Source organism: Coffea arabica, chromosome 11e (assembly GCF_036785885.1).
Source record: "Coffea arabica cultivar ET-39 chromosome 11e, Coffea Arabica ET-39 HiFi, whole genome shotgun sequence".
Classification (NCBI taxonomy): domain Eukaryota; kingdom Viridiplantae; phylum Streptophyta; class Magnoliopsida; order Gentianales; family Rubiaceae; genus Coffea; species Coffea arabica.
The window spans coordinates 41991986-42064074 of NC_092331.1; the positions used below are offsets into that span (position 1 = coordinate 41991986).

General features: G+C 33.3%; 4 protein-coding genes and 2 long non-coding RNA genes across 20 annotated transcripts; 4 read left to right on the top strand and 2 right to left on the bottom strand.

Moving 5' to 3' along the window:
- Positions 1–8498: 8498 nt before the first annotated feature.
- On the bottom strand, positions 8499–12409 carry LOC140020985 (uncharacterized). Its single transcript, XR_011824945.1, has 2 exons — positions 11887–12409; positions 8499–8736 (listed from the first exon to the last, which is right to left on the bottom strand). It is a non-coding gene; the product is annotated as an uncharacterized lncRNA (long non-coding RNA).
- Positions 12410–14465: 2056 nt separating this feature from the next.
- Positions 14466–17678, top strand: LOC113719112 (cytochrome P450 86B1-like). Its single transcript, XM_027244152.2, has 2 exons — positions 14466–15880; positions 17011–17678. The coding sequence occupies exons 1-2, from the start codon at positions 14555–14557 to the stop codon at positions 17410–17412; spliced, it is 1728 nt and encodes a 575-aa protein (XP_027099953.1). The 5' UTR covers positions 14466–14554; the 3' UTR covers positions 17413–17678.
- A 255-nt stretch (positions 17679–17933) lies between these two features.
- Positions 17934–26502, bottom strand: LOC113719113 (uncharacterized). 15 transcript variants are annotated; one of them, XM_027244153.2, is made up of 11 exons: positions 26229–26502; positions 25733–25791; positions 25533–25583; positions 24985–25214; positions 22252–22282; positions 21813–21831; positions 21515–21612; positions 19894–19992; positions 19279–19451; positions 18914–19005; positions 17934–18269 (listed from the first exon to the last, which is right to left on the bottom strand). In XM_027244153.2, the coding sequence occupies exons 2-10, from the start codon at positions 25764–25766 to the stop codon at positions 18919–18921; spliced, it is 822 nt and encodes a 273-aa protein (XP_027099954.1). In that variant the 5' UTR covers positions 25767–25791; positions 26229–26502; the 3' UTR covers positions 17934–18269; positions 18914–18918. The 15 variants fall into 15 exon arrangements, with proteins under 15 accessions (XP_027099954.1, XP_071928306.1, XP_027099956.1 ...); XM_072072205.1 differs by having other exon boundaries at positions 25769–25791; positions 26235–26494; XM_027244155.2 differs by having other exon boundaries at positions 26235–26494.
- Positions 26503–33839: 7337 nt separating this feature from the next.
- Positions 33840–34610, top strand: LOC113718240 (uncharacterized). The gene has a single exon (XM_027243155.1). It carries the CDS (start codon positions 33840–33842, stop codon positions 34608–34610), a length of 771 nt encoding a protein of 256 aa, XP_027098956.1.
- A 3902-nt stretch (positions 34611–38512) lies between these two features.
- On the top strand, positions 38513–39409 carry LOC140021284 (uncharacterized). The gene is made up of 2 exons (XM_072072049.1): positions 38513–38582; positions 38697–39409. The coding sequence occupies exons 1-2, from the start codon at positions 38513–38515 to the stop codon at positions 39407–39409; spliced, it is 783 nt and encodes a 260-aa protein (XP_071928150.1).
- Positions 39410–61512: 22103 nt separating this feature from the next.
- Positions 61513–68139, top strand: LOC140020995 (uncharacterized). Its single transcript, XR_011824952.1, has 2 exons — positions 61513–62390; positions 67833–68139. It is a non-coding gene; the product is annotated as an uncharacterized lncRNA (long non-coding RNA).
- Positions 68140–72089: the final 3950 nt, after the last annotated feature.

A 72089-nucleotide genomic window follows, 5' to 3' on the forward strand; every position in this document is an offset into this window, starting at 1 on the left:
CTATCCTGAGGTCATGAGTCAACTGCCTCCGCTCCTCGGCTACCCCTAACACCAAGTGGTTAGGATAGGAGAATCTTTCTCGGCATGGGCACGTCCTACCCCGCCTAACATGTAAGTAGCAAAAGAGGGGTCCGCCTCCAACCCTCCGATACGGAATCACGGGGAGAGGTCCCTCAACCCTATCATCATCACTGCTGCTATCCATATCCTACAAATAACCCACAAAACTAAAGGTCAAACCCTTATAGTCACTAATACCAACTAAAAATTTAACTTAAGGTCTATCATGGATTTCTATGACCAAAAGTTCACGACTAAGAACTCTCTAACACTGTTCCAGGTATTTCGAACCTAGCGCTCTGATACCAACTGTGATGTCCCCACCTCTCCCTAGGGTGAACCCTAAGGTATCAGCGGAACGCCTGCCCAACTCTCGTCATGACTCACTCACTCGTTCAAGTTTAATAAATGATCACAATTAACCATCGACTTAATTAAGGAGCACTTCAAATATACAAGCTCAAAACTCCTAAGTAAACCATTATGATTACAAACCATAAAACCCAAGTATAACAAAATTTACACTTTAATGGTCTCTAATAACTTACAGAAGCATACTTGCTTCCACCAAAAGTCACTAGTCTATAACCTTCAATCCACCTCCCAAGCCTGTTAAGGAAAACAAACTTAAAGGAATGAGCTAACGCTTAGTGAGTCCAGGAAAACAAGTAAGCACGTAGGACCAATTAATCGAATAACATGCTTTAAACAACTTTTAAACATAACATTTCACTTAAGTGCACAAGTTGGAAATAAACACACAAGGAATGATACGGGAGCTCTCAGGAGCTATTTCCACGTCTCGACCGATTCAAGCCATTTGGGATTGACTCTTCGTCAACTCAAGTAGAAACATGACCATAGTGCTCCACTTACTTCCTCCATCCAACATGACACTCTTTCGGATCCGGAACCAAACACGCATAAGGTGGCAATACTAATCGAATATGCCAAGCAAGATTTCAAAAGATCAAGCAATAAAATTTCCCATGGTTCACCAAACTTTTCGACCAAACCCTTTCCGGCCCGAGTTATGAGGTTGGCCAATGGGTTGGGGTGTCCCCACAAGAAATAATTGGTCAACGAAACATCGTTCCAATCGACTTAGAATTGTTTATGGCTCTGAGTTGGTATGAGAGGCACCTCCCACCCGAATAGGGTGTGGTACATGTTGCCGCTCAAAGGATCAATCATAGCACTGAGTCGGTATGAGAGGCACCTCCCACCCGAATAGAGTGTGGTACATGCTTCTGCTCAGTGCTCACGAGTTAAACATGTTCATGTACAAATGCAAGTCATATATATTTATTTAACAAGTATCATATAATCAGGAGAGAGAGAGGACGAGGGCGGTAAAGTACATCCTCGCTTCGACAAGTTCATGTATTATATAGCACTTGTACAAATAGCAATTCAATCATAGTAACACTGAACATGCACTTGACACTCATCAAAATTCAAAGCAAAACAAGAACAAAGCAAGAAGTCAGATGAGCTCTTCGGCGTCCTCGTGACCACCTGAGACATGCACAATCATGATTATCTAGGTACTCGACCAAGATTATAAACAAAAAATATTTTCTTGCTACCCATTCTCAAGGTCACAAGTCGAGTCAAGTTAAAGGAGCTTTTCTCGTTAAATCATTGAAATAATGCTCAAAGAGAACTTAAAGGTTGTTTTTCGATTCAAGTCGTGATAAGAAATCTCAATTTCCAAAAAGAAAGTAGTATATTTACTTTCGGCACAAAAATTGAGAAAAAGGGGTAGATGGTTTCCATCTCTCAAAACTTTTAATCTCATGTCCAAAAGTTAGAATATAAAGAACGTTCATATTTTCCAAACTAATGGAGTCAAAACTCATCCAAAACTCCACTCATTTTCATAATAAATGTCAAAGCTAAAGGTTCCATGTTTCGAGTATAAAACTAGTGAAATTCTCCGAGGATTACTCTAGTCAAAACACTCCTTTTTAAAAGTTCAAACTCATGGAAATCAAGGGCATAAGACTAGGGTTTGAAATCCATTTCTCAAGTATAAAATGAGGTGTAATTAACCAAGAAAGTTAAGCAACCAAGAAAACACATCAAGAGAGGTTTAATCTTTTGGAAACCAAGATTCAAAATGAAAGTTTAAAGTTCGAAGGGACCTTGTGTCCAACCATGAAATTAAATTTAAAACAGACTAACATTCTCAAAAGAAGGTTGAAAGTGTTTAAAAGAGTTCTTTGTTTGAAACCAGAAAATTTCCAGTTTGGTGCGACACTACTTGGAAAAATCATATCTTGAGTTTCGCAAGTTTGAAAATTGGAAAGTTTATACCCTTGAAAACTAGACTTGATGCACTAAAACTCTCTAGAAGACACATTTCTCAAACTCCAATTCGAAATCATTCAAATTTTAGCTCAAATTCACTATTCCAGACAGGACAGAGCAAAACAGGCTTGCAATTTCAGTAAACTTTGAAAATTCATAGAAATGGGATCAACCCTTGAAATTTATACCACATATAGAATTCCAAAACTAGTTTCAAATGCAACAAACTAAACTCAATTCGGACCTTTCTACACCAAGATACAATGATTTTAAGAAAACTGATTTTTGGAACCTGCTTACGAAATTTCTAGTTTTGAAGGCTTGATAGAGTTTCAAAATTTGATCATAACTAAAGCTACACAACTCAAAATTTAGTGTGATTTGCGGCGTTGAAAACTGGATTCAAAATTCTACAATTCACTAGAAGGAACTATCTTAAAATTCGTTTAGCAAGATAGGTGAAATTGATCTACAAACTGCAGCTAGGCTAGTTTCTCGTATGAAAGTAGTGAGGAAAATCAGTTATTTTTGCCGGTTCACTACAGATCATAGGAAACGAATTAGGAAGTGCATTTTATACCATTGAAAAGCCCTCGGAGTCTAGTTTCAGATGCCACAAACGGCACTTGATTTGAACTCCCAGACAAAAAGTTATGACCCAAAACTATACAGGTCTAAAGGTGCGGGGCAATAAATTAAATATACATATAAACCATAAAATCAATTAAAAGTAAAGTAAATTTTCATATGTTATAAAAGATCATAATAACATCAAATTAGGATAGGTTTATCAAATTATTTCAAAAGAAAAGGGGAACAACAAGATCATAGCAAAACGTGTCAAGTTACAAATATACAAAAACAACAAAAGGATTCATCCCTTACACAAAAGATTACAACCTCTAAAAGTGTCAGTCTAGACTAGGGTATAACCATAACCCCTATCTCCCAAGTGGAGTCAGATCCATCCCTTCTCGTAGAACTCCCATTACTTGGATCCCTCTTATAGCCATTAGCATTAACCACTCCCTCTGGCACTCGATTCCTTTGCAGCGGATCTAGCAAGCTGCTGAGTATTTCCTTCTTTCTTAGAAGCGCTAGAGCAATTTGAAACCTGATGTTCGCCATTACTGCAGATCAGACATTTTCCTTGCTTTCTCCAGCACTCGGCCTCAGTATGGTTAAACTTGCCACAGTATCCACAAGTTACGTGAGGAGTCACGGCCTGACCGGTTTGAGATTTCCCTTTTTGCTGATCTCGCCCACTCTGATTCTCCAGATTTTTCGGGCATCCTCACTCCTCCAGCCCCTCTTCCCACATTAAGGGGTTGGGTAGATTTCTCGGACTTTCTAGGGGTATCGATTGGATTACCCCTCTTTCTAGCGTGAAAAGGTTTAGATTGAGACTTAGTATTTTCTACCCTCTGTGTCTTATCCAAAGCATCGGAAAAAGTGGCGATCTGGGCGGCTGCTAGCGATTCTTGGATTTTTACTTTTAACTCTTGAATAAACCTCCTTATCCTTTTGCGCTCCATGATCACTAGCTCAAGGGCAAATTTGGAAAGTTTGGTAAACTGTTCCTCATACTCGACCACACTTAGTAACCCTTGCTTCAATTTAATAAAGTCGTCCTCCCTCTTTTCTTTTGTCATTGGCTGGAGGAACTTGACAATAAACTCCCTCTCAAAGTTGGCCCAACTCCAGAGAGTTTGTTCTCTTTCCCACTTTGCCCTAACAACATTCCATCACGAGCGGGCTGCTCCCTCAAACTGAAAAACGGCAAAATTCACTTACCTTTCCTCGGCATAATCTAAAGTAACAAAAATCTCTACCATCCTTTCAAACCAATTTTTAGCTACCTCGGGATCAGAACCTCCATGAAACTTAGGTGGGGCGAACTTCAGGAATCGGTCTAAAGCTCCATTCTCACCCTTCTCTTGGTTTCTAGGTTGGTTGATTGGCTCAAGGTCTTGGCTCTCAGCTAAACGCTCCAGGACATTCGTTATGCGGTTAAGCGTCATAGCCACTTGGTCATTCCTTTCATTCCTAGGGTTTCGATTTGGACCAGTTGCAGATCCCTCACCTCTCTCGGATCCATATAGCAAGATTCTAAGCGCATAATTAAAAGAGGAAGAAATAAACATAGAAATTTTAAAATATAAACAAGTTGCAAGAACACGTTAAAATCAAAGCATAGATTTTTACATGAGCTAGAAGTCATGTCACACGTCAAGAGTGCATACAACGAGTCAATAATATCAAATACAGGACATAGGCATCCAAGTGCCTCAAAATACAGGGGTACATGCACAAAATACAAAAGGTCTCAAGGCGAGAATCACCCCTACTAAGTCCTTAGCAAAAATCAAAAGTCGGGAGATCACTAATATCAGTGAACCGAACTAGTCGATCCTACAACCTCAGAACGGTCCTCCTCGGGGTCCTCCATTGGCTCCATCTCCACCTCAACAACAGGAGCAACATCCCCAGGTCCACCTTCCCCAATGACCTCCTCTATGTGCTCGGTCATGGTTACACACTTAGTCATAATGCCATCCACGCGATCTCTCGCCTCCTCGACCATCCGAATGAGGCGCCCCTCGGTCTCCTGAAATCGAGCATGGGAGGCGTTAGCCCTCTGACACTTCTCAAATACTCTAGCCTCTAGCTCCTGGATCCGGACAGCCTGGGCCTCCATAGTGGCCTCCATCTCCTCACTCTCAGCTAGTACTATCCTGAGGTCACGAGACAACTACCTCCGCTCCTCGGCTACCCCTAACGCCGAGCGGTTAGGGCAGGAGAATCTCCCTCGGCATGGGCACGTCCTACCCTGCCTAGCAGGTGAGCACTGAAGGAGGGGTCCGCCTCCAACCCTCCATTGTGGAATCACGGGGAGAGGTCTGTCAAAACTATCATCATCACTGCTGCTATCCATATCGTACAAATAACCCACAAAACTAAAGGTCAAACCCTTATAGTCACTAATACCAACTAAAAATTTAACTTAAAGTCTATCATGGATTTCTATGGCCAAAAGTTCACGACTAAGAACTCTCTAACATTATTCCAAGTATTTCGAACCTAGCGCTCTGATACCAACTGTGACGCTCCCACCTCTCCTCAGAGCGAATCCTAGGGTATCAGCGGAATGTCTGCCCAACTCTCGTCAGGACTCACTCACTCATTCAAGCTTAATAAAGGATCACAATTAACCTTCGATTTAATTAAGAAGTACTTCGAATATACAAGCTCAAAACTCCCAAGTAAACCATTTTACAAACCACAAAAGCCATCTCTGATTTTGGTATCTTGTTATCTTTAACAGAATCATTTTGCTGGATAACAAGCAGAGAACATTTTACGGCTTCTCCCAAAGAATATATCAGGCCTCCAACATGTCCCAACTCATCAAATTTAGGTCGGCTGTCTTCCAGCTCTGCAAGCACTGTTGGTGGAAATCTCCTTTTGCCCACAATTACTAGTTCAAATTCTCCTCCTTGTCCTATTGCTTTACCTCATTGATAAGATTCTGTGTCTCCTTCTCTACAAATTCTATCTCCCCAGTCCATTTCCTCCGGAAGTCTATGAATATTTAGTCATCCAACTCCTGTTAAAGGTCAGCACGAGATTCAGAAAACTATGAAACTCCAGTTGAACGCAGTAATAAGTACTAGCATTTTACCTGTTCCCTTGAATATTCATTCGGTGTGATAGATATTTGATGATCCTCACTGTTAATAGCTTTCCAATGGTATAAAGATCCCCTGCTGGTTCATTTTGAGTGAACCGCAGTGAGTCGGCAAAGTTGGCTGTTATGTTTGACTGTTTGTACGAATGAAACTAGAAGCTGCATTTTGTGGCTTGATTTTATCCCATTTGTGAAAAGATTTTCAAAACAATGTTTTCTGATGAATTGTGTCATTTTGAACTTAGTTTCCAACACCACCAACCATTCTCAATTTGAGTTTGTATAGAGTTAGATATGGCTTGATTTCGAAAACGCAACAAAGCTGGAAACCGGAAACTTTTCCTTCCTTGTTGACCGAATGGTCAAATCTGTTTTGGGATGTTATATTTCGAAACTTTGAGTGTCACTTAACCATCAATTGCTTATTAAATGTTTCTGGAACTTTGGTTTCAAAATTGGGACGAATTGGGGCTGATTGTGTTGGACAAAACGTTTGAGAAAGGAAGAGAACTACGGTTGGCAGATTAGCTTTGAAATTTTCCCAAATTTTGGTCATTTCGTTAACTGCCTTCCCATGTGATTTTTTACCTGAATTTTTATAGAGAAGTAGTCCCTATTTGGTCAATACCATTTCATTTCTCAAATAATGCCCCAAAGATTGCTCTTCAAATCTGGAAATTCACTAATCAGATTACAAAAATCAACCAACTTCAAACTGTTACATCTTGTTGCTCAAAACTCCGAATTTAGTTCCACTTTTTGTGTTTGAAACCTTGTTTGGAACTCTTATTTTGTTACGAATTTCAAGGGCTGATTCCCTTTCTGTGAATTTTTCCGAATTTCCAAATATCGCCGAAAACCAAGACTGGTTCTGTCTTACCTTCTTCAATCAGCAACTTTGAGCTGAAAAATGAATTTTTTCTGTTTGGAATCTTGGAAAAATGTCTTCTAGGAACCTTTAGTACTTTAAATCTAGTTTCCAACGGTATAAAGTTTTCCATTTTTGGACTTATCAAATTCAAGATCTGATTTTACCAAATTTATCGCGCAAAGCTGAAAATTCATGATTTCTTGGGAAATGAGTTTTTGAGAACTTTTCATAGTCTTTCGATATCGATCATCCGTTTTAAACTCATTTTCCTGGAAGATGCAAGTTTCTATTATGACTTTAAATCCTCACTTTTGAATCTCCATTTTCGAGATATTAAAGCTCTTTTAAGACATTGTCTTTGTATTACGCAAGTGTACATTCTTCCTTGTTTGGCAAGGGGTTTGTAAGTATTTGTGAGTGATAGATAATTGTTATTTCTTCAGACACTCAAGAGGATCTTAAAGAGAATCTCGGAGCTGACCACTAAAGATCTTATTTTGTACTTACTCATTAGTTTTGAATTAGTGAGTGTCAAGTGCATGAATAGTTGCCAATTATGTGAATTGCTTCTTATAGATTAAGTGATTTGCAATTGTCGAGTCGAGTGTATACTTTATCGCACTCGTTCTCTTTTAATTGATTATATAATTGAATTGCTCATAGTTGAAATTATAATTGTGGTTGTATTTGCCGATTGGAGTGAATCTCATCGGCTTATAATTGTATTTGTCGATTGGAGTGAATCTCATCGACTCATAATAGAAATCGGGGGACGCCCAAATCTCAATTGGCCGACTTTACGACTTGAGCCAGCATGGGCTTGGTCGAGAAGATCGGTGAACCATGAGATAATCAAAATCTTGATCTATTAAGAGATCTCGCTTGGCATACTCGTGGAATAGTGTCTTTTATAAAAGAAGTGTGGGCCCGGAGCAGGGAGTGTAACGGTGAACGGGAATGTAGAGTAAGTGGAGTTCTACGGACTTAATACCTACCCGGTTTTGACGGAGTGTCATCCCGTGAAGGTATTTGATCGAGCCTTGGCGAAGCAAGTGGAATCTAACTCCTGAGAGCTCATGTATCCTTATTAAGTGTGTTAATGTTATTTATGAGTTATTTGAACTTCCTTGTTTTATTTCTCGTACAAATGCCATTGTTACTTGAACTATGTGTTTGCATGTTTTCTTGGCCTCACTGAGCGTCAGCTCATCCCATTAGTTTTGTTTTCCTTAACAGGAGTTTGGAATGGAAAGAATTTTGGAGAATCCGGTCTGACTACTTTTGATTAGTATTTTGGGATGTAATTGATTAGTCGACTTCTAGTGGTTGTATTTTGGGGGAATGATGTAATTTTGATAACTATGATGTAAGATTTGAATGTTGACTTAAGGAAACAACTTTTCTTTACTTCGACTATTATTCTTTGGTTGTTTATCCTTAAGATTGAATTGGATTCGTATTGAGTCCCGGCGAGAGTTGGGCAGGCGTTTCGCGGATACCCTTGGGTTCGCCCTAGGGAGAAGTAGGGGCGTCACAGACTCACTCACATTAACTTCAGAGATAACATTTCTCAATAATCATCCAAACATCCATTCTTAATACTTCTTAGTAAGACAAAAGCTTTGTCCACTACAAATTACAAAAGTAAATCATCCAAATGCTCATTCTTAAGTACATCACCAACTAGTGTAAAATATAAATCTATCTATTAAGAGATACAAAATGCAGGTCTTAACATCAATATATAACATTAGACCTCCCAAAACACTTTAACTCTACTTGGTTGTCCTTCAAACTTCAACTCCTGTAAGGAAAACAAAGCTAAAAGGTTGAGCTAAAGTTCAGTGAGGTTTTCCGGACAAATAACATTCAATAAACACTTAAACCAGTAAATTAAACAAGTAGTGCACATTTCACTGTATAATCACTTTCAAAAGGATACGAACTCCTCCTGAGAGTCATTTCAATGTCATTGTACATTCATTTCAGTGTCATGAGACACTCATTTCAATATCATTGTGCATTCATTTCAATATCATTGCACACTCCGCCAATTCACCTCCTTATGTCCTCCAAAACAATAAACAATCTCTTACATTCAGTAATTAGTTCAATAATCTCCCAACTTCAGGGTAATACTTGAGTATACCGAAACAGTTACCCAAAGCTTCCGTCCTATCCGACCAAACCCTTTGTTGGCTCGAATAGTCCGTTGAACAGAGGGTTTTGGGGTCCAGTTCAGCCGATGTGGTAAAGTACACATACGGCTTACATTCATGCACACTTACAGTAACATTTGGTCAATAACCTTCAAACTCAACTAAGCCGAGTGTGATAAAGTACACCCTCAACTTAGAAGGCGAGGGACAATTGAGATACATTTTACAATGAATCACTTAGCAATATTTCATAATAAGCACATTTATCACATAATTTCACTTAAGTAAACATAAACGGTTAAACACATAAATTCAGAAACACTCACCAAAACCCCAATAAATTGCTCTCGAGCTTCGGGTTCGATTCCGGGCTCACAGACTCCCTGGGACAAGTTTATAACTCTAAAGTGAATATACAATTCATAGATGACCACTTATCATTTATTACCTTATCATTTAAACTATTAAAGTCAAGTTTTGGCTTTAAAATACAAAATATAACATATTTTATATTTATTTTACATTTTATTTCAAAATTTATTAATTTTATCATGTCAAACTAAGAATTATACATTTTTCCCAGGTTTGTATCTTCGTATAATATTTAAATCAAGAATATATCTTTCTCAATTCAATATTCATCAATTATGGCTTATAGACACTCCATTTATTCCCTTTTAACTCAACTAAACTCTAAGTTGTTTGTAAATTAAGTTTTGTTTCGCGATACCAACCCCCCTTAGGTTCTAGGGTCTTTAAAATGTTCTTGAAGACAAGATTAAGTGATTAGCAACCGTCTTATATATTTAATTATAATAAATTGCCTTAAAGTTTCCAAAACATTATAGAACTTTACTTTATTACTATATCAGCTGTCAACTCACGTTCTAGCAATATACTTCTTAGTTTTCATCAACATTTCATCTTTTACTTGGTTAAAATATTGATCACTTAGTATTTCTTTCGTCCCTGCTGAAGTTGAATCAAATAACATGTACTATTAACACATAAATTCAACAAGACAACAATAAGTTCTGTTTTAACCAAATGCAACTTCCTAGCAATGTACAGGTCCAGCATTCATTGTTTCCCTCAAATCCTTCCTTTCAATTTCATGCTCCAACTAGATAAACAAATCGTGTTTATTAAGCTATAGGATAGCGTTAGTCAGATCGTAGAAAATTTCTGCACTAAACTCAAAGGAGAAGCTGATCAAGACTCCTTTCCCCTCAGCCATTATGTACTTCAGCATTTTAATTCACAGCTCCCTCCTTAGTTGCACCAATTTAACTCTACTCACAGTGCCAAATGTAGTTACTGAACCACAGGGCAACCCTAGTTCCACCTGTGGAAGTTCATAGAACACAGAAATTGGAAGAAAAGCTGCTCCAAAAGCTAAGTTCCTTCTCTTTAGTATCATAACAGATTGTAGCAGCTTCCCTTTTGTCTAATTTAGTTGAGCTGCCTGAAGTTTCTGACTTCCAATGCACCTATCTGTTAAGGTTAAGAACTAACATGTCTTCCATGTATTCATTAGTATGTGTAAGCCCCGATGCAACCAAATACAACCAAAATACTAAACCAGACAAGTAGTCAAGTAAATACAATGACAAAGAATATAAGCAATTTTAAAGCACAAAAATAGAGTAACAATAAAGTAAAAGAAATTCAAACCAATCAAACTCCCAAACTTCTTCCAAACTTGGAGTTGAATCCACCAAATAGCTTCTTCAATTGATGGTAGTGCTAACCAACTTGTACAAGTGAAGGCTCACTCCTTCCTCACCCCAAACATACTTTGGTTGAGCAAAGGAATTTTACTACTCTCCAAGTAAACCCTCAACTAGCTACAATTGAAAGCTTACCCACTCAATTAAGAACTACTTTATACAAGTGAGGCAACCTTTATCAAGGTTTTACCACTCCAAGTGATAGGTTCACCTTCACCAAGGTTTTACTCCTCATAGAGAGTAACCTTCACTTGAGCAACCTCACAATCCAACTTTCCCAACCCCTTATACAACCAACAAAGAATATTTCTACTCAAAGATCTCACTTGTTAGCTTGTATTTAGTGTTGGCAAAAGTCTGTGTCTTCTTGTGTTTTGGGGTATTTATAGAAGGTGAGAAATGGCTCCAAAAGGCTCTCCAACGGTCAAATATTAAATGCTGTCGAAACTAGCCATTGGCCTGTCGGACGTCCGAACCATTTGCTCTGCGTCCGAACCATGCATCCGAACCACCTATCGGACGTCCGAACCATTTGTTCTGCGTCCGAACCCTGCGTCCGATAGAAGTCAGAATGTTCAACTTTCATTCTTTTTGTGTCGGACGGCCGAAGCAATGAATGAGCGTCCGATCCAAGCGTCCGAAGAGTATCGTCGTCTGTCGGACGTCCGATCCTCTATCGAGCGTCCGAACCTTCATATTTCTTAACTTCTCTTTGATTCAAATCTTTTCGATTCTCTTTTGGATCAATGACATGTTCTAACAAATTTCTCACATAAAAACATTAGTCCAAATCTACATTTTGGTTTGTTAATCATCAAAACCAAGGACTGATCAACCAAGGTCAACAGTATGAGTTTCAGAATTAGCAACAACAGGTTACATATCCTGCTTAATTCCCTCGACCAACCAACCTGCAATCAGCCGAATGCACTTGTCTTGTTATGTTCACCTTAGTTTATACTCATTTTGGTCTTGCTTGATGAAGTTAAGAGGCTTTATGACATGTTACAGCTTAACATATGCTCAGTTCTATTCAGTACATAAGCATTATTCACAAAAACTTACCTCTGGCCTTAAGTGTTAGGAATTGCAGACGTAATCAGTTTCTCTTCCCAACTTTTGTTCCCTCGAGTGTTAGCTCCAGCCTCCCTTACTTTCCTTGCGATATTTCTTCTTGTGCCTGGGTTAATTGGTGAAGAAACCAACCAAGCCCCTGCTCTCACTTCCTCAGTTTCGCTCTCTTTTCTCACTCTCTCTGTTTTCTCTCGATGCTAGCTTGGTAAGGAGAGGTGCTACAGATTTTGTCTTGCTCTCTGCCACCGCCCAAGTTCTGTAGTTGGTTTCTCTTTTTCCTCCACTCGGTCACCGCTTGGATTTGGCTAACCATTGGCAGCTACTTTCTCCTCTTATATTCACGTAGCTTTCTGCTTAGAAGACTTAAGGATCAAAAGGAAAACAATTCATTCGGTGGTCAATGTCCCAGTCGGTGCTACCAACTAAGCAGCTCACTCAGGCCACCGCTCAAATTTCTTGAAGATTGTTTTACTTCTATTCGGTTCCAAATTCTCCAATTGTTTTTTCTCCTCCCTCGGCTCCTATTGTAAAAATTGCTGATAGTTTATTTTGTTTGACTGCATGGTTACTTACTTAGGTTCCAAGATTGGTTTGGTCTTTTAATTTTAGTTCATTTGTTTGCCATGAGTCCGAAATTTTATTGTCTCACACATTGACTCAAAATTTCGTTTGTTCTAATTTGTATATACCTTAAAAAATTTTGCTTATATCGATCTAGTAGATTTTCACACATTTGACTTTAAGAAAAATTAATTAGTCATGTAACTTATTCAACTATATAATATATTCAAATGGCTCAAATTACAATATGCATATCATATGTTTATTTGATTCATATAATTTTTTTTTACACCATTCTAGGATATTTCTAAATTCTCAATTTTTATATAAATTCAATTAGGCATTTAATTTAACCATTTATTCGTTATATATAATATTTCTAATATCAAAGTAATTAAAATAAAAGAAATTCATAGCATACATATAATTTTTCTCGAGTTCTCACATAATGGATCATAGGAAAATTAACGAAAATATATAAAGTTGATTGATTGAGAGCAATTTTGGCGTTTAAGTAAAACACCCTTGCCAAAGTAAATAGTTTTAGGTTGGAGGTTCACTACCTCCCGCCTTTAGAGGGGGAAAGTGTAAATAACTGTTCCATTAAATTGTAAAGAAGACTCAAGAGCATGCAGTATTTCTAAAGAAGCCATGGCCCCTAAAATATTCAGGAAATCTTATGCCTAAAATTTATCCGCAGCAGCTACCAATATACTGTTAGTTTTTTTTAAAGGATTATATTGTGTGCATTAAGGTCACATGTTAAAAAGTGTGACGAGTCATTTTGATCGTTAATTATCAAAAGAAATCTATCAATTTTGAAAACTTTTTTTTTTTTTTGGATTTAGACTTTTATAACCTTGGATGAGAAGGTTGGATTTAGTCTTGGATGAGATGGTTAATTTTGCAAGTAGCATGTGTTTGTGCTAAATTATGAGAAGCAAAGTTGGCACTACAAAAAATGGCAAAAGAGGTAACGCAATACGAGGGCTCGTTCTTAATTAATTAGATGTACTGATATATGAATGTTGATACCCCCATAATGTGGCTTAGTAGTCATGTCAAAAGAAAAAGAAAAAGAAAATATAAACAATAAACTTTTCACTTAGGTACGTTTGATAAAATTAAAGTTTAAAATCTGAAATCTGAATTTATTAAGTTATTAAATTGTTAAATACTAAAATCTTAATATTTGAGGGTATTCTGTATTAAGTGATAAGTAAACAGTTTATTACTTATTATTTTGATTAAGTTTTGCCTAAATAATTTAAAGCCACTTTATTAATTAAAATATTCTATATTTTATTATCAAGCACGTCTGAACATATTAAAGTTTGAACTTATTAAATTTAAGTACTAAATGAGTTATTAAACAGGGCTTTAGTCACCTAATATTACTTACATAAGTTGTTCATAGTCATCTCAGCACCTACAAGGAACCTCCGGCACCATCCCTATCACAATCTAGATGCAGAGGAATAATGGAATGAATATTTGTTAGTTTACCCAAATTCTACCAGCCCTGGAGCAGACGTCTGTAGCAGTCTAAACTACCATTTACGTCAGCCAACTGTTTGTTTAATTTATATCACATCAAAACGTGTTAACCATAGACAAAATATAAGAGATCCAGTACACCATTAACTTATTGATTACCGTAGATAAAGATTAATTAAATATATATCTTGTTTTAATATGATATTATTAAACTTGTAAATACCAAATTACGAATAATATGTAGCTAAGCAACAAATAAGCAAGCACCAGCAAACGTGTGGAAGACTGTAGAAATTGGTGGTCTACTGTTAGGTTAACTGTCACCAACTACTTTCAAGCCTCTTGCAAACCCGTATTGGAAGGAAAATTCACATATTTCAATTTACTGTGTGAAGAAGTAAAGCCAAGTCCAAGGCTTGTATCCAATAGGGATAAAACCACACAAAAACCCTCTTCCAAGAAAGTGCCATATTCCTTTAGTCAGTCATGCAAAAAGTTGCCTAAACTTACACTTCAGCTCACCAAATCAATCTGCTGTGGTAACTCATGCACGGCAAGAAATGCAAGGGATAAGAAGGCCAAAAATCACACAATATAACTCATGACTTGCCAACCAACTTATCACAGTTTTTTGCACAACTGCATTTTTTGTCATCCCAAAATCATGAATTTCAATCTAAACAGCATGAATTCCACCTATTCTTCTTCCTTTGTTGCTGGCAATTTTGCCAGAAAATTTCTTTCAGGAGGACTGTTTTTCTTCATGCCTGCAGAGGTTCAAATGCTCGAGCTTTTACTTGCTGTTTTTGTTTTCATAGTTATACATTCTCTGAGGCAAAAGAAGAGGCAAGGGTTGCCAAACTGGCCCTTCGTGGGAATGTTACCTTCTTTGATCCTTGGTCTTCAAGGAGACATGTACGAGTGGATTTCAGGTGTTTTATGCCGGCAAAACGGCACTTTCATATTCACAGGTCCTTGGGGTACAAACCTTAACTGTGTTGTAACATCTGATCCTCGTAATCTTGAGTATCTGCTCAAGACTAAGTTCTCAAATTTTCCTAAAGGGGAATACTTTCGGAACACTGTCAGAGATCTCCTTGGAGATGGCATATTCAGCGCAGATGATGAAATCTGGCAACGACAAAGGAAGACTGCAAGCCTGGAGTTCCATTCCACCAAGTTCCGAAGCATGACCACTGAATCATTGCTGGAGCTGGTTCATTCTAGGCTCTTACCGGTCTTGGAGGAGTCGGTTAAAAAATCTGTGCCTGTTGATTTACAGGATATTCTACTTAGACTAACATTTGATAATGTCTGCATGATAGCTTTCGGGGTTGATCCTGGCTGTTTACGCCCTGGATTGCCCGAGATACCATTTGCTCGGGCATTCGAGGATGCAACCGAAGCAACCTTGTTTCGATTCGTCACTCCAACACTAACTTGGAGGGCTATGAGATCTCTGAACATTGGGACAGAGAAGAAACTGACTGATTCAATCAGGGAGGTTGACAAGTTCGCAGAAGAAGTGATTCAGACTAGGAAGAAAGAACTTTCTTTACCAACAGAAAGTGAAAAACAAAGATCAGACCTCTTAACTGTGTTTATGAGATTGAAAGATGAACAAGAACGCCCATTTTCGGACAAATTCTTGCGTGATATCTGTGTGAATTTCATTCTAGCTGGAAGAGACACATCTTCAGTGGCACTGAGCTGGTTCTTTTGGCTGCTCAACCGGAATCCGGAAGTGGAACAAAATATTCTGGCCGAAATTTGTCAAATTGTGAATGAGAGGAAAGATGCTAAAGACAAAGAGGATCTTGATAACTTGATCTTCAAGCCAGAGGAGGTGAAGAAGATGGAATATCTACAAGCTGCTCTTTCAGAGGCTCTGAGATTACATCCTTCAGTGCCAGTGGATCACAAGGAGGTAACTACAATGTTTTCATTTTCTTTATTTAAATTTGCTTTTTGTTTTGCTTAAAGGGAAAAGAATTGGGTTTTCTTTCTTTTTTTCCTTTTTGAAATATATATAAATGGTTACCCTATTTTTCTTTCCGGTTTTTTCAATATACAATCAGATTTGCAACCCAAGCTTTTTCTTCAAAATCTGAACTGCCAAGCTCGATTTATGAACCGGGAAAATGGACTAATATAATCACTTAATTGAACCTTTTGCTTCTTGTTACTTAACTCGCGCTTACAGAACCTAGCGTGAGGTGAATTGACCAATTTTTCCCAGTAAATGGATTGTTGAAAAAGCTTCAAAGAATTTGTTGCCAAATTACATTTTGGCATTACTTGGTTTCCAATTGACAGCGTTTCAACATGAAAACAACCGCAGTTTGACCAAAAAGAAAGATTTTCTATCTAAAATAGCAGAAACTATGCTTGCAAAGAGTTCGTCGACCTCGTCTCTATCTTTTTTCGGCTACTTTCCTGCTGTTATTAGTGAGATTGCTGGTTGTTGACCTGTTTGCCACCTTGCCCAATTCTTTTCTCCAAATTGCAGATTCAGCAATTGAATTGGAACATATAAAAGTCAGAGTACAACATTCAAAACCAATGAATAAGACAGTAATTTTTTTCTCTGTCATTGTTGCTAAAGTAAGACACAAAGCATGATTTACTAGAGTAACAATAGCATGATATACATTGACTACAAGAGTTTAAAACATATTCTCCATCACCTGAAGGCTTAAAGTTTGGAAAATCGCTTTAGCGTCTATAAATAAGGGTAGATGTGCCCAAGAATTAGTTGATGAAAGAAAAGAATAAACAATTAGATTAGTTGTATTAAAATACAATTAATGGCTAGGAATGTTTTGTAACTTCAATCTAGCTTGATGTCCAAATTCTGGTGTGTTCTCAAGTATTCCTTTACCTCTTAAACACCAAGCAATGAACATGGCTGGTACAATATGCATCAAAATGGTCATAATATCTCGAACCCTTTCTATAGAAAATGAATAGAAAACGCCAAAAATTGAGTTTCAAAGACTCCATTTTACCCTGAGTCTTGATTGTCGTCATTTATTGATGTGTTTTGTATGTCTTTAGGTTCTTGAAGATGACGTTTTCCCAGATGGAACAGTGTTAAAGAAGGGAACAAAAGTGGTATATGCAATTTATACTATGGGACGAATGGAGGGAGTATGGGGAAAAGATTGCAGAGATTATAAACCAGAAAGATGGGTGAGAGATGGAAGGTTCATGAGTGAATCTGCCTACAAATTTACAGCTTTTAATGGAGGGCCTCGGCTATGTTTAGGCAAAGATTTCGCATATTACCAGATGAAGTTTGCAGCAGCATCCATTTTGTACCGCTATACCATGAAGGTTGAAAAAGATCATCCAGTTATACCAAAGATGGCATTGACCATGTACATGAAGCATGGACTTAAAGTAAGGCTTTCAAGGAGGAATCAGACTGAATTGCAGAAGCATTTGAAGACCAATTAGTATCCATTACAATAACAGGAGAAATTGAGTGTTACTTGTGTTTTTATTTTTTACTCTTTTTTTCTTTTTGGATTTGTTTGTGGAAGACTAAAAGATAAATATCATGTGGTATTAAAAAGATTTTGTGAAAGAAATGAAGGATTAGAAGGATTGGCAGATAGGTAAGAAGGTACAACTGATAGGAAAAAGGAGTGAAATATGAATAATGGTTATACATGTTGATTGATGACTTCATAATTTGATTATCATTTATTTGTTCTTTCTAACATTATTCTTATTAATAATCTACTGCTAAGAATGCTTGGTCTAACAGAGTTTGGTCTCACCACTACTGCTAAATATCAACCATCCATCTTCTTTTTTCACTTTAATTTGGGGGTGACACATATCACCATAAAGTCCATAAATTGTTCATGTCTCCTTTTATGCCTGCCAGACCAGCTAACAACCTACCATGAACAAGACTTAACCCTGTTTCAAGTTTTACTATCAAGAGAATAATTAGCCAAATAAGCATAATATCATCAAAAGTTTCTGTTATTTATGCCAGTATCTAAGAGAAGCCATAGACCAATGGGAACAGTGGATCCACCAAAAGAAACAAAGAGATACAAGTCCAGTCCAGCACTTGATTAACCTCATAGATTATTTAGAAATTATGCCTTATCAGCGATTCAACAGCAACAAGACTAGACCTCCCTTTTATTCCAATAGCAGTAAAAACTTTACAGTCTTTTCACCAGAAGTTTTCCTTCCTACACTGACTTTAGTTGAACAAATTTCAGTGATCCAACAACATCCAACAGTCTCTTGGCCACCCTACTGGTCCAGTGAGCATTTCGAAAATTTTTTGCTTTCTGCAGAGACAGATAGAGGTATCATATTTGTACCCCTGATACCTATGCTATACTTTATGACAGTTGAAAAAAATAATTAGCAAAACAATTAGCATTCCAAGCAATATTTGGCTACAAAAGCATTAAGACATCTAAGAGCAGTGAAGCATTTAAAGAGGCAGCGTACAACCAACATTACAACAGGAATACGTATTCAACTCCGGAAGATTTAGTCTTAGGGTGCATTTGATAAAACTGAAGTCTGAAAACTGAAATCTGAAGTCTGAATCCATTAAGTTATTGAATTGTTAAGTATTAAATCTAATACATTCGAGTGTATATCACATTCAATGATAAGTAAATAGCTTATCACTTATTTTTGGAAGCAAGTTTTGCCTAGGAAATTCAATGCCACTTAATTAATTTAGATGTTCAATTTTTAGTTATCAAACGCGTCTGAACATGTTAAGATCTGAATCTATTAAGTGCTGAATTGGGCTATCAAACATGGCCTTAGTTTTGTTCCTTTAGTATGTAAAGAGACAGGATTCATAGAATTTATGGTTGGATACATATTCAAGTGCTGCATTTCAAACTGTAAAGTTCCCCCCAAAAAAAAAATTGCAGACAAGGAGAAATTTCACAGGGAAAACTTTAAACCAGACCTTATTCATGCTCTTCCATCCCACTCTTCATAGAACTCTTCCAAAAATTGTTCCATGAATTTATGCCTCCTTTGAGCCCTTCTCTGCCCAGCCTGACATTTGCACAGCAATTCTTTAGTTTTCAACTTTGTAAATACCTCAATATTTGATCCATGAAATTAGAAAAATAAAGAGAAATGCATAGTTACAAGCATGATAAAAAGCATAACATGCTCAAATTTAGATAATTATAAGAGTCAATTAAGAAAATAAGAGATGCAATGTTTGAAATGTTCGCAAGAAATTTACCGTGTCTTTATAAGAAATATAAAGGTAATTTTCCTTGTCTTTATTAAGAAACATAAAGGTAAATGTAATGTTTCAACCTTTGTTTTCATTAAGTCCTTTAATTTTAGAAGCTTCTCATGAAAATGATTCACGGTTGTCTGCTCTTCTTTCTTCATGTATTGCTCCCTTGACAAATCTGATCGAGGTAGAATGCTAGGGTCATGCAGGACTCTGTGCCTGCTGCCTCCAAATGTAAAACAACGAGCAATACCTAACAAAGAGAATTAGAGTTTCTCATGTGGATGCATTAAAGTGGATATTATATCTCTGTCACTATTAGCTAGAAGGATCAACAAGAGAATGATTTATCAATAATGATTTGCAGGAGTTATATTCCCGTGAAGAATTAATTTAGAAATTCAATAGGTTGATGATACTTTTTCCTCTTACCATATCTTTTATCATATCATCATCGAGTTAAAATGAATATATGTACACCTGGCTCCAATCAGCAGTAAACATGCCAACAGAAGCTCGGACCAAACCAGAAAAGGAAAAGAAGCCAAGCTAAGAATAATAATAATAATAAGGGAGATACATCACAATATCGATGCCAAACACACACATATTAAACCAAACAAAGACACAATAAACTATACAAATCTCAGATATAGCCCATTAATTGATGCCTCTTGTACAATTTAAATAAGTACCAATAGCGCCAATAGCATCAAGTCGATCAGCATCTTGCACAACTCCAAATTCTAGTGCATCATTTCCAACTTGAAGCCCTTGAAGCTCCTCTTTAAAACCTGTAAATGCAAAGGAATTAAACGAAAAAATTCATACATGGTACACATCAACCAGACCAGTTGACTTTAGTACAAGGTGCCTCGGATATCAGGTCTTACTAACAAAGTATGTGATGCCCAGCCATTCTTATTAATTGAAAAGATGCAAAAAGGAAATTGCAGCCATTCAGGGGAAAAAATCCCAATACTACAGTATCTCCTCCCACAAAGATGCATATCTATGTTTATCTGATATAGTGTGTGTCTTCTTGGCAAAAAGAAGTCCAGATATTGTTAGTTGCTTAAACAAGAAGGCATGGGGTATTATAGAAGAAATAATATCATCGCATTCTCTCTAAAGACATCATTTAAAGGAAAAACTACAACAGATAATATCATTGCTTTACTAAGTCCTCCAAGAGCAGAAATACTCAAAGCTGTCTTAGTCACTAAGTTCAGCAGTAACATGATAAAAGTAAGCACTCATTTTGCAAGTGTGAAAAAAGTACTACTAGAAGTGCATTTGAGGCCATCTTCTTTCAAGTTCTCTTTCTTGAAAATTAGGAGAAAGGAGGAGAAAGTCGATCTCTCTAGAGGACTTCTATCTTACAATACAAACAGTAATATTTTTTAACAACCTTCATTGGTGCAAGTATGTGAACCAGTCAAATACATTTAGTCAGCCCAGTAACTTTTCTCTTCATGGTTGGACTGACGGGAGGAAGTAACAGCCAGAAATTTGCTGTGTTCACGTAATCACATTTTGATCAGTTTCCAATTGCAATTTGAGCATATAAGATTCTAATCACAAGACAAGCCATATGTACAGGAAGTATAACATATAGGAAGTTGCTATGCATGGTACTCTTAATGCAGATAATGCATTAAGCATTGTTGTTTGGATCTGGAAGTAAAAGAATGCAGTACTGGGTTACTGATATCCAGTCAGCTTTCAAATTCTTCTGTTATTTAAAACCTGGCAAAAATGTCTAATGCTAGAGTAACAACATTTGTATGTGGACGGATACTTAGGAAAAACTGTGATGGAAACTATATTATTTCTTCTGTCTGTGCAGCAGTTTACTCTTGATTGAAGGAAATTAGAAAAAAGAAAACATGTCTATAACCGGAGTAACAACATTTGTATGTGGACAGATACTTAAAAAAAATCTGCAATGGAAACTATACTATTTCTTCTGTCCATGCAAAGATCAAGTCTTGATTAAAGGAAATTAAAATAAAGAACACTCCAATTCAAATTGGTCTATAGAAAGCACAAACTTTGGGTAAGGGTCGAGGAAACAAGTTACAAATAATTATGCCTCGTTATAAAAAAAGAGAGGCCAGTGGATGAAAATAATACTTGTTCGAATAGTAGTGATTTAGGACATTTCACCTAGAAAGAGACAGCGAACTCAGATTAATAAATGTCGTAATAGTTGGATTTCAGTACCCCATTATGTAAATTAAAGACACAAAGATAAGTGAACAAAACTTTGTAAACAGACAACAAAAATTAAAACAAACAAAAAGACAGCTCTACCCATTCTGTTTATGATACTTAATATCTTCATCTTCTTGCTGTCATCCACACCCTCACCCTCCAGAAATTCTTCAACAATCTTCTCCTCTGATGGATCTCTAGATGCCAAAAAAAATATCTAAAGGTTATGCCAGTGGTACAAAGCAAAGATAGGAAACATTGAAATAACAAATCCAACAGAGTCAAAGCGGTCCATACAAAAAAGCTAAATGGACATTTCAGAAAATTTTAGAACCTGAGAAAACAAAATGCAAGCAGAAAGAAATGCAAATGGAAATAACAAGATAGAGATACCAACCTCTTGTATTTGTAGTCCCCTGAAATTAACACATGCAACTTCATCAGCAAGATTGCAATACATGTATAAACAAACACCATGTGCTACAATTAGAAAGAACTTGAAATACTAACAGGTCAATATATAATGAGAATCACCAGTATATTAGTTGGGACGAAATCGAAGAAATTAAAAAAGACATCTAAGCAATAGGAATGGAGTCATTTGAAAAATGAGAAGACAAAAGGAGGTAGTGATACTTCTTTAAACAAGTCAATATTATCAGACAATGCCTTTTCACACCTTGGTCATATCTCATATCATAAAGTATTTTTAGTGGTGTCACTCATCAAGGTAAACCATAATCAACTAGAACTTTGGAAGTGATATTAAACAGAAAGTTATTCCTTGAACAATAAGGCAGCACTTTCAGAAAGTTGAAAGAGGAAAATGTGAATACCAATGTCATGGAGAAGTGCAGCCAGCTCCACCTAACAAGAAAGAAAAATAAACAATCAGCTTGATGTTTATTTGGCAAAAAACAGAAGGAAGTTAGTAAACATATCAGAGAAATGTAGCTGATGGGCAAAAGATCAAGCATTAGGTGTTCATTCCCATAAATCCAAAGTCCCTTCAAAAACAAACCACATGATAATAACATACATAGTGTGTGGCAATTTGTCCCACTTTTAGGTGCTTCTAATTACATATCTGCACCAATGGCATCCATAGGCTTTGCAACTTTATGTTATGAAGCAGATACTTCTAGAATTAGATAAATCAGAAATCAAGAGCTATTAAAGTAAAAAAGTTGCCAAATGCAATATAATTAACCTTCATTTTGAGTTGGTAATCCTTTCCATGAAGCCCCCATACATGACATCATGTTTGGAGAAAAAGCTCCAAAACCAAAATCACAATTTCTTATCATAAGGTATCAAGGTCTGTCCTATACATCTTTTAGATCTCTGTGTTAATAACAGTAATAAGTTCATGATCTTTTATAAAGAGAACGAGATAATAGAAAAAACTTGCGTGTAACAGTAAAGGAGTATTGAAACTCATGACAAGGAGAAAAATTATACAAGTGACACTGCAATATATGAAGAGCTGTAATAGTTCAAATTCAAGCTGCCTATTCATATATTTATTTTCTTTTTTATAAGTTCGCTAACATGCATGACAGGGATCCGTTCTTAGTCAACAGCACCATACTAAAAATATTGCTGACTTGTATATACTTACAAAATGAAAAACTGTCGCTGAAAAATCTGTAATTTCATTGCTTGTCAAGAGAGAAATTTCATAATGAGCATTTCCAAACTCCTACTATTTTTCAACTCTTAGGCTCTTGGATTTAAGTCTATATCTAAATAAAATGAGATTAACCTTATGTAAAAGAAAACTGTCATCATGTATGACTTTCATTAAAACACTGCATTGATAGCAGCCTATTGTAGAAGGAAACTCATGAAGCCAAATGACAATTAGGTAGAAGAAACCTCATGCTGCCCATTTGTTGGTGGCTCAAAAATAGTTCTCAAGACATTCTAAGTACAGGGAAATAGTCAAAAAAAGCTGATGAGGTAACTGAAGATGCCTATATAAATAAATAATTTACATATTGGACCAACACAACATTTGCTTAATACCAATACACACCCAGCTTATAGCACTAAGATGACAACAATATTCAGGCAAAAAGCTGCACTTGTTTATAAGATCTATAACCTTCAGCACGTATGGTCCAGTTGCTAGAAAATCGCCTTCCAGGTGGCTGTCTAACACTGAATGGATAGTGGTAAAAGAACAAAGGTGATCCATTCTTCCTTGCCCACACCAATTTTAATATTAATAAAATAAAAGCAAATAAAGAATCAAAAAAGCTCAGAGAAATCCATGCATTTCATACTTTATCACCAACAATCTAATGAACTTGGTTAAAGACAATTCATTTTAAGAATGAAAGGCAAGACTGAATCAGTTAGCATAGAATTAAATCCCATTCATATTCCTATCCCTGATCACTGATTTTATAATCCAACATATTTCGTTAATGAGAACTGAAGAAATCCAGAAAAATGTCCATCTGTGCACATGGCCCAGCTGAGAGAGAGAGAGAGAGTGAGAGAGAGAGAGAGAAAGAGTTACAGCAAGCAAACAAAGACACATAACTACTCCTTCAGGACACTGACTAACCAAAACACATTCGACACCACTATCCCAAGCCACTCCATAGAAACATAATTAACTTATTCCTTGTACCAGTTTTGTAAAATGCTGTTACATTACGTAGGAAAAATATAATTGATGTGCTAATTGTAGTTTCTATATTCATGACAATAAATTGATAGCATTACCCTGAACCTCAACAAAGTTAGTAAAGGCTTTGGTGAGTAAAACTTTTGTCGTAAAGGAAGCAAATCCAATCACAGGTTCACCATCAAATAAGAAAACGAAAATAAAGCATATGCCCTCCCACAAATATGTGAATCACTTTCATCATGTGTAGAATGACATTTCTTGAGGACCAAATCTTGTCTCAATAGTCTGTGCTTTAATGTGCAATCAGTGACTTTATTTTTAGAGAAGCTTCTCAAAGATTATGCCAACTTTGGTAAAGGGCAGAAATCAGACCTAATTCCCATGCACCAATTCTCAAAAATTAATCAGGGCCCCCCAAAGGAAAATGGGGATTTTGCAATAAATGGTATACCTTCAGCAACTTAATCAAACAGAAACTCTACTTTCCAGGTAAAGGGCTGAAATCAGAGCTGATTTCCATACACTGATCTTCTCAATAATTAATCAGGGCCCCTAGAAGAGAAACGGGATTTTACTATAAAAAGTGTACATTCAGCAACATCTATGCTACACATAAAGGGGGAGGGAGTTTTTGGTGTAAACAAATTTTTGTCACTTTATGGTTTTCCTAAACTACCCTTACTAACTACCTAATATAATCAACTACCAATTATGGTTATGAATTATTTCTAAATAACTACCTATTTACTAATCATTTTTAATATCTTTTTATTAGCAGAACACACATTGGGTGTGCATAACCACTAGCAATCATATAAATATAATCAAGCTTCACTCAAAAGCAGCATCAAATAGCATAAAATGTTACCCAAACTATACACAAGCAAGAACTGAAACAGAATTTGACAAGAGGAAACAAGTGTATTACAATCTGCATTGAGTCAGAGGACTGATGAAGCCCTTCTTCATGCGCTAGAGAGAGAGCCAAATCTCTAACTCTGAAACCGTGGGCTGCATCATGGGAAGCGTCATTTCCTTTCATCATGGTTTCAACTAACTTCTCAGCCCTTTTGATTGTTTCATTTTTCTTCTCCATCTTCCTCGTCTCCAATTTTCTGAGAGTCCGGAGTTTTGTTGTGTCTTGTTTGTTCCCTTTCCCTAGTACACAAAATGGGGTACAATAAATTGACCAATTTATTGCTTGCATTTTTTCAGTAGTCTACTAGCAATGAGGCCTTGCATTTTGTGCAAGGTGTGTCCAGAGTCTAGTGATTAGAAGGTTAATTGATAGTTATGCATGTGAAAAAGTACCGCAATTGGACAATTATTGCGATTAGATTAGTACATATGATGTCCAACACTGACTAAACTACTTTCCCATGTAAAATAGTGGAAAAAACACAGAGATGGTGATACTGCTTAGTATTAAACTTTACTTTCATTAAGTAAAAATTAAGGAATGGTGCATCATCTTACACAAAAACTTGCTTTTTGTAACTGTAGATGTATCTTCAGCCAACCAAAACACTGCACCAATCTCATAGATCAGGAACATTGAAACAATTGTATTTAAACTACATACAATCAATACTAGTCAAGTATAATAAGTGCACTACACCATGCCAAATTAATTACGTAATTAGAAGGGAGAAATTTCCTTGTAAGCCAATGAATACCCGGACAATAGGATGTAATAGTCGTAGTAAACATACATTCAATCTCCCAAAATTCACTTCTGCACAAGGGAATAAAATATCCAGATAGAGGCATTAGACTGGACACGACAACTCGATCAGCAAGAAATCTCATAAAAGAAGTAGCGTACAAAAAAATTCGTTGACAAATGTACTGAAATTTGCAACATAAAACTTCTCATATACAAAAGATCAGCATTAGAATCTAGTTTTATATAACCTCCACAAATTTAGTTAAAGCTGAGATATGAGAATCCTTGAATAAATAATCCTTTCGAAAACGAAAAGCCCAGGTAAAAATAATGTAAGCATGGTTCAAAGACTCAGTAGAGTCTTCAGCCTCCGTTCCGCGACCTGTCCGCCGTATCCCGGAGACGGCAGGCCCGCTGAAAACTCGTTCAGACTCGGCTTTCACCATGATCTTCAGAGACTCTTAGGGTATAAACAAATTTTAAAAAAAAATAAAGAAAAAACTTACCCGTACCCAATTTATGAGAAATTGCACAGATAGACAGCCATAACAAATCAATCTTTTACCCCAAAATTCTCTCTTTTAAGACTCTTCACTAAACAGCAAATGGATGGCAGAGATCTAAGAGAAGGAGAAGGAAAAATAAAAGGGCGAAGAAGACGAGGAGGCTTTCATATCATATGCACGGGTGGTGGTGGCAGTGAAAGTTGGAGAGCAGAGGAGAGGAAGGAAAGGAGGAGGAAGAGGCAGGCTGGGAGGACTGAGGCGATATGGCGAAGTCAATCTTGTTTGAAGCCGTACGAAGTCAAAAAACGATACAAAGGAATAATTTCAGTAGCCTCCCCTGAAGTTTGTCAAATTACACAAACCTCCCCTGAGGTTAAGGTTTGATAACAAAATTAGTCCAGTTAAAAAAGTATTTTAAGCAGAGAGATGAAACTTTTATTTCATATATACCCCTTATACATGTATATAAGTTGTATTAGTAAAAGAAAAAAATAATTAAAAGTTAAAAACATATTTTACCAGTCAAAAAGTTTACATTTAATAAATTAAATAACACAAATAAGCAATAAAACTACACTAATGATCACAAGATTCAACAAAGCATACTAGTCATCTCTTTTAACATGATGTTTGTTATAATTCTTGAGATTTTGAATAGAAAAAATTTTCAAATTTTGCATTTCTTTTCCCTCCATTCTTCTTTACTAATATCTAATGATTAAGTAATTACAACACTAATTAAGTATTAGTAACTAATTAATGACAATAATTGTTAAAAATTTCTTTAATAATGAGCGATGGCTTATATTTACAAAATAACATCAATTGATATACCTAATAGAGACAAAAGGGGAAAAAAGGCAAAATTCGAAAGTTTTTTCTGTTACAAGAACAATAGCAAACATCATGTCGAAAGATATGAATATTCTATTTTATTGAATCTTGTGATCATTTGTAGTTTTGTTACTTATTTGTTTTGTCTCATTTATTAAATGTGAACTTTTTAAATGGTAAAATGTATGTATTAATTATTTCTAACTTTTAATTATTTTTATTCTTTTACTAATACAACTTATATACATGCATTAAGGGTATTTATGAAATAAAAGTTTCATCTCTCTCCTTAAAGTACTTTTTAATAGGGTCCCCCGCCCCCGCCCCGTTGCATTTTAATTCCCCCCGCCCCCGGCTTCCCCCGCCCGGCCCTGTGACGCCCCCACTTCTCCCAAGGGCGAACCCAAGGGTATTGGCGGGACGCCTGCCCAACTCTCGCCAGGATTCGGTACAAATCCAGTTCCAGTTCAAGTTTAAGGTAGAATCACCAATAATAATATACGGAGAGAAGAAAAAAAGTCACTTCCATACAAAGTTTTCAATCTTATACCACAAGATTCAAAATACATTCACTTTCTCAAAATACACAACTTCCAAATTGTCTAGTCAAATACATTCAAATCCCTAATCAAAAGTTCATCCAAATGACTTCTTCGAGTGTCACTCCATATCGGTTCCTGTTAAGGAAAACAAATCTACGGGGTGAGCGGATACTCGTGAGGGCAAAAAAACATGCAAAACACATAGTTCAAATAGTAAAGGCAATTAAGCGAGAATTAAAGCGGTAACATTCAAGCAATTCACAAATTTCAAGTAAACACATTCGTTAAGGATACAGGAGCTCTCAGGAGCTAAGTTTCATTAGCTTTGCCAAACCTCGATCAATTACCTCCCCGCAATGACACTCCGTCAACCGGGTCGGCATTTAAGTCCGTAGAACTCCACTTACACGTCAACTCCGTCCACCATACACCGCACCGGGCCCGAACATCAATAAAAGGCACTACTACGCGAGTAAGCCAAGGCAGATCTCTCAATAGATCAAGCTTACAGTTATCTCATGGTTCACCAAGCTCCTCGACCAAGCCCTTGCTGGCTCGAGTCGCAAGGTCAGCCAATTGAGATTTGGGCGTCCCCACAGTTCAGTTATAAGTCGAGGAGATTCACTCCAACGACATATGCAACCATAGCATATTTAATCATTTCAACACTTCACTTAATACACTTGACAATTCCCTTCAAGCAATTCACTTCAAGTAATTCAATTATACTTCACTTAAACGAGAACGAATGTGATAAAGTACACACTCGACTCGGCATATTCAAAATACTCAATCACTAATAACAATTAGGCACGTAGCAATTTTTCACACAGTTGACACTCACTAAGTCAAAGTAGGGGGTAAGTGCTCAATAACTTTTAGGCGTCCGCTTCAAGATCCTCTTGAAGGTTCCCTTGAGCGCCTGAGCAAATAATAATTTACGATCACACACTATCACTTATAAACCCCTTATTAACAAGGAAAATTGTACACTTGTACAATACTAAGAAAATATCATGAAAGAGAGTCTTAATTATTCGTAAATCGATACTCGAAAGTGGGGTTTAGTAACACAAGGAAAAACTGATTTCCTTCATGAAATCAAGTTTAAAACGGTCAATCAATATCAAAGGATAGGGAAGAGTCTCCAAAACTCATTTCCCACACAAGTTGGAAAAATTCAGTTTTAAGTGTCAACTTTGAAAAATCATATCTTGCACTCAATAGGTCCAAAATTGGAAAAATTTATACCGTTGGAATCTTGGTTCAATGTACTAAAAGTTCCTAAAAGACACCTTTCTATGATTCTAAATGGAAGACATTCAAATTTCAGCCCAAAGTGGCTGCTATAAGCACACAAGACAGTTTTGGTCTTGTTTTTTGGCAAACTTTGGAAATTTGGCAAAATTCACAGGAAGTGAACTAGCCTCTGAAATTTATACTAAAATAAGAGTTCTAGACAAAGTTTCAAACACAATAAACGGAACTAAATTCGGAGTTTTGAGTGCCAAAATATATCAGCTCAAATTTGGCTCAAAAATAAAGACTGTTGATAAATTTTCCAGATTTTGTAGAACAACTTTGGCCTATCATTTGTATATCAAAACAGTCTTATAATGACACCAAAATTCGTACAATTCAACTTCCATATGAGAGCTACTCCTCTATCAAATTTCACATAAAAACTCGTATGAGAAGGTAGTGAACAAAACTACCAAAGTTCAAGAAATTTTGAAGACAAATCTGTCTTCTTGTTTCCTTTTCCCTTTTCAAACATTTTGCCCAATGAAATCAACTCCAATTTGGTTCATTGGCGGCACTAAGGTCTAGGAAATATCTAATATACATTTGGTAGGTGTTTAACACCAAAATTTTTGAAACAACATGTCCCAAGTCAAGCTAGGCCATTTGGCTAGCAAAATTAGGGTTTTCCAACTTTGGTACAGTTCGGGAATTGGGCTATATCTCACTCAATACAACTTGAAATTGAGTGTGGTTGGAGGAATTGGAAACTAGATTCACAATTTTACATTTTATCAAAAGAAATCATTTTGAAATTCAGTTCACAAATGAGAGAAATTAGAGCTACAAGTTGCAGCTTCTAACTTCCTCTCGGTTGAACTAACAGAACAGGGCAGCCAACTTTGATCAATCACTATAGATGACTCAATTCGAATTACAAGGTTCATTATACACCGCTAGAAAACTACGGATGTCTAGTTTTGAATGCCACTAACGGCACTCAATTCCAACGCCCGGACAGAGAGATATGTTCGTTCAAAGAACACTGCTATAGGACCACTGTTACACGAATTTCCAGATTTGTTCTTGCCAAAATTCAATTTTTATCCAACCAATTCAAATAATTTTTCGTAGAAACTTTCTACACACTATATAACATATCTACATCAGTTTCAAGGTCATTTGAGCAACAAAAATTCGAACCAAAGCTTTGAGAAAAACAGGGCAGATTTCGGCCAAGCTTCCTATGCAATTTCCTTCGATTTTCCTTTCACTTTTCCAACAAATCTCATCTTGTTTATCACATAACTAACACAAACAACACTCATCATCATCATATCAGTCCTATACCATCAAGGTGGGATTTCATAGAGTCCACTCCAACCATTTAAATCCAAACAACAACAATAACAATGAAGCTACAAGCTTCCTAGTAAAGATCAACCCACTAAAGCCAAGGTTAGATGGTTGGATGATTACCTCCTACTCCTTTGAGTGAAATCAGAAATTTTGCACCTCCAAGACCCAAGAAAAACCATGAGAAAGATGTCCACCACCAAGATTGAGTTGCTCTCCAAGTTGTTTAGGTGTTGTGTGAAGGATTTTGAAGTGAAAAGGTTGCAAAAATGGAAGTGAAATGGGATGAACTTTGCTCTTCTTCCTTTGCTTGGGGTTGGCCGGCTATGGTGAGTGAGAGAGAGAGAGAAGGCTGATCAATGAAGCTTCTTGGAGAAGCCTAAGAATTTGTGGTTAGAATTCCTTCAAAAGTCAACTCTCAATAGTACGCGCAGGCACGCGTTTTGTGTCCGTTTTCTCTTGGGTTTGTTTCATATATGCACTAAACCTCTAATGTACTTCCTTTAACATTATAATTATTCACTCTTAGTAGTCTAGAATAAATTTTTTAAATCTCCAATTAACCGCTCCGACTCGATATACGCAAACTTCCAATTCGCATGCGATAAAACGAAACCTAAAAGGAATTCTTGTAACGATAATATGAGTAACTAATACTAGGGTAATTAATCATAAAAATAACTATTTTAAGACTAACGCATGAGTTCTCAAATCTCCAAGGTCACTGTACTATCAGATCGAATATTGCCTCCAAACGCGTATTCGCTAAATCTTACTAAACGAGCTTCCGAAAATTAAACTTACTAACGGGACGTTTTAAAAATATATGTAAGTCATAATTTCATGTAAATGGATTTAAAATGGTTGAAATAAATTATTCGAAAAAACGGGTAAATAAATATTTAAATAAACCAGTAATATAATATTAAAATAAGTAAATTTTTGGGTCCTCACAACCCCCGCCCCACCCCACCCCGATTCCCCCGCGGGGCACCCATGGGGTTAAAAAATTTTATTATATAATTTCATTATAATTAAATTTGAGCAAATAATCAAATATTAAAATATCAACACATCATCAAATTATTATTCATTATAACTTCACAATTGAAACTCATAAAAATAATTAAACAAAGGTTATTTGAATACAATCTAATATGATAAAACAAATATAACTAAAATAATCAAGTTTTTACTTTTGATACAAATACAATCACTAAATTATTATTGTATTTTTTTAGAAAAAAATATTATTGTATTAAGTGTAGTTAGGAATTTAACATAAATGTATTAATAAATTTAGTATAAATAATTAATAATTTTTATTCATAGACATGTATAATTAGTAGTATAATTAAAAACATCATTATATATATATATATAATTATGTACATATATATTTTTTCAAACGGGTGGCGGGGCGGGGGGTGGGGCCTTTTCTAAACGGGGGGAAAAAATTCCCCTCCACCCCAACCCCCACCACAATCCCCCCCGTTGCCATCCCTACTTTTTAATGTTACTTGTTCTAATTGTACTAATTTTGTTATCAAACCTTAACCATAAGAGAAGTTTGTGTAATTTTGTAAACTTTAGGGAAAGCTAGTGAAATTGATAGAAACCTCAGGGGAGGTTTCTAAAATTATCCCTAATTTCAAAGGTCACTTGGCAATTGGCACCTTCGAATTTTACAAAATTTTTTACTTGCTTCCCGTACTTTGGGTATTTTTCTGGCTTTTGGGATTTAATATAGTATTAAAAAACTCATTTTGGAAGAGGGGACATAATCTACTATTAAATTTACCCTTTTCTTGTAGATTCTTAATTGTCATAATAAACTAATTTTTATCTTTTAAATTTTGTAAACTTGATCGATATGGTTCAATAATCAAAATTTAAAAGTTGATAATGGAGTCAAAAGATTGTTTAATAGTTTTTTATGTCATTGACTTGGACAAAAATATTAATATATTTAAATTATAAATAATTTACAATACTTGTAAAAATAACTGAAAATATTTATAATAATGAAAATAACGTTTTGTACCAATTTGAAAATGTCACAAAGAAGTTTATATATAATTTTCAGTATTTTTTATTAATCTAGTTTTCATGCCATCGATTTGGGCAAAAAAAGATAGAAAATTTATAAAAGTGAACAATTTATAAAACTCCTTAAATTAACTTAATAGACTTTACAATAAAGAAAATAATACTTTTATAACTTGCAAAAATTTCAAATAAACTTTGAAAATCTTTGGATTTTAAAAAATGCACTTACTTTATGCAATTAGAATCAAACTTTTGACATTTTGAATTTTATTTTTAGATCATTATTAATATACTCAAGTTTTTTGAATTGTTATATATGTTAGGGAGCTCCCCTTTTATCTTTTTTGGTCTTCTCCATCTTCTTCCTTTATTTTTTTATATTAATAAAGTAAGGGCTTGCAAAAAAAAAAAAGGTTTTATTGTAAAGTGTAAGACAACAAAGAGAGAAATGTGGAATGGAATTATTCTCTCTCACAAAATGAGTTTTATAATATTATATTTTGAAATGGATTTCAAATGTTATAAAAAGTTTAAAGTAAGAGAAGCAAGTGAGATTTTTTAAATTTGGTACCAAAGATATTGTCAGAAACTTTAAGGGAGATTTATGAAATTATCAGAAAGATAAAGCTGTATATTTCTAATTTGTAAATAATGGATCAATCAAGTCAAGTAAACAGTAGGAGACATAAACTAACTAGGCTTTTTTTCCACGTGCGTCATTCATGGCTCTATTCGATAATTATTTGATACTTATACATATAGAGCAAGAACAAAAGTAGAAAAATAAGTAAAAACCAAAAACAAATCAAAATCTATTTATAATACACCATACCACAGAATCAAATGTTGAATTAATTATGTTTACTTCCCTTGTACTTTAGCCAAACTACCAATACAACCCTGAAGTCATCTTCTTTGGTTTAACAAATGGTAGACAGTGTTAATATTTTTCATGAGTGAACAAAAGACCTTCAGGAGAGCCAAAAAAACTTCCTCTCACGTGTAAAGGCACTTTCTCTCCCTAGAGAAGAGAGGTCTTTTACCCTTGGTGGGAACTCCAAACCTGTTCAAATTTCAAACACCACTAAAAAACTTGAATAGGAAATGCCTCCCTAATTTACAAGCTTCCAATGGCTTAATCCATCTTCTTAAAGTGCGGCAGTTCTGAATTCTATAATAGCCATTAAGTTGTATTTTTAATGAGGACGGAACATTGGCCTGGTCGGAACTCAGCCAACAAAGAGTCATTAAAAAGTGCAAACTAAAAGATAATCTTGGTTAGAAAACATCAGGGGGCCAAATTCTACAGCTGAAGCTGAGGTAAGTTGGTGTATAGCTATACTTCTATCTTTGTTGTCTCTTCTGCTTTACTTCGTCTAGTCTCTCCTTTCCTTTTGTCCTTCTTATCTTTGGTCTGTTGTCTTCATTCGTTTCCTGGAGGAAAAAAAGAGAGGAAGCAAGTCTGTTTGGGTTTGCTTTTACCTAGAGAAATCTTCTAGCTTTTACTTTTTCTTCTTAAGAGTTAGCTAGATTAGCAGTGATCATAGTAGTAATTTTAGGATCCACCAAATATCACTCAAAAGATATTATGGCAAAAGAACTGGTGGAAATAATGCAAAATTTTACACTCTCAAGTAAAGGAAGAGGAAGTACCTATCTGGATCTGGGAGATGTGGATGACGGTATCATGGATTGTCAAGACAGTCTGATAGGAAAAATTAAAGGGGAAAAAATAGCCAACTTTACTGGTGTAAAAAAATTTGTAACAGTGGCATGGAGTTATCCCAAAGGACTGGAAGTCATAGAATTGTGGCCAAACTTGTTCCAGTTTACTATACCTGATGCCCAGGATAAGGAGAGGATATGGTTAAGAGGTCCAAGGGTGACAGATAACCAAATTCTGGTTTTGAGAGAATGGGAAATAGGTATTGAAGAAAATGACTCAGCTTTTAACCTTGCTCCTTTATGTGTTCAATTTTGGAACCTCCCTTTACACTGGTTGACAAAGTCAGTAGAAAAGAAGATTGGAGCTATTTTTGATGAGGTAAAAGATGTCATCATCCAACAAACGGGAGGCAAAGAAGGTAAGCATATGAAAATTCTGGTGCAGGCAGATATTAGTCAACCATTGTTGAGAGGCACAACTGTACAAATGAATGGAGTGAATAAATGGCTATCTTTTAGATATGAAAAATGCTCGGACTTCTGCTACAGTTGTGGGATTATTGGGCATAGTGAAAGGAATTGTAAAGAGCCTGCGGTGGTGAAAAGTGGACAACATCAAAATCAATATGGACCTTGGTTGAGAGCTGTAAGCAGTAAAGGATCCCCCCAAAAAGAGAATAATCCAAAAATTTGAAGACCTCATAGACAAGTGTGGGGAATGAAAGATGGGGAGCTGGTCAGGAAAGAGAACCTGATTAGCCAAGCTAATGAAACAGAACTTGGCCTACCACATAGAGACTATAGCAGAAATCACCAATCTCTGAGCAAGCCTCATAGTCAGATTGTAGAAGGTGGAAATAAGCCAGAGATGGAGAGGAGGGAGCAAGAGAGGTTTAGACCAAACCAGAGAAAGGGAGAGATAAAAGAAATAGAAAAGGAAAATGAGAAAGATCAAACCTCAGATGCAGAAGTGGGGACCACAGACATGGAAGAAAAAGTTGTTAGAAGTTCTATAAGATTGTAGGTTCAAGAATCAAAACAGCTTCAGGAACCAGAAGCTAAGGCCCAGTCAGAAGCATAAGAAGAGGAGAAAGTAAGTAAAGAGACAAGTATAGGAGAAGAGAAGCCCAGAGATCGTGTAGAAGAGGTAGAAAGGGAGCCTTTGATGATAATGGAAACTAATGAATTTGTGAAAAAAGAAAATCTGGGATGTTCTATCAAAGGGGGGAAGAAATACAGGAAGATGTCAGACAGAGCAAGTAGAGGAAGAACTCCCATAAAAGACCTAAATACATCTATGAGGAAATTGCATATTAGGGATGAGGAGATGGAAGAGGTGGAGGTACAAGAATCACATACTAAGAAGAGTAGGGGAGATATCAATATGATGGACAATGGTGAGATACAAGGTGGGAGAGGGATCAACCCTTACTGGTTCCCAAAAGACCAATGAGAGTTGTGGTGTGGAATTGTCAAGGTGCAAGGAGCCCTTTGACAATTCCCTATCTGAAGGAGGTGAAGAACCTCCTCTCCCCCAATGCTATTCTTACGAGTGAGACAAAAAACAAGGCCAAGTATGTGACGACCACACCTTCCCCTAGGGCGTACCCCAGGGTTTAGCGGACCGCCTGCCCAACTCTCACCAGAACTCACTCACTATTTTGGATAATATAATTCACAACTTCATAACGTAAAGAAAACAACAGTTGTCAAATTTGAAACATACAAATACATTCATTTCTATCTCAAACTTCCATACAATCCCAATTGGAATTCTAAATACATTTAACCCTAATCGAGCGACTAGTGTGAGTACAATTATAAAATTTTTAAAAACTAGACTACGCTAGTCTGTACAAGTCACACGCCTCACTCGTACCCCCTGTAAGGAAAATAAAACTAATAGAGTAAGTTAAAGCTCAGTGAGATCCCAAATAGCAAGTTGTCAAGTAAGTACAAGTGACAATAACATAATAGTAAATTAGCGAGCATTAACAAATCAAGAAAATGAGCAATAACACTTCAGATGACCAAACATTAAATATTCAGCATTTCATGTAAAAGGATACAGTTGCTCTTGTAAACTAGCTCCACCATAGCTTGATCGTATAGTAGTTGACACTCCGTCAACTTTCAAGTAAGGTAACTAGTCCAGTAGTACCCTACTTAATTCCAATCTCCGTTCACCAACCAAACTCCTTACCGGGCCTGCACTCCAAGATAAACATTGGTGGTAATACTCGAGTATACCGATTAGTCGAGGAGATAACACTCCACTCGACAAAACTCAAGACCTAGGGTTCATTATCGAATCGACCAAGCCCTGGCCGGATCGACTTGATTAACTAGCCACAGGGTTTCTGGAATTCCAGACAAGATACGAATCATATGCATGTACATCAATTCACTTTCAATCAATGAACAAGAACATAGCACATTAGAGCAAGTGCGATAAAGTACACCCTTGCCCAATCAAATCAATCACATATCATTCGATCACATTGGTCAAGTATTGAAAACAAGTATCAAGTTCAATCAGGTATTTGGAAGCACTCACCAAAGATTTAGTGCTTCTTCGGATCACGTTCAGGTATTACTCCTGGTTTGGAGTCCAAATATGCGATAAAATATCGTTTAAGAGCTTTGAAATCAATGAAGGTTCGAAACTTAAGCATTTCGTTTAATGAAAACAAGTAATTGAAGCTCATTTGGGGGATATTCATAAAACTCATGCTCGCTCTTAAAATTTTGAAACTTTGAAGCGATTAAATTTTGAAATCTCCATTTGAGTCGAAGAGACGAGGAAAACGTATTTTTATTAGTCGTTACCTTAATTTTTGGAAGGGTACTAGTTTTGGCCAAACTCTAGCTTATATACCTCTACAGAAGAGAACTCGAATAACCTAGATAATTCAAGTTCAATTCAACCTCAACTCTTCGCTCGAACCACAAGTACACACGTCTAGTTCTCGAGTGAAAATTTAGGCGGCATGCCCTTTGTATTTAACTATTTTCCAACCATTTATGGTTTCATTGTTTTCCTCAAATTAGCCCCAAAGTTACACACAAGCAATGTTACCACAATAGCCCTTCAACTAGGCTTAATGTCATTCAATTACAAAACAATACTAGTAATGCGACCGGAAACCAAGTTTAAGGACACACAACAAAATAGCAGGTTTGACGTCTCTTGGCGTTTCGGTCACAACTGAAGCTACGCCTATCAGTTTGGAGTACACTTTATACCGTTTTGAAGCTAAGACATAGAACTATAAGTCTTATGAAGACATTGACAGCCAATTCGTTCATTTTCAAGATCAAAAGGTGCAATATCAGAGAAAACAGAAAACTGTCCGCGAAACAGTGCATTTGGCAGTCAGGGGTAATTTTGTCATTTTACACTCTACAGTGCTCCAATTGAGGTGAAATTTTGTAGGCAGCTATATAACTCCATTCCCTAAAACTTTCATGTTTTGACCTAGGCATGATTCGGCTTCTAACATGGACGAATTAAACAGGTCAGAAGCAGGACAGATTCCTCTCTAAAGCTAGAAATTTAATGATTCAATGCTTACTAATCACATTCATACCTTGAAGCACTACCCAAGTCCCTATCCAAGCTCCTCCACATCATGTATTATGTAAACAACAATAAACACACTGAAAATCTCAAACCCTAACTCAACAATCCAACATATCACGCCAAACTAACAAATTAACCATCTCAAGCCAAGAATACAAGATTCTATCCAAACTTAAACAAGATTAAGGAAGAGAAAAAGGAAAGGCAGTCAAGATACCTTCAAAAAAGTGCTTGTAGAGGAGAACCACACTCCTTTCTTCCACAACTTTTACCACACAAAACTTCATAAGTACTAAAATGAAAGTTTAATCGGTTTGGATTGGGTGATTTCTCTCAAACTAAGATGATTCAAGGTGGAAGTTGGAGTTTTCTCACTTGGTTTCTTCTCTCCTCAAGCTCGGCCAAAATGTGCAGAAATGAAGAGGAAATGAAGTGAATTTGGTGATAAAAATGAAGGAAATTGGTTGGTCAAACAACCCTTGGATGGTTGCCAAGTGTCGCCTCAAGCTTCAATCTCAAATTTTTTCTTTTCCTCTCTTTTATTAGTCAACAATTTCGGCTGTTTGGAGGATATATTTAGGGCTAATTTTGCTGAAATAAAAGTAAGGAGATTAAGGTAATAAAGTAGTGTTCAAGTGGTGCACTCAATCGGTAGCGAACGGTACCCGTTGGTTCAAACCGATTTTCCTTAAATCGCGCGTACTAGTGTTTTTAACTTATGATTCACTAACTTATTATTATTATTTCTAATCACACACTTTCTCTTATCTAAAATTCACTCTTAATCACCAAATTGAGTACACACTCCACACCGGTTATTCACTCTACCAAAAGACGCAAAAAAATCCTAATTTACTTTAACGATAAAAGAAAAGGGAAAATCCTTGATTTTATGATTAATTGTAACTATTGAGGGAATGAATGAGTAGTAAGGCTATTATAAAGGAATAAATTCCAAATAAAAGGAAATTTTTAAGAAAATATGAGAGATTTTACAAGTCCTCACAAAGTATATGGAGAAGATTAAGAGGATACTGAACTTTGATAACTGTTTTGTGATTGATGCTCTTAATAAATCAGGAGGTATCGCACTGATGTGGAATAATGAGACAAGAATTAAGGTAATACTCCACTCTGCCTTTACAATTGAAGCTCTGATTGAGGATGAAGAAATGATGAGTGAGTGGTGACTTATAGGGATCTATGCAAGTTATGACAGTCAAATAAGAAAGAGGCAATGGGAAGTAATCAAAAGGAGGAAGGAACTATGGGGCAAAAACTGGATCATCATTGGGGACTTCAATGATCTGTGCTCTAATAAGGAAAAGTGGGGAGGAAGAATTAGAGAGGAGTGGAGTTTCCAGAACTTCAAACAGTTTATAAGTGAGAACCAGCTAGTGGACATTGGGTATGAAGGAAATCTCTGGACTTGGACTAATCTTTGGCAGAAAGGAGAGATAAAACAAAGATTGGATAGAAAACTCAGTAGTGGAGAATGGGCTTCTTTGTTTGATCAAGCCAAATGCACCCACATGGAAAGTATAGCATCTGATCATAGTATGCTGGTTTTGGACACCACACCACAGGGCAGGAAAAATAAGAAAAGATTTGTTTTTGATAAGAGGTGGACCAAGAGAGAAGGTATAAGTGATGTAATAAAGGAGGGTTGGAATGAGAGGGTAGTAGGGTCCAGAATGTTCAGAGTGACTAGCAAGGTTAAAAAATGCAGGGTTGCACTGTTAAAATGGAGAAATAATTTTATTGACCACTCTAAGAAAGCGATATCACAACTGAAGGTGCAGTTGGAGAAGGAAAAAAGTTCTGAAAGTGAGGGAAGATCAGGGAGATTGGCAAGGCTAAAACAACAGTTAAGTAGGGCTTACAAGGATGAAGAGCAATACTGGAGCTAAAAATCTAAATTGACTTGGTTGAGAGAAGGAGAGAAGAACACGAAATATTTTCATGCAGTGGTGAAGGGGAAAGGAAGGAGAAACAAAATGGGTAACCTGAAAAGGGAGGATGGATCTTGGACTAAGAATGAGAGTGAAATTGCATTAGAGGTGGCCAAGTACTATAAACAGTTGTTTACTTCTGCTAGTATAGATAGTCTTGAAGTGATATTGGATGGTGTCCCTAAAACTATTACTAATCAGATCAATGATAATCTCACTAGACCTATGGAAGAAAATGAAATAAAAATAGTTGTTTTCTCTATGAATCCCAATAAGGCTCCCAGGCTTGATGGGATGACCCCCCTCTTCTTCCAGAATTCTGGAATGTTATTAAGAAGGAGGTGGTAAAAGCCATAAAAAGCTTTTTCCATTCTGACAATATGCTAAAATCCTTAAACCATACAATCATTTCCTTGATTCCTAAGATTGATAATCCAGTTGATCTTAGATACTACAGACCTATTAGTCTTTGTGATGTGCTTTATAAGGTTATTCCTAAAATCTTAGCCAATAGAATTAAGCCTGTTTTGGAGCTTTGTATCAGTAAGAATCAATCTGCTCTCATCCCAAACAGACAAATTTTGGACAATATCATAGTCTCACATGAATATATGCATTTTCTTAAAAACAAGAGACAAGGCAAGGATGGATATACAACTATGAAACTTGACATGTCCAAAGCCTATGACAGAGTGGAATGGGGTTATTTGAAAGCAATGATGGAAAAAATGGGGTTCAATGAGATTTGGGTGAAATGGACAATAAGCTGTATCAAATTTGTTTCCTATTCCTTCAACATCAATGGTGAATCAAGAAAGCATGTTATCCCTTCCAGAGGTATCAAACAAGGTGATCCTCTATCACCTTATCTGTTTTTGTTATGCTCAGAAGGGTTCTCAAATATGTTAAAGAAAGCAGCTACACAAGGACCAATAAGTGGTCTAAAACAAAGTAGGGATGGGCCATCTATAACCCATCTTTTCTTTGTTGATGACACACTAATTTTCTGTAAAAGCAAAAAGAGAGGAGGTAAGGAAATTAATGGAAATCCTGAGTCAATATGAACAAGGGTCTGGACAGATTATTAATTTGGAAAAGTCTTCAATTTTCTTCAGCAAGAACACCTAGGAAGAAACTAAGGTAGGAGTATGTGCAATATTGAAAGGAGTCCAACCAATGAAGCAAGGTAAATACCTTGGTCTCCCAATGGTGATTACAAAAATCAAAGGCCAGATGTTTGGGTTTATCAAGGATAGTATCATCAAAAGATTGAACAGTTGGAAAAACAGTCTACTTAGTGCAGCAGGAAAAGAAGTAATGCTGAAGGCAGTCGCCATGGCCATGCCAATGTTTACAATGTCTTGTTTCAAGTTACCAGCTAAACTGTGCAAGAAAATAACAGGGATGATGGCCAAATAGTGGTGGGGAAAGACAGAAAATAAGAGTAAAATACACTGGTGCTCATGGAAGAAAATGTCTAAAGAAAAGAAGAATGGAGGTCTAGGGAAAGATCTGCATTGCTTTAACAAATCCATACTGGGGAAGCAAGTTTGGCAAATGTTAAAACAACCCAATCTGCTAGTAAGTAGAATCCTAAAGGCAAAGTACTTCCCCAAGGAATCTATACTAAAATGTAAAGTACCTAAAAATTCATCCTGGTTCTGGCAAAGCATAATGGCAGTAAGGGACATAGTCAATGAGGGAACATTGAAAAAGGTTGGTACTTGGAAGAGTATCAGTATCTGAAAATATAACTGGATTCCCAGCAATCCAAATGGGAAGCTAACAACCTTAAGACCTGAGAATTGGCAGGAACAGAAAGTGGAAGAGCTAATAACCAACTACAGGTGGAATAGAAATGTCATCTATAGGAAATTCAATAGAGCAGATGTTGAGAACATTTTGAAGATTCCAATCAACATATCAGGAAAGGTTGACAAGCACTTTTGGACACTTAGCAGGAATGGAGAGTTTACTGTGAAATCTTGTTACAAGGCACTAATGAAAAGAGAGTGGGAGAAGGAATAGCTAGGAAAAGAAGAGGCAAAATCCAGCTTTGATGATTCTAATGTCCAAATCTGGAAAACATTATGGGGATTGAATATCAAACACAAAATCAAGCTTTTCATCTACAGGTGCATAACAAATACACTGTCAGCAAGAGAATCAGTGTACAGAAGAACCAAGCAAGGATCCCCAATTTGTAGAAGATGTGAAGACCAAATGGAAACAATGGAACATATTTTGCTCCATTGTCATCAAGCTAAGAAGGCCTGGCACTTAGCACCAATCCAATGGGACGAAATTCAAAGCCAAACAGACTGCTTCAAAAAATGGTGGGCATCAATTATTCAAGCTAGAAGCAGAAAAGAGGGCCAGCGACACCTTGCCTTGACTGCCAATATCCTGTGGCAAATTTGGAAGGACAGGAATGAAATGGAGTTTGAAGGCAAACAAAATGAAGGGATTCAGATAATTCAGACAGCAAGTAGAGAATAGATAGAGTTTGAAGATGCAAGTCAATAAGAGGAACTCAGAAGCACAACAGAAACAAGTGAAGCAGCAACAAGGGAAAGGAATGTAGGAAACTTTGCATAGAACTATATCGATCTCTTGATAACTACCAACAGCTCAAAAGAAGATCACAAGCTGGGAATTGGGATCATAGCCAAGCTGAATAGAGTCCAAACTAAAGTAGAATGGGCACTGGTGGAGAGAAGTTCAAGTAACAAAGTCCAAGATAAGGCCAAAACTGTAAGATTGGCCTTAATGAAAGCAAAAGGAAAGCGTTGGCAAAGGATCCAAATATCATGCGAGAACAGACATCTTATATCCATGATAAAGGCAGGTGCAGGGGTAGACATACATACATGCACGCTTGTGAAGAACATAAAGAGTTTAGCTAACTTGTTTCAATTGTACTCCTTTTGTGTAAGAAAATCCGATAATATGGATTATTGTAATAGTCTTAGCCTATATGCACTAGGCAATTTCAGAGATGAGGAGAGAACTTTTGTTACTCCTTAAGTGTCGAGGTACACGTTATATAGTTCTTTGGGCCGTTGCTTAAATACTGTAAACTTTTATCAATAAAATCATCTATTGTTTCCAAAAAAAAAAAGAACAAAAGACCTTCACCTAAAAGAAAAAGTTTAGCACCTCAAAAACTAAATAAAAACTAAGAAGTTTTACAAAAAGTTCAAACAAGTCACCCATCAATTCTTTGTCTTCCTCCTCCAAATCTTCCTATTTGATAACTCTATCAAGAGAAACCATGTCAATTTTTTATACATGCATTATGAGATTACAATGTAAAACTATATGTTAAGTAGATACAAACAATTAATGGCAATCCTATGCATTCAAATACCTCAATTCTAAATTACAGAATTTATGATTCTCGTACTCCAACCCCTAAAAGCAATAGAAATTTGTAGTATTTTGGAACAATATTCTTGCCATAGAACTTGAATTTATGATTCTCGTACCCAAACCCCAAAAGCAATAGAAGCTTGTGGCATTTCAGGACAATATTCTTGCCATAAAACTTTTTCTTTAGTGATGATAATGTATATCATTTTATACCATTTATTACAATAGCCCCATCTAAAGTGGGTAACATGAGATTCAATTCACAGAATAATCGTATACAAAAAAGAGGCCAATTACTATTTTGGACATATTAAGATTATGTTCAAGACGTACAAGAAAAAACACACATATTCAACTAAATGGCCAAAATTTAAAATTTATACCCATTTATTAATTACAAATTGCAATGTTTGAACTTGTGTTCTATAGCCACCATCTGCAAAACTGAATTAAAAACTCTTGAGAGAAAAACTCCAGTAAAAAAGAAACATCATAGACAAAAATAAGATAATATATAAAAGATATTTTATCTTACCCAAATAAATCTCAACTTTGTGTTCAGTAAGTATTAAGTTTATTTAGTAGTCAAGGGAAAAAATTGATAGATGCAATTTTTTTTTCTATTGTAGAATACATAACACTAGACTATGAATCAAGTTTTTTTCTTTTTGGCAAAAGAACCTCAAACTCGGGGAGGGGATACTGGTCCTAATATTTATTAATGAAATAAATCAATACAAGGCATTAGAGGTGGGTTGAACTTGATTTCCAACAGGTTGTGGAAATAAAATTAGGACTACTACTCCCTTACAAATATTGTTTCAGACATGAAATTAAATTAGGAGCACTACTTCCTTACCATTGATGTTCCAACTTGAGGCAAAGCAATTCCATCTAAATATTCTATAGCTTACACTGATGACGGAAGTTCGTGCTGAAAAGGAAAGATACAATCAAATTTCAATTGAAGAGCTGCTGATCTATCTACAGATTCATTAATTTCACGAAACTATGAATCAAGTTATTTGTTTCTTACATAAAAATCACTGGTTATCCATAAAACTTGTTGGTCTTATGTAAGTGCTTTGCAAATCATACACATAGTATTCTTTTATTTTTTTAGGAGGGAAGGAAAGTGCTTTATCTGTTAAATCTATTTGAATATCCTTGCATCTCTTACAAAGTGATTTAGGAGCATGTATTACCATTTTCTCCACCAGCTTTGAGATGAATGGTGATTTTGGCAAGCAAACGTGCAATTACATCAGGCTCAAATCTCGATTTCCTAAACTCTTTTATTCCAACAAAATTTTGTAAATTAAATAGATGATTAGGCATTCTTTTTATCTTAATCAGGAGAATAACTAAACATAGATGACATGTTGTTACAAAATGTATATGCATGTATTTCAATAGTTAAGGCAACCATTCATGTGGATAGGTTAAAATAATGTAAAATTGTAAAGTTGGATTTAGTCAACATTAAAAAGAATGTATACAAATTCTTTGTCAATAAAAATAGTGAAAAATAGTAAAGACTGTTATTAACATATTTGCTATAAGAAGACAATGATTAAAGCTTCAATATAAATTGCAATAGAATTATAATATAATGGCAAGTGCAATCAAGTTACTATAGGAAGGAGAAGTTAAAACTCGATAATTATGATTAGTACATCCTGCACAATTGATAGTTAATGAAATTATAAAAAGAATCACTTTAAAAATACTAAAAGTCTGGCATACAAAGCGACAACACATGAGGGTAATCGGACATTAGACTATTTTTTTTCTAGATTTTTTTTGAATCCTAGTCAAATTTATAGACTAAATAAAAGAACAAATGTGAACAAAATGAAAATTAATTAGGGATTTCTGTAACTTTGAAACCAAAATAAAGCATAAAAATGACTTTGGTAGTGGTTGTCGCAACTAATGGAGATAATGGCCAAAAAAAAATTTGAAAGAACAAATTAAAGAAGTGAATATTTTGAAGAAGAAAAGAAATAAAAGAAACTAACTTTCGTCTCTATCATCGTTTAGAAAGACATGAAAAAATTATGAAATATTCGAAGATGGCATCAGGGGCATATAAAATTCCTCATCGAGAAAACTTATGCAACATGTGCCAAAAGACTTAAATGGCGAAAAACTGATCGATACAATCCAAGTTAGGTCCTAAACCAAGCTATTTGATAAGTAAAAAAAGGAGCAAAGATAAAATTAATATATAAATAACATGATAATTAGGATAAAAGGGTAAAAATGAAAAAAAAAGAGGCCAAATATAATGTTGTTGGTTGAGACAAAATGGCCTTGAAGAAAATTTTAAAATTATGGAAAGATAACAAGATAATCGAACCAATCAATTGAATTCTACTGTTCATAAATCTTCTATACTTTAAGATATTTAAAATAATATCGACATAATCACAAAAAGGGAAAAGATTACTGAATTAGAGACAAAATATGTAATAAATATAAAAATCAAAATGTATTATATTCTATAATAGGATTTTTTATTGATAAAGGGATCTTAATTGTGACCAATGTCATGAAGATTAAAAAGATAGGGTTAAATACAAATAAGATTAAATTTTATGCTAATATTATTTTGTGTTTGTGATAATAGCAGTCAATATTTGAATTAGTTGGATTTTTGGACCCTAAAAACTAAAGTAAAATATCTATGAAAAAGAATAATTGAATTAGAACAAAATCAAGAAATAAAAAAAAATGACTACAAAAACTAGAACTTTTTTAAATATTGTGTCATGGCCATTAAATGTTTAAAAATATATTTATGAGCTCATTTCGCAATTTTAAATAAATCTATATTGTACATACAAAAAATATACGTATCCGATAATTAATGTGATTTAAGATACATAATAATTATTAAAATATCCTATAACATCTTACAGTTAACAACAAGGGGGGGAAAACTCCTAGTAAATCTTTATTTGGTGATGTTTCAAAGATTCACAAAAATATTTAATTAGTGGATCTCAATATGATACAAGATGAATTAAAAATATATTTGTTACTAAATAAACAAACAATGATTGTGTAAGATGCAATGTATGTATTTTTTTTTTTGCGAACAATTTTTATACTAAATATATGTATCACTATGGTTGATAATACACACGAGGAATATGGAATGGTAAAAATTACGACTGACACTGTGATTTTGAACCATATATGTAAAAAGCGAAAAAATTAATATAATTAAGACGGTGTATCATGAAGAATTAAATAAACTCGAGCATGTATTAACCATGGGAACCATCATATTAGATGCTTCCTTTGCCCATCTTCATTTGTGAAAACATTGATAGAGTTCATAGAAAGTTCCTATGGAGCGGTACTGAATCCAATAGCAAAATGAATTAGGTTGGTTAGATGGATGCAATGTCTTGAAGAGTGTAAGGACTAGGGCATTCAAACTATCAATTCAGCCCTTGATTAATCTTGTAGATTATTAAGCAATTATGATTAGGGAATTCATTATATTATCAATAATTCAAGCAACAAGTCTAGATCTTGTTTTGATAGTGGTAGAAATTTTACAATAAAGTATTTTCACCAGAAGTTTTCCTTTCTAAAATGGTCATACCATAAGAAACTAAAATCTTTAGTTTTCACTAGAAGTGTTCCTTCAGTTTGGGGCAAATATCTTCATACCTTGCGAAGACGTGTACTTATTTCTGGCAAAAAGTACATATATCTATTGATGTTATATTTGAATTGAATGGTTTGTGATATTTTGGCAAACTTCATAGTAAAATCTTTGTTGGTTACAGGGTTATTTCTACTATTCCTTTTATCCATTCTATTTCTCTCTATTGGAAGAGTAGAATGGACTATGTTAGTAGGAACATAATAGTTTAATTGTGAGGAAGAAGAAAGGTCTAGCATATAGACGAAGATGTGTCATGTACTGTAGTCCTATCTGCAAGGAGTGTTTCAGTTAGTGTTGTTTGGTGATCTGGTACTACAAGGAGAAATATAGTTGGATCATTGTAGCTTCTATCATTAACCATTTGTGCAAGTTTAGCCAAATTAGTATGATACTTGTCAAATAGTTTACATAAAATTTTATTCATTCAGTCTCTTAATGAAGGGTATCTAGTGTAATGTAGAAATTATTTGTTATGAGAGCTTACTGGTGTTGAAGGCTTATCTTTTCTTGAGTTTGAGGATTGATGTAGATGGTTGATGATGGTTGAGTTGAAAGCGATAGATCTAATGGGAATTACCTTAGTATATGTTTTATTATCAATCTTACTTTCAATAACTAAGTGCGACTCTTGGTGTTGACATTAATCTTGATGGCAATAATAGATTGGGCAAAACTAATTATGTAAATCAATACATGTCAGATTCTGAAAGTATATATAGCATTATATCTATAGAAGACCTGAAAACAGATTGTTCGGATGAAAAATTAGACTTTGTTAACGAAATAACTAACGTAAATAATCACTTAAGATATTTAAACTAATTAAATCAAGTAGAAGAACATTTAAATGAATTAATATCCAAGAAAGAAAAATTGCAACATTATTAGTTTCAGGATTTACTGGACAATTAAAGAATTGGTGGGATAATGCTTTAACATTACAAGATAAATTATCAATATTAGATCATACACAAGAATTAGAAGATGATCAAGGAAATATTCAAATACAATCAGATGCTGCAGAATTTCTAATTGTAACAATAGTTATGTATTTCATAGGAAATCCAAAAGAAGAATTAAATTCTAATAAAACATTTTTAACAAATTTAAGATGTCCAACATTATCAGATTTTAGATGGTACAAAGATATGTTTTTAACAAATGTATTAAGAAGACCAGACTGTAATGCTTCATTTTGGAAAGAAAGATTCATAACTGGATTACCAAGTCTATTTTCACAAAGAATAATGGATAATTTACAAAAAGAAATGGGAACAGATGTAATTTCATTCGAAAATATTACTTTTGGACAATTATTTGCTTTTGTGAAAAAAGAAGGATTAATATTATGTTCAGAATTAAGATTACAAATAAAATATGGATCAAAACAAAAAGAAGTAGGATCATTCTGTGATGCATTTGGAATTAAAAGAATCAAATCACCATCAGCATACAAAAAGAAAATTAAAAAATATTCTAAGAAACCAAGGTATATAAAACCTAAGGAAAATGAACCAACTAAAAAGAGAAGATTTATTAAAAAGAAAATAGTTTGTTATAAATGTGGAAAGATAGGACATAAAGCAAACAAATGTCGATTAAAAGAAAAAATTACAGAAATTTGCTCTAACGAAGAAGAAATTAAAAATAAACTATTAAACTTATTAATAAATGAAAAAGAACAAAGTACAGAAGATGATTATTACAATGATATTTCTAGTTCTGATAGTGAAGAAAATTGCAATTGCACTCCAAAATATATAAATGTTATAACTAAAAAAGAAGATAAAGAATTTTTATTAGATATAATAGAAAAAATTGATGATCCAATAGCTAAAAAAGAATATTTAGAAAGACTAAAAAGTTTAATTATTCAAGAAGATAAAATGCCAAAAATAATAGAACCTTTTAGTATATCAAAATTAATAGACAAATATCCTAATATAAATATAATGAAGAAAGAAACTACTAAAGATCTTCAAACAGAGATTAATAATCTTAAAATACAAGTAAAACAATTACAACAAGAAATCATAGAATTAAAATTAAAAGATTTAGAGATAGAATCAAAATTAGAATTAATAAGTAATCAGCCTTCAACTTCCAATTCTAAAACAGAAGAAATATTAATCTCAGAAAAATTAGTAGAAGAATCTCAATATTTGAATACTATTGAAAGAATAACATTTCAAAAATGGTTCGCTTTAGTAACTATTACAGTAGAAGATTTCAAAGAAACATTTGTAGCTCTAATAGATAGTGGAGCTGATACAAGTTGTATTAAAGAAGGAATAATTCCTACTAAATATTGTGAAAGAACAAATGAAAAATTAATGGCAGCAAATGGCGAAGATTTAAAAGTAACTTATAAATTTACAAAAGGATCAATATGTAATAATGAATATTATATTAGACATAATTTTATAATTGTAAAAAATATACATCATGATGTAATATTAGGAACACCCTTTTTAATTCAAATATATCCAGTTTTAGTAAGTAATGAAGGAATCTCAGTAAATATAATGGGAAAAATTGTTATCTTTAAATTCTTAACTCCAATAAAGCAAAAAGAACTACATACATTACAAACATCTTCAATATATAAAACAATAAACAGTATTACCAAAGTACAACAACAAATAAGCCATATTAAAGAAGAAAAATCTTATCTAAAAATTGAAGAACAATTAAATGATATCAAAATACAAAAAAGAATATCCGAATTAGAAAAATTATTACAAAAAGAAATTTGTGCAGATATTCCTAATGCTTTTTGGGATAGAAAACAACATATGATAGAATTACCCTATGAAAAAGACTTTGATGAAAAGAATATTCCAACAAAAGCTAGACCAATACAAATGAATTCTGAATTATTAGAATTTTGTAAAAAGGAAATAAAAATATTACTCGATAAAGGATTAATAACTCCTTCAAAATCACCTTGGAGCTGTGCTGCATTTTATGTTATGAATCAAGCTGAAAAAGAACGAGGAGTTCCAAGATTAGTAATAAATTATAAACCTTTAAATAAAGTTTTACAATGGATTAGATATCCTATTCCAAATAAAAAAGATTTGCTTAATAGATTATTTAATGCAAAAATATTCTCAAAGTTTGATATGAAATCTGGATATTGGCAAATAATAATAAACCCAAAAGATAGATACAAAACAGCATTTACAACACCTTTTGGACATTATGAATGGAAAGTTATGCCATTTGGATTAAAAAATGCACCATCAGAATTTCAAAATATAATGAATGATATTTTCAATCCTTACAGTTCATTCAGTATAGTCTATATAGATGATGTATTAATATTTTCAGAATCAATAGAACAACATTTTAAACATTTAAGTATATTTTTAAAAATAGTCAAGAAAAATGGATTAGTTGTTTCAGCACCAAAAATGAAATTATTTCAAACAAAAGTAAGATTTTTAGGACATAATATATATCAAGGAACAATAAAACCAATTAATAGAGCTTTAGAATTTGCTATTAAATTTCCAGATGAGATCAAAGATAAAAATCAATTACAAAGATTTTTAGGATGTTTAAATTACATAGCAGATTTCTTTCCTAAATTAAGACAAGAATGTTCTATATTGTTTAATAGATTAAAGAAAAACCCAAAACCTTGGACAGAAGAACATACTCAAAAAATAAAGTATTTAAAAGCAAAAATAGAATCATTACCATGTTTATGCCTACCTCATCCTAAAGCATTCATGATAGTCTAAACTGATGCATCAGAATTAGGATACGGTGGAATATTAAAACAAAAAATAGATAATTCAAAAGAAGAATTAGTTAGATTTCATTCAGGAACATGGTCTGATCCTCAAAAGAATTATTCAACTATTAAAAAAGAAATTTTATCAATAGTTTTGTGTATATCCAAATTTCAAGATGATTTGTATAACAAGAAATTTTTAATTAGAATAGATTGTAAATCTGCAAAAGAGATTCTACAAAAAGATGTTCAAAATATAGTTTCAAAACAAATATTTGCAAGATGGCAAGCTATTTTATCTGTATTTGATTTTGAGATTGAATTTATCAAAGGAGAAAATAATTCTTTACCAGATTTTCTAACCAGAGAATTCCTACAAGGACATGGATCCAGCAACGATGGCAAATGCTCGTGAATATGCAAATTATTTGAGAACTCAACGAGATTCTCTTAGCCTTCAAAATAAAGAAAAATCGATTCAATCCAGAGGATATGTCTATTCCATTCAGACTCCAAATGGAAGACAATTTATTCCATCTTACCAAATTCCTAAATACGATGAAATTTATATTCACAAAAGTCCCTATGCAACCATTACTTCAAAAGAAAGAGCCTTTCTTATACAAAGACAAATTCAAAAAAACACTATCAGACTTCTTACCCATCAGAGATTAAGCAGAAGTGGAGATTTTCTTCACAACGAATTTATTCAACACTACCAAAAACAAAACAGAGAATTATCTGATCAACTTAAAGATATTATTTATTAAATTTTGCAGGAAGATGGATTCAAAAGCAGGAAGTTCCAGACCAAGGACTCCTCAGGATTATGAGATGAGTCTTACTCCTGTAACTCAAAATAGATTTCAACTTTTATCAGATTTCCCAGCATTGACTTATAGTCAGGCTGCTACTCCAATTATTTCTCCAATTAGACCCATTCAACAACTAGCAAAATCCCCAGAAAAATCTCAAGGAAATACTTATTTCACAAAACCATTTACTCAACATATTACTCTAACCAGATTCCAAGAAATACCCATATACTCTACTCTTCATCAAGTTACTCAAAGGATCTTTCCTCCAAAATGCTATTGGCAACCAGATGACCCTTCAAAAAATCTAGATTATTATGAATTAATCCTTACAGATACTCAATCTGTAGAGATTTACCCAATTCCAGATAAAAAGAATCCCAACATTATTAGCCATTCTAAGTGTATTATAAAGAAAGTTTGTTCTCCTAATGAATGGACTTCTCTTTATTCCAAAAAATCCTTTTCAGTGAACTTTATTCCAGATGGATTTACATATCAAGATTACAAAATGGCATGGTATCGTGCTTTCCTTTTTAGACCATTCAACCATTCCTGGTTCTTCACATTCAAAGACAGTTGCAGTAAAGAATTCCCAATTTGGTTCAATCACTGGTGGAAATGGTTTGGACCCCAACCAGAAATTCTACCTCCAAATGTTCTCATGGGATTTCAAACATATCTAAAAAGAGCAAATGGGGAAGAGTATACAAGACCAATTTTATTCCACATGGAATTCAAAGTACCATGGATATTTTGCTGGAGTTTCAAAATTCATCAAGAACTGGAAAAACCTCTGCCAATGTCATTGGTAAGAGAATTCAAAATAAAATGGTGGACTGGATTCAATCAAGAATTTGGCGATCAAACTAATGTGATCAGATTCCTGACCACTGGAGATAAATTAAAGTGGACAGCTACTACCACTACTCAAAAGGAGACGAGACAGTCAACAATCATTCCAACCACTACACCAACTCCACTCACTCCAAAAAGAGACAAAGAAAAAGTGACGGAAATGGCATCCGAAGAAACAGCCAGTAACTTTTTAATAAAGCAAATCATGCAGAATCCCGAGATGCTGAATGAATATCTGAATTATTTACAAAAGCCAAAAGAAGAAGACAAAATAGAGGAGCCAGCAGGATCATCAGAATCTACTTTTGATCCTTTTGATGATCCCATCGGTGGACAAAATCCAAACGACTTTTGAAAAAGAATGTCGGCCACAACAAATGAAAGCAAAATTGAAATTCAAATGAAGATGAAATGCAGAACCGAGCCTCTATAAATAGATTCAAGATTTAGAAGACAGGCATCGGCGAAAAAACCATCAGAGCAAAGTTAGAAAAACTCATTGTAATCACCACTCCCACATATTTCCATACATAGTCAAAGCCTTGTACTAAATATTCAAACCTCTTGTATCATTCTGTCAAACAAGTTTGGCAAGTTTCCATTGTTGAATTCAAGCTTCCGATTGTGTACTCTCAAAAGTCAAGTAAGTTTCATTAATTACATTCTAAGTCCCTACAATATTTGCTTTTAGTTAACGTATATGATTAATTGCAAAGTCCTGGGTAGAAGTGGTATCAGAGCCACACCGTTGTTTATATTTCATACGCATATTTAAACTTTGCATTTACATTTACTTTATTTGAATTACATTTCTATTTTGACTTGGCTATTTCATGCATTTATGTTACATATTTTATTAAACTTTACTGAAAACGTTGGTAAGACTTGATGCTTTGTTAGACCGTTGGTAAGTCCAGGATAGGATGTTCCAGGCATAGGCTCGGTTGTTCCCGTCTAAGTAAAATTTAATTAAATATTAAACATGGCTGCATTTCTTAGACAATTAAAAATAGGATCTAATTCAAAGCAAGACAATGTAGTACAAAGTCATGAATATCATATGCCTATAAACAATTCAGATTGGACTATCCCAGAAGAAAAAATTGAACACATTTACAGAATTGGCCCTTTAGACTTCAAAACTGCATTATCAGTTAAAACTCATGAAGAAACAATATCTATTCAAGAAGAATATCAAACTATACAATTATTAAATCATAGTACAATTCAAAAATATTTAAGTAAAGGATATCGCTATATTCATATAGGTTTAATACAGATTGCTGTAAAACCTTTATTCCATTTAGGAGTTGATGCTCCAATATACTTAGCATTAAGAGATACTAGACTCAAAAGATATAAAACTTCTTTACTTTCTATGATTCAAACAAATGTATGTAACGGACCCATATATTTTAACTGTGCTCCAAATTTTTCAATAGATTTAACAGACCCTCATATACTAAATTCAGTTATATTAGATATTCATCTACAAGGAAATGAATTTGAAAAACACACAAAGAATTTTGCAATAATATATAGAATATATTACAGACCTTTGTCTTCACATTTAAATCCAAAATTTATAATGACTCCAACTCTAAAAGATGAAACAACTTTATTACAAGTAGATGCAGACAGACCTACAACATATATTCCAAAAAGACTAAAATGGAATGAAATTACTATACCTAGTGAATTCGAAATTAAAAATCCACAAGTAGCAAGAAATATAGAACAGACTACTGCAGAAGATATTATAGAAAAAGAAGATGGAAGTACTTTAATAAGATTTACATCATTAAGAGAAAGACCAGAATCATCTTATTCATGGTTACCAGCTAGACGTTCAAATTATGAGACAACTGAAATTAATTTCCCTATGGAAAATACATCAAATTTTAAATATAAAACTCCTATTCCAGAAGTTGTAAATCAAAATTCCCCAACACATTCTCAAATGCAAGGTGAAATAAATGTTATAAATAGACCATATAACATAAATCATAAATATTTACAAGAAGATTTTGATGATGAAGAAAACACAGAAAAAAAGAATTTGGTTTTTTCAACTAGAATCAATGTATAAAGAAAAATTAATTTTAGAATGGAAAAATGAATTAGAAAAACAAAAGTTTGATTTCCCTTTCTTTACCTGGTTATCATTTTATATTTCAAAAATAGGAATAAATGATGTTTATAATACTTCACAAATAAATGTTCAAACTAATTTATATAAAAAATGGAAATTAAAAGATGATCAAATATTAACCTCAATACACCCTCCATTACAAGAAGTAAAAATTAATATAGGAAAAGGAGAAGTAATAGCCTCACCTTTTAAAAAGGGAAGAGAAGCTGAATCGAGTACAAATAATTCAATAAATCTAGAAGATCTTAAAAAAGTTTATCAACAAAATAATTATACCAATCAAATTCTTCATACAATATCTCAACATATGGAAGTATTAAATACAAAAATTGATACACTAAAGAAACCAGATTTAAAATTCCCAAATGATATATCAGCACCTCATTTTCAACCAAGAAGTCTGACAAGAGAAAAAGAACAAGATTTAGTACAAAGTATTATTAATCAAAAGATAAGTAATACAGACAATTTATTAAATAAAATATCTAATGCCTTACAAAATCTAACTACAGATTCAAAACCATCAACACCCAAAATAAACACTTTAGATCAAATAATAGAAGAAAATTCTACTGAAGAATTAGAAGATTTATCAGAAGAATCAATAAATTCAGATATAGAAGAAAATATACTTTTACCAATAGAAAATCAATTTGAAGAAGAAAATAATCAAATAAATAGAATAAAAAGGAAGAACTATAGTAACAATAAAAATTGGAAAATGGTAAGTTCAAAGAATTATTATCCTAGACCAAGTCCTCCTGACATTCAATATGAAGAAAGATCAAAATTTAGAACTACTAAATATGATGGAGATTCAATATATGAATGGAACATAGATGGCAAAGCTGAATATGAAGTATTAAATAATTTGCAAGAAATGGGAATGGCGAGATTAGCTTATAAGATTAAAAATATTCAAGAAAGAAATATTGTAACATTATTAGTTTCATGATTTACTGGACAATTAAAGAATTGGTGGGATAATGCTTTAACATTACAAGATAAATTATCAATATTAGATCATACACAAGAATTAGAAGATGATCAAGGAAATATTCAAATACAATCAGATGCTGCAGAATTTCTAATTGTAACAATAGTTATGTATTTCATAGGAAATCCAAAAGAAGAATTAAACTCTAATAAAATATTTTTAACAAATTTAAGATGTCCAACATTATCAGATTTTAGATGGTACAAAGATATGTTTTTAACAAATGTATTAAGAAGACCAGACTGTAATGCTTCATTTTGGAAAGAAAGATTCATAACTGGATTACCAAGTCTATTTTCACAAAGAATAATGGATAATTTACAAAAAGAAATGGGAACAGATGTAATTTCATTCGAAAATATTACTTTTGGACAATTATTTGCTTTTGTGAAAAAAGAAGGATTAATATTATGTTCAGAATTAAGATTACAAATAAAATATGGATCAAAACAAAAAGAAGTAGGATCATTCTGTGATGCATTTGGAATTAAAAGAATCAAATCACCATCAGCATACAAAAAGAAAATTAAAAAATATTCTAAGAAACCAAGGTATATAAAACCTAAGGAAAATGAACCAACTAAAAAGAGAAGATTTATTAAAAAGAAAATAGTTTGTTATAAATGTGGAAAGATAGGACATAAAGCAAACAAATGTCGATTAAAAGAAAAAATTACAGAAATTTGCTCTAACGAAGAAGAAATTAAAAATAAACTATTAAACTTATTAATAAATGAAAAAGAACAAAGTACAGAAGATGATTATTACAATGATATTTCTTGATTCTTCTGATAAATCTTCTAATTCTTCAGTAGAATTTTCTTCTATTATTTGATCTAAAGTGTTAATTTTGGGTGTTGATGGTTTTGAATCTGTAGTTAGATTTTGTAAGGCATTAGATATTTTATTTAATAAATTGTCTGTATTACTTATCTTTTGATTACTAATACTTTGTACTAAATCTTGTTCTTTTTCTCTTGTCAGACTTCTTGGTTGAAAATGAGGTGCTGATATATCATTTGGGAATTTTAAATCTGGTTTCTTTAGTGTATCAATTTTTGTATTTAATACTTCCATATGTTGAGATATTGTATGAAGAATTTGATTGGTATAATTATTTTGTTGATAAACTTTTTTAAGATCTTCTAGATTTATTGAATTATTTGTACTCGATTCAGCTTCTCTTCCCTTTTTAAAAGGTGAGGCTATTACTTCTCCTTTTCCTATATTAATTTTTACTTCTTGTAATGGAGGGTGTATTGAGGTTAATATTTGATCATCTTTTAATTTCCATTTTTTATATAAATTAGGCTAATCAAAGTACCATGGATACAAGACCAATTTTATTCCACATGGAATTCAAAGTACCATGGATATTTTTAATCTTATAGGCTAATCTCGTCATTCCCATTTCTTGCAAATTATTTAATACTTCATATTCATCTTTGCCATCTATGTTCCATTCATATATTGAATCTCCATCATATTTAGTAGTTCTAAATTTTGATCTTTCTTCATATTGAATGTCAGGAGGACTTGGTCTAGGATAATAATTCTTTGAACTTACCATTTTCCAATTTTTATTGTTACTATAGTTCTTCCTTTTTATTCTATTTATTTGATTATTTTCTTCTTCAAATTGATTTTCTATTGGTAAAAGTATATTTTCTTCTATATCTGAATTTATTGATTCTTCTGATAAATCTTCTAATTCTTCAGTAGAATTTTCTTCTATTATTTGATCTAAAGTGTTTATTTTGGGTGTTGATGGTTTTGAATCTGTAGTTAGATTTTGTAAGGCATTAGATATTTTATTTAATAAATTGTCTGTATTACTTATCTTTTGATTACTAATACTTTGTACTAAATCTTGTTCTTTTTCTCTTGTCAGACTTCTTGGTTGAAAATGAGGTGCTGATATATCATTTGGGAATTTTAAATCTGGTTTCTTTAGTGTATCAATTTTTGTATTTAATACTTCCATATGTTGAGATATTGTATGAAGAATTTGATTGGTATAATTATTTTGTTGATAAATTTTTTTAAGATCTTCTAGATTTATTGAATTATTTGTACTCGATTCAGCTTCTCTTCCCTTTTTAAAAGGTGAGGCTATTACTTCTCCTTTTCCTATATTAATTTTTACTTCTTGTAATGGAGGGTGTATTGAGGTTAATATTTGATCATCTTTTAATTTCCATTTTTTATATAAATTAGTTTGAACATTTATTTGTGAAGTATTATAAACATCATTTATTCCTATTTTTGAAACATAAAATGATAACCAGGTAAAGAAAGGGAAATCAAACTTTTGTTTTTCTAATTCATTTTTCCATTCTAAAATTAATTTTTCTTTATATATTGATTCTAGTTGAAAAAACCAAATTCTTTTTTCTGTGTTTTCTTCATCATCAAAATCTTCTTGTAAATATTTATGATTTATGTTATATGGTCTATTTATAACATTTATTTCACCTTGCATTTGAGAATGTGTTGGGGAATTTTGATTTACAACTTCTGGAATAGGAGTTTTATATTTAAAATTTGATGTATTTTCCATAGGGAAATTAATTTCAGTTGTCTCATAATTTGAACGTCTAGCTGGTAACCATGAATAAGATGATTCTGGTCTTTCTCTTAATGATGTAAATCTTATTAAAGTACTTCCATCTTCTTTTTCTATAATATCTTCTGCAGTAGTCTGTTCTATATTTCTTGCTACTTGTGGATTTTTAATTTCGAATTCACTAGGTATAGTAATTTCATTCCATTTTAGTCTTTTTGGAATATATGTTGTAGGTCTGTCTGCATCTACTTGTAATAAAGTTGTTTCATCTTTTAGAGTTGGAGTCATTATAAATTTTGGATTTAAATGTGAAGACAAAGGTCTGTAATATATTCTATATATTATTGCAAAATTCTTTGTGTGTTTTTCAAATTCATTTCCTTGTAGATGAATATCTAATATAACTGAATTTAGTATATGAGGGTCTGTTAAATCTATTGAAAAATTTGGAGCACAGTTAAAATATATGGGTCCGTTACATACATTTGTTTGAATCATAGAAAGTAAAGAAGTTTTATATCTTTTGAGTCTAGTATCTCTTAATGCTAAGTATATTGGAGCATCAACTCCTAAATGGAATAAAGGTTTTACAGCAATCTGTATTAAACCTATATGAATATAGCGATATCCTTTACTTAAATATTTTTGAATTGTACTATGATTTAATAATTGTATAGTTTGATATTCTTCTTGAATAGATATTGTTTCTTCATGAGTTTTAACTGATAATGCAGTTTTGAAGTCTAAAGGGCCAATTCTGTAAATGTGTTCAATTTTTTCTTCTGGGATAGTCCAATCTGAATTGTTTATAGGCATATGATATTCATGACTTTGTACTACATTGTCTTGCTTTGAATTAGATCCTATTTTTAATTGTCTAAGAAATGCAGCCATGTTTAATATTTAATTAAATTTTACTTAGACGGGAACAACCGAGCCTATGCCTGGAACATCCTATCCTGGACTTACCAACGGTCTAACAAAGCATCAAGTCTTACCAACGTTTTCAGTAAAGTTTAATAAAATATGTAACATAAATGCATGAAATAGCCAAGTCAAAATAGACATGTAATTCAAATAAAGTAAATGTAAATGCAAAGTTTAAATATGCGTATGAAATATAAACAACGGTGTGGCTCTGATACCACTTCTACCCAGGACTTTGCAATTAATCATATACGTTAACTAAAAGCAAATATTGTAGGGACTTAGAATGTAATTAATGAAACTTACTTGACTTTTGAGAGTACACAATCGGAAGCTTGAATTCAACAATGGAAACTTGCCAAACTTGTTTGACAGAATGATACAAGAGGTTTGAATATTTAGTACAAGGCTTTGACTATGTATGGAAATATGCCATTTGTATAAATTGGTTGAAATTGCTATTGGTTGAAATTCTGATGGTGCATTTTTTAATCCAAATGGCATAACTTTCCATTCATAATGTCCAAAAGGTGTTGTAAATGCTGTTTTGTATCTATCTTTTGGGTTTATTATTATTTGCCAATATCCTGATTTCATATCAAACTTTGAGAATATTTTTGCATTAAATAATCTATTAAGCAAATCTTTTTTATTTGGAATAGGATATCTAATCCATTGTAACAGTAAAATCTTTGTTGGTTACAGGGTTATTTCAACTATTCCTTTTATCCATTCTATTTCTCTCTATTGGAAGAGTAGAATGGACTATGTTAGTAGGAACATAATAGTTTAATTGTGAGGAAGAAGAAAGGTCTAGCATATAGACGAAGATGTGTCATGTACTGTAGTCCTATCTGCAAGGAGTGTTTCAGTTAGTGTTGTTTGGTGATCTGGTACTACAAGGAGAAATATAGTTGGATTATTGTAGCTTCTATCATTAACCATTTGTGCAAGTTTAGCCAAATTAGTATGATACTTGTCAAATAGTTTACATAAAATTTTATTCATTCAGTCTCTTAATGAAGGGTATCTAGTGTAATGTAGAAATTATTTGTTATGAGAGCTTACTGGTGTTGAAGGCTTATCTTTTCTTGAGTTTGAGGATTGATGTAGATGGTTGATGATGGTTGAGTTGAAAGCGATAGATCTAATGGGAATTACCTTAGTATATGTTTTATTATCAATCTTACTTTCAATAACTAAGTGCGACTCTTGGTGTTGACATTAATCTTGATGGCAATAATAGATTGGGCAAAACTAATTATGTAAATCAATACATGTCAGATTCTGAAAGTATATATAGCATTATATCTATAGAAGATCTGAAAACAGATTGTTCAGATGAAAAATTAGACTTTGTTAACGAAATAACTAACGTAAATAATCACTTAAGATATTTAAACTAATTAAATCAAGTAGAAGAACATTTAAATGAATTAATATGGATAGAATGTGAACTGACTAGATAAACAGGAAAGGGTCTGATAATAAACTATGCTATAAATATGAAAGATTTAAGCATGCCATAAAGAAGCATGTAAGTCTAGAAAAACAAGGAATAAAAGTAAAAACTATAGAGAAAGAAAAGAAAAATAGAGAAGAACCCGTAGAACACTAATTAGAAAGAAGGATTAGAATATTAGAAAATAAAATAGATAAATTAGAATATTATATATATATGAAAATAAAGAACCAATAGAAGAAATGGTGCTATTGTTGCTCAAAGGTACAATTTCAGTGTCTTCTTTACAAGTTGGACACATTTGAAGGAGAAGACACTAATTATTCGAAAGAGAAAATCAGCTCTGAGTGCTATTGTTGCTCAGAAAAGAAAACACTGCAATCATTCCTATGAATCAAGGTGCTGCTGCTGCTTGGAGGGCTAGGACCGAGGAGCGTGCCATTCCAGGAGAGGATGCTGCATCGGCTTAAAAAAGTTTGAGGGCTGCGAATGAGTCTGAGCCTACTATCTTAGTAGTAGTAAGAAATGAGAGTTACTTATTTTATCAGCATATCATGTGGGTTAAACAGTAGGGTCCAACTGCCAAAGTTCGATTTATGACTTGTTCAGTATACCAAACAACCACTCATTTTTTGAATGGATTTTTCTGTAGTTCTTTGATATGCTAAAGTTATTGCTTTAAATTTATGATTAAAGTTTTTATGGCTTACTCTTCTGAATGGATTTTTATATGGTTCTTTGTATGCTGAAGCTATTGTAGCCAAATTTGGATTTATGGATCATTAATGCATTTTTAAATTTTTTTTTTTTGAAAAATTATGACAGACTTAGTACTGATCAACTTAAGGCCTTTATCATGGTGATTGAGATTGGATAGTTATTAAGTTAGTAAAATTTCACACCCATGTATTTTCTTCTTTAAAGGAGAAAATACTTTTCAATATTTAGTTGGGTTTTCTCTTATAACTTCTTCATTTTCTAATTTACTTATTATGTTATTGTAGACACCAAAATTTCATTTATTTAATTCAATTTTATCTTTATTTTTTTATTCTTGTTTTATTTTAATTGATTAAATGATAGTTAGTGTTTATTTTTGCTTATTTTTATGAATTAAGTTCATCATTTTTATTTTTAAGATATTTTTGCATTAAATTTTTGAAAAGGAAAATTCTCACAAAAATTCAAAAAATTTGTTTTTAATCCTCTTAGATTCAATTTGTTTAAAATAAATGAAAATTTTGCAATGCATTTGCAATTAGGAATTAACATTTTTGTTTACCTAAATTGATTTTGAAAAACAAAAATATAATAAATAAATAAAAATAAGAAGATAGGTGGAGGGCATGTATGGTAGACAAGTGTGTTAGAGGAGAATTAGACAAGTGTCTTGGGTTTTAGCACAACACATGTAAAGGGAGGGGGTAGGTGGCAAGACAAGTGTTGAGTCTAGGAAAATTTGAAGAAAAAAAAACAAAAGAAAAAGGAGAGAAGAGAGGAAAAACGAAGAAAGAAAGAAGGCTAGAGAGTTTCGGGTAGGAGGGAAACAAAGAAAGAAGGAAAGGGAAACCGAGGAGAAAGGAGGATTGGAAGAGAGAGGAGAGCTTGGGGAGGAGGAACAATCTGGAACTAAGAGGGAGAGTGGGAAGAGCTTCGGGGCTGGTTGGAGGGAAAAAGAGTGAAGGAGAGAGGAAGGAAACGAAGCAAAGGAAAAAGCTACGGGTTGGGGGGGGCAAAAACAAAACAAGAAAAACTGGAGAGAGCTTTAGGAAAGATCTGGGGGGAACAATAGAGGGCTTGGAACAAGCAAGAAAGAGAGAAAGGGGCAGCGGGTAAAGAAAAAGCAAGAAACAAAAGAAAGGAAAAGAAAAAGAAACAGAAACGAGGGTTTTCTGGGATAGGGAAGGAGGTGTGAAACAGGAGAAAGAATAGAAAGGGGGGAAGGAAGAAAGAAAGAAAGCAAGAAAGGAGAAAGGGAGAGACTTTGGGGAAGATTAGAGAGGGAAAACAGCCAAGAAAAAAGGAAGGAAGACAAACGAAAAATCAAAGAAAAAAAAAAGTTTGTCTGCTGGAAAACTTGGTTCCAGGCTGAACGAACAGCCCACTTCATTGCAAATTTCAGATCAATTGTTGAGTTTTTGGGAGGATTTCGTTGTTTCTGCACTTTCCCTAGACATATTAGAACAACTTTCTTATAGAAATTTTTAGGAAAAACATCCATAACCTTCCCAAATCGAGACCCAAAGTATCGCGTTCATCGTTGCTGAAGTATTTTGCGATGAATCTCTCAACCTCATTTCTGGAATTAGCGTGCATTTTCTGGGCAACATCTCACGTTCAACTGCCCACGAAATCATTCTCAGGTAACTATGGTTTCTCTCCCTGCGAGTTTAACACAATTTTTATGAAGATTTAGATCCATTTTGTGTGATTTTTCTTGAGCTTTGCTGTTGCGAATGATTGGTAATCTTGACTGTCCCTGTGTTGCGTTGTTCTCATGATTATGATGGGTTTGGTACTGGCTATTTTATTCATCTAATGTGTATCTGGAACTAAGAGTTCTATTTAGAAGCCATAGACAAAGAATGTTTCCTCCTCTACGTAATTTTTGCAGATGAACAAATTAAAAGCTGTTCTTGTGGTTTCCTTTGTGCGTGGACTGGGTAGGAAAATCTTTGGAAGGTGCATAGTATATAGTTGGGATTTGATGATAAGACGCGTAAAGTATTGTTTTGGGTTCAAAAGATTGTTGTTTGTTTGGATTTTATCACCTGCGTCTGATTTGAAAGTCATAGTCACGAAGTTGCAGACGAGTGAGGAAGAAAGCTTCTTTGTAGGCTGCATGAAATATTTTCAAAAATTGCACTTTAACCCCTAAAGTTTCCCCTTATGCTACTATGGCCCAGAAAATTGAAAAAATTTAATCAATTTTATCCCTTTAAAATGTTATTTTTCTTTGGTATGTCTTAAGGTGATTTTTGGACAGATTATTGGTGAATTTTAGAATGAAATTTGAAGGTTTAATGATTTTCGATAGATTTATAGTTTTGATTTAAAAGTTAAAAGTTTGGGTAATATTTTTGGGGTTTGGTGAGAGGGTTTTGATTTATTATTGTGAATTTTATTGTTAGGTATTGTAAGCTTTGTTTTGAGTCCTTAATTTTATTTCATTTTAATTTAGACCCTTAATATTTGTAATAATAATGATTTGACCCCTCAAACTTCTTTAATTCTTTCAATTGGGTCCTTATTTGTTTTAATTTGTTGAATATGGGTTTTTTACTTTTATTTGAATGCTTTGACTGATTCAATTTCGTGTTTATTTCCATTTTATGTGATTATTTGTTAATTAAAGTGATGTCTTGACCTTTTTCTTTGTTTTGGAGAGTAAATAAGAAAAATTTCATTCCATTAGGTCACCAATTCAAGGGAGGTACACCCTATTCCTTTATTTTGATTTTACTTGATCCTATGTGCTCCTATGTGACTTTATATGTGTAATTGCATACTTTTTTGAATGTTTTTTATTTTCATCTATTTATTTATTCATTCCATTTGTTTAATTTTGTATATTTATTTTAATTTAATTTTTAGTTATTTGAGAGGCATTTAAATGCCAAATTGTAATAGTTAGATTATTATATCATTTCATTTCATTCTTTCCCCTTTTATATTGTAGTTAGGGCCTCAAATGTAATAGTTAGATTTTTATTCGCTTTATTTGCTTTGTGTGTTTTGCATGCCTATGTGTTTACGTGTTTACTCACTTTCTTAGGACCTTTGCATCTAGATACCATATTTATGTGCTATGTGTTTTATGTGATATTATGTGTTTATTTGCTTTTATCATGTTTTATATGATTTATTTGATTGTAATAAATGCATGACGCCACCACACTAGTCTAACGCTAGTTGTGACCTTTTTTTCGATTCCACACTAGTCCAACGCTAGTTGTAGCCCTTTTGTCGATTTCTCACTAGTCAAGCGCTAGTGAAAACTTATAGACATGGGTTAGTCCAATGCAAGACCCTTAGGGACCGTCCACACATTAAATTATGTTTGTGTGACAAATCACTATATTTCATGCATATTTTCCCACTTTTTATGATGCTTATCACTTTTGCATGATATTTCCCTATGTATATCTCCTATCCCTATGTATAAAACATAACATTTATATTTGCATCTCATTTAAGGAGAATTAGAACTAGATTAGGGCCCCGTTTGGCAAGTAAATTTTTTGAGTGTTTATCTAAAACTTTACTGTAGCTTACTGTAGAAGCTTTTAAAAAAATTTTTGAAGTATGTTTTTTTTTTAATATTTTGAAGTATATAGTTAAAAAATTTTGATAAGTTTTTTTAGATTACTATATCTAAAGTTTTTAAAAAACTTGTAGCGGACAAACTTGGCAAAAAACTTGTCTACCAAACAAGCCTGATCATTTGCTTAATTAGATAGGGAAATAACTCCTCGAATATAGGATATGGACGAGTATGATTTTCTAACCTTAGCACGCTCGTATTCCCTTTATCAAAGGGAAAATTTAAGTCACGAATATTAATACACCGTACCCATTATGATGCATTCCTTTAGGTCACGTATATTTGTATATTACTATTTTCTTTCTTTTTCTTTGAGTCCCATTTTTTGCAAATTTGTGACCTCTTCGAAGAGTCACTCTTGGGCATCACAATTAATGTGATTTGCACCAATCAAGATTTGAAGAGATATTCCGACCCCTCGATATCCATTAGGTCTAGGTTTGCATTCATATAGTAACATCCAATTGTAATAAGTTTTTAGATTAAATTAAGAAATTTTTTGATTAAATCATGCAACTAACCTTGACTAGGTTAAAAGGGTGCCTTGGATTTTATCCTTATCTTCCCTTTCTTCAACCGTGACTCCTGGCCCATTTTCTCTTGATTTTCGCAGACTTTGAGTCGTTTAAAAAGGGTTTTCTTTACTTTTCATTTAAAATTTATTTTAGTTGACTTGGTACACCTTAACTCAATACCAAATGGCGACTCTTTTTTTCATTAAAAACCCTTTTTAAACTATTATTTTTGGGTCAAAATCGTCGTACTTTTAAAGTCCCATTTATGCCCATTTTCTTTATTTATTTTCTAAAAATCAAAAACTCATTTTTCACTCCAAATAAATCAAAAACTTCATTTTTATAAACACGTTATTTTTCTTTTAAAAATGGGGCGCGACGGCTTATCTATTTCACTTATTCTGGTTTCTAGCAAATTATAAATTTTTTCAATTTTAACAAATTGTGTGTATTATATATCGTCTTTTAACCATTCTTCTTGTTCTATTTATACTAAAAATTCTATATTATCTTCTTTTAAATTATTTTGTTTACATTCTCCTTTAATCATACAATTATAGTATTCAAATTCACTTTTCTTGGGATTTTCTATTTCTATTCTAACTTTTGGGGGATTGTTAAAGGTCCCACCATACTTCTTAGTGCACTTTGGACAGGTTTTGAAGTGCAATAAACATAAGTAGTTGGACTTACTTTTGATTGTTGAGTGACTAACGGAAGCTTGTAATGAATTCCTTTTGTTTTATTGGAGTTAAGAATTTAAAGATAACAATTTTTCCCATTATATTTACTGAAATCCCTTCATTACTTACTAAAAATGGATATATTTGAATTAAAAAGGGTGTTCCTAATATTACATCATGATGTATATTCTTTACAATTATGAAATTATGTCTAATACAATATTCATTGTTACATATTGATCCTTTTGTAAATTTATAAGTTACTTTTAAATCTTCTCCATTTGCTGCCATTAATTTTTCATTTGTTCTTTCACAATATTTAGTAGGAATTATTCCTTCTTTAATACAACTTGTATCAGCTCCACTATCTATTAGAGCTACAAATGTTTCTTTGAAATCTTCTACTGTAATTGTTACTAAAGCGAACCATTTTTGAAATGTTATTCTTTCAATAGTATTCAAATATTGAGATTCTTCTACTGATTTTTCTGATATTACTATTTCTTCTGTTTTAGAATTAGAAGTTGAAGGCTGATTACTTATTAATTCTAATTTTGATTCTATCTCTAAATCTTTTAATTTTAATTCTATAATTTCTTGTTGTAATTGTTTTACTTGTATTTTGAGATTATTAATTTCTGATTGAAGATCTTTAGTAGTTTCTTTTTTCATTATATTAATGTTTGGATATTTATCTATTAATTTTGATATACTAAAAGGTTCTATTATTTTTGGCATTTTATCTTCTTGAATAATTAAACTTTTTAGTCTTTCTAAATATTCTTTTTTAGCTATTGGATCATCAATTTTTTCTATTATATCTAATAAAAATTCTTTATCTTCTTTTTTAGTTATAACATTTATATATTTTGGAGTACAATTGCAATTTTCTTCACTATCTGAACTAGAAATATCATTGTAATAGTCATCTTCTGAACTTTTATCTTTTTCATTTATTAACAAATTTATTAATTTATTTTTAATTTCTTCGTCATTTACACAGATTTCTGTAATTTTTTCTTTTAATCTACATTTGTTTGCTTTATGTCCTATTTTACCACATTTGTAACAAACAATTTTCTTTTTAATGAATTTCTTTCTTTTAGTTGGTTCATTTTCCTTAGATTTTATATATCTTGGTTTCTTGGAATATTTTTTAATTCTCTTTTTATTTGCTGATGGTGATTTGATTCGTTTAATTCCAAATGCATCACAGAATGATCCTACTTCTTTTTGTTTTGATCCATATTTTATTTGTAATCTTAATTCTGAACATAATATTAATCCTTCTTTTTTCACAAAAGCAAATAATTGTCCAAAAGTAATATTTTCGAATGAAATTACATCTGTTCCCATTTCCTTTTGTAAATTATCCATTATCCTTTGAGAAAATAAACTTGGTAATCCTGTTATGAATCTTTCTTTCCAGAATGAAGCATTACAATCTGGTCTTCTTAATACATTTGTTAAAAACATATCTTTATACCATCTAAAATCTGATAATGTTGGGCATCTTAAATTTGTTAAGAATGTTTTATTTGAATTTAATTCTTCTTTAGGATTTCCTATAAAATACATTACTATTGTTACTATTAAAAATTCTGCAGCATCTGACTGTATTTGAATATTTCCTTGATCATCTTCTATTTCTTGTGTATGATCTAATATTGATAATTTATCTTGTAATGTTAAAGCATTATCCCACCAATTCTTTAATTGTCCAGTGAATCCTGAGACTAATAAAGTTGCAATATTTCTTTCTTGAATATTTTTAATTTTATAGGCTAATCTCGCCATTCCCATTTCTTGCAAATTGTTTAATACTTCATATTCTGCTTTGCCATCTATGTTCCATTCATATATTGAGTCTCCATCATATTTAGTTGTTCTAAATTTTGATCTTTCTTCATATTGAATATCTGGAGGACTTGGTCTAGGATAATAATTTTTTGAACTTACCATTTTCCAATTTTTATTATTACTATAGTTCTTTCTTTTTATTCTATTTATTTGATTATTTTCTTCTTCAAATTGATTTTCTATTGGTAAAAGTATATTTTCTTCTATGTCTGAATTTGCTGATTCTTCTGATAAATCTTCTAATTCTTCAGTAGAGTTTTCTTCTATTATTTGGTCTAAGGTATTTATTTTGGGTGTTGTTGGTTTTGAATCTGTAGTTAGATTTTGTAATGCATTAGATATTTTATTTAATAAATTATCTGTATTACTTATCTTTTGAGTACTAATACTTTGTACTAAATCTTGTTCTTTTTCTCTTGTCAGACTTCTAGGTTGAAAATGAGGTGCTGATATATCATTTGGGAATTTTAAATCTGGTTTCTTTAGTGTATCAATTTTTGTATTTAATACTTCCATATGTTGAGATATTGTATGAAGAATTTGATTTGTATAATTATTTTGTTGATAAACTTTTTTAAGATCTTCAAGATTTATTGAATTATTTGTACTTGATTCAGCTTCTCTTCCCTTTTTAAAAGGTGAGGCTATTACTTCTCCTTTTCCTAGATTAATTTTTACTTCTTGTAATGGAGGGTGTATTGATGTTAATATTTGATCATCTTTCAATTTCCATTTTTTATATAAATTAGTTTGAACATTTATTTGTGGAATATTATAAACATCACTTATTCCTAATTTTGATGTGTAGAATGTTAACCATGTAAAGAAAGGAAAGTCAAACTTTTGTTTTTCTATTTCTATTTTCCATTCTAATATTAATTTTTCTTTATATTCTGATTCTAATTGAAAAAACCAAATTCTTTTTTCTGTGTTTTCTTCATCATCAAAATCTTCTTGTAAATATTTATGATTTATTTTATATGGTCTATTTATAACATTTATTTCTCCTTGCATTTGAGAATGTGTTGGGGAATAGTCAGATTTATTTTGATTTACAACTTCTGGAATAGGAGTTTTATATTTAAAATTTGATGTACTTTCCATAGGGAAATTAATTTCAGATGACTCATAATTTGAACGTCTAGCTGGTAACCATGAATAAGATGATTCTGGTCTTTCTCTTAATGATGTAAATCTTATTAAAGTACTTCCATCCGATTTTTCTATAATATCTTCTGCAGTAGTTTGTTCTATATTTCTTGCTACTTGTGGATTTTTAATTTCAAATTCACTAGGTATAGTAATTTCATTCCATTTTAATCTTTTTGGAATATATGTAGTAGGTCGATCTGCATCTACTTGTAATAAAGTTGTTTCGTCTTTAAGAGTTGGAGTCATTATGAATTTTGGATTTAAATGTGAAGATAAAGGTCTATAATATATTCTGTATATTATTGCAAAATTCTTTGTATGTTTTTCAAATTCATTTCCTTGTAGATGAATATCTAGTATAACTGAATTTAATATATGAGGGTCTGTTAAATCTATTGAAAAGTTTGGAGCACAGTTAAAATATATTGGTCCGTTGCAAACATTAGTTTGAATCATTGATAATAAAGATGTTTTATATCTTTTGAGTCTAGTGTCTCTTAAAGCTAGGTATATTGGAGCATCAACTCCTAAATGGAATAAGGGCTTTACAGCAATTTGTATTAATCCAATATGAATATAACGATATCCTTTACTTAAATATTTTTGAATTGTACTATGATTTAATAATTGTATAGTTTGATATTCTTCTTGAATAGATATTGTTTCTTCATGGGTTTTGACTGATAAAGCAGTTTTGAAATCTAAAGGGCCAATTCTATAAATGTGTTCAATTTTTTCTTCTGGGATTGTCCAATCTGAATTGTTTATAGGCATATGATATTCATGACTTTGTACTACATTTTCTTGCTTTGAATTAGATCCTATTTTTAATTGTCTAAGAAATGCAGCCATGCTTAATATTTAATTAAATTTTACTTAGACGGGAACAACCGAGCCTATGCCTGGAACATCCTATCCTGGACTTACCAACGGTCTAACAAAGCATCAAGTCTTACCAACGTTTTCAGTAAAGTTTAATAAAATATGTAACATAAATGCATGAAATAGCCAAATTAAAATAGAAATGTAATTCAAATAAAGTAAATGTAAATGCAAAGTTTAAATATGCGTATGCAAATTAAACAAAGGTGTGGCTCTGATACCACTTCTAACCCAGGTTTTGAAGTGCAATAAACATAAGTAGTTGGACTTACTTTTGATTGTTGAGTGACTAACGGAAGCTTGTAATGAATTCCAACCTTGAAGACTTTATTGTAATGATGAAATCCACTTCTACAAAGACTTTGAGTACAATGGTTATTTTAGAGTGAGTGGGAATAGTAGGAGAACTAAGAGTAAGTGGGAGTAGTAGGAAAACTAAGACAAGTCTATTACAACTTCTGATATTTTTTTTTTTTGCCGATGCCTGTCTTCTGAATCTTGAATCTATTTATAGAGGCTCAATTCTGCATTTCATTTGAATTTTAATTTTGCTTTCATTTGTGGTGGCCGACATCTTTTTCAAAAGTCGTTTGGATTTTGTCCACCGATGGGATCATCAAAAGGATCAAAAGTAGATTCTGATGATCCTGCTGGCTCCTCTATTTTGTCTTCTTCTTTTGGCTTTTGCAAATAATTCAGATATTCTTTCAGCATCTCGGGATTCTGCATGATTTGCTTTATTAAAAAGTTACTGGCTGTTTCTTCGGATGCCATTTCCGTCACCTTTTCTTTGTCTCTTTTTGGAGTGAGTGGAGTTGGTGTAGTGGTTGGAATGATTGTTGACTGTCTTGTCTCCTTTTGAGTAGTGGTAGTAGCTGTCCACTTTAATTTGTCTCCAGTGGTCAGGAATCTGATCACATTAGTTTGATCTCCAAATTCTTGATTGAATCCAGTCCACCATTTTAGTTTGAATTCTCTTACCAATGACATTGGCAGAGGTTTTTCCAGTTCTTGATGAATTTTGAAACTCCAGCAAAATATCCATGGCACTTTGAATTCCATGTGAAATAAAATTGGTCTTGTAAACTCTTCCCCCTTTGCTCTTTTTAGATATGTTTGAAATCCCATGAGAACATTTGGAGGTAGAATTTCTGGTTGGGGTCCAAACCATTTCCACCAGTGATTGAACCAAATTGGGAATTCTTTACTGCAACTGTCTTTGAATGTGAAGAACCAGGAATGATTGAATGGTCTAAAAAGGAAAGCACGATACCATGCCATTTTGTAATCTTGATATGTAAATCCATCTGGAATAAAGTTCACTGAAAAGGATTTTTTGGAATAAAGAGAAGTCCATTAATTAGGAGAACAAACTTTCTTTATAATACACTTAGAATGGCTAATAATGTTGGGATTCTTTTTATCTGGAATTGGGTAAATCTCTACAGATTGAGTATCTGTAAGGATTAATTCATCATAATCTAGATTTTTTGAAGGGTCATCTGGTTGCCAATAGCATTTTGGAGGAAAGATCCTTTGAGTAACTTGATGAAGAGTAGAGTATATGGGTATTTCTTGGAATCTGGTTAAAGTAATATGTTGAGTAAATGGCTTTGTGAAATAAGTATTTCCTTGAGATTTTTCTGGGGATTTTGCTAGTTGTTGAATGGGTCTAATTGGAGAAATAATTGGAGTAGCAGCCTGACTATAAGTCAATGCTGGGAAATCTGATAAAAGTTGAAATCTATTTTGAGTTACAGGAGTAAGACTCATCTCATAATCCTGAGGAGTCTTTGGCCTGGAACTTCCTGCTTTTGAATCCATGATCCTGCAAAATTTTAACAAATAATCTTGTTAAGCTGTTCTTTAAGCTGTTGAATTCGAATTAAAATTGGCTGAATATCTTCAGGAGGATGATTGGCTTTTTCAAGAACATTCTTAAATATAATGTTTGAATTGATCTGCCTTTTTAGAAGAAAGGCTTGTTCTTTTGGTGTGGTTGCAGCCCAAAAGCTGTGTCTAATATGAACTGTATCATGATTTCGAATTTGAGAATAAGGAATTGGTTGAATAGTTTTATCGGGATTTTTGACAAAATAGGTAAAGGGTCTATGAGAAATATTTGTGGCTCTTTTTTGAAGAATTGGGTTATCTCGTTCAGCTCGAAGTCTTCGAAGGTATTCTTTGTGAGTTTCACGTTCCATTTCCCTGTAAAAATTCTCTAGTCAAGAAGTCAGGAAGGGAGTTATTTTCTCCTTTAATAAATTCTATGTCGAAATCGAACACAGATAAAATAGCTTGCCATCTAGCAAATATTTGCTTTGAAACTATATTTTGAACATCTTTTTGTAAAATCTCTTTTGCAGATTTACAATCTATTCTAATTAAAAATTTCTTGTTATACAAATCATCTTGGAATTTGGATATACACAAAACTATAGATAGAATTTCTTTTTTAATAGTTGAGTAATTCTTTTGAGGATCTGACCAGGCTCGGTTGTTCCCGTCTAAGTAAAATTTAATTAAATATTAAGCATGGCTGCATTTCTTAGACAATTAAAAATAGGATCTAATTCAAAGCAAGAAAATGTAGTACAAAGTCATGAATATCATATGCCTATAAACAATTCAGATTGGACAATCCCA

Excerpts from the sequence above, each read along its gene's own strand:
- LOC113719113 (XM_027244153.2), bottom strand. The coding sequence starts at position 25,766 with ATGTTTACTACGACTATTACATCCTATTGTCCGG. Across the intron at positions 25,584-25,732 it reads TATTACATCCTATTGTCCGG|TGTTTTGGTTGGCTGAAGAT; the intron begins GTATTCATTGGC and ends AGATTGGTGCAG. Across the intron at positions 19,452-19,893 it reads TGATGCTATTGGCGCTATTG|GTATTGCTCGTTGTTTTACA; the intron begins GTACTTATTTAA and ends TCTCTTTGTTAG.
- LOC113718240 (XM_027243155.1), top strand. The coding sequence starts at position 33,840 with ATGGCAAAAGAACTGGTGGAAATAATGCAAAATTTTACACTCTCAAGT.
- LOC113719112 (XM_027244152.2), top strand. The coding sequence starts at position 14,555 with ATGACTTGCCAACCAACTTATCACAGTTTTTTGCACAACTGCATTTTT. Across the intron at positions 15,881-17,010 it reads TGCCAGTGGATCACAAGGAG|GTTCTTGAAGATGACGTTTT; the intron begins GTAACTACAATG and ends GTATGTCTTTAG.
- LOC140021284 (XM_072072049.1), top strand. The coding sequence starts at position 38,513 with ATGGAGAAGATTAAGAGGATACTGAACTTTGATAACTGTTTTGTGATT. Across the intron at positions 38,583-38,696 it reads TGCTCTTAATAAATCAGGAG|GGATCTATGCAAGTTATGAC; the intron begins GTATCGCACTGA and ends GGTGACTTATAG.